At 34.7% G+C, this 72,089-nt stretch overlaps 1 long non-coding RNA gene across 1 annotated transcript; it reads left to right on the top strand.

Moving 5' to 3' along the window:
* The first annotated feature begins 22,827 nt into the window (after positions 1–22,827).
* On the top strand, positions 22,828–65,890 carry LOC126927407 (uncharacterized). Its single transcript, XR_007715448.1, has 3 exons — positions 22,828–22,934; positions 35,380–35,529; positions 65,678–65,890. It is a non-coding gene; the product is annotated as an uncharacterized LOC126927407 (long non-coding RNA).
* Positions 65,891–72,089: the final 6,199 nt, after the last annotated feature.

Here is a 72,089-nt window from a genome sequence, read left to right as displayed (position 1 = left end):
GAGGGCCATTCGCAAGGCCTTAGGCGACCTCGCTCATTCGTACGTTGTTATTTATTTGGATGACGTTCTAATTATTGCCGACTCGATAGATCAAGCTTTAGAAAGATTGAACACCGTATTAGATACCCCCGTAAATGCAGGATTCTCGGTTAACTTTGCAAAATGTTCTTTTCTAAAGACATCGGTGCTCTATTTGAGATATGTAATTCATAACGAAGAAGTTCGTTCCAACCCGGGTAAAATACACACCTTAAGTTCTTTACCTGTGCCAACGACCGTCACACAGTTCAGGCAGTTCATAGGGTTAGCTCCGTACTTCCGAAAGTTCATCCCTAAATTCTCACAGGTGATGAAACCCCTGTATGCGCTCATCTCAGATAACAGAAATATAACTTGGACAGATAGGCACGAGAAAATAAGACAACAGGAAGTTTCCGCCCTGACCGACGCGCCGGTGTTAATGATATTCGACCCCAATTACCCGATAGAACTACATACTGACGCTAGCTGGGAGAGTTACGGGGCGATTTTGACGCCTCAAGTCGAAGGTAAAAGCAAAGTAATAGAGTATTACAGTAAAAGAACTACCCTCGCAGAATCTAGGTATAATTCCTACGAACTAGAGACGTTAGCAGTCGTAAACGCAGTCCAGCATTTCCGTCACTATCTACATGGACGGGAATTTCTTGTCATCACGGATTGCAACTCATCGAAAGCATCGAGTAATAGAGTACATTTAAATGACAGAGACCATAGGTGATGGGCCTACTTGCAGACTTTTGTTTTTTGACATTATGTATCTGGAAAGTAAACGGACGGTCCACGTAGATTTCTTCTCGCGAAACCCCGTAGACTTAGACCACCGTAAAATTGATAAAATTGCGGTGAAGGAAATCAATCTGGCCGAAATATCGGAAGACTGGCTACTAGCCGAACAACGTCGCTACCCACAAATTATAGAAACCACCCGCAAACTACGAAACGACGAGCTCGCAGAAGATATCGCGAATACTTATGAGTCGCGTTCAGATACCCTTTACCGCAAAGTGCAGCGGAGGGGCAGAACACTCTGCTTGCCCATTGTCCCAAGAGGTTTTAGATGGTCTGTTATTAACCATGTGCACCAGTCAATTATGCACTTAGGTTGAGAGAAAACGCTCGAGAAACGGTACGAGTATTACTGGTTCGAAGGGATGGCGAAGTACGTTCGCCGATTCATTGAGAACTGTCATGCTTGTCAAGTTTCGAAAGTTAGTTCAGGTAAGATACAAGCCGAACTACATCCTATACCTAAGACCAGCATACCTTGGCATACGGTCTACATGAACATACCAGGCAAGTTTTTTTTTTTATTTATTAGAATATTTACAGTCAATTCTCGTTGAGAATTTTCAGTAACTTAATTTGGCGTGATACAATGACATGGATTATAATAGCTTTATATTGTTGGTTCTAGTAGAACTAAGGATTTAATCTAGTGGGTATTTTCTTTTTAGTCTGCGGATCTGGTCCGTCCTGTCCACTAGTTGGGTGACTAGTGGGTTGTGGTGGTTGTTGACTCTTGTGTTATATCTGCTTCTGGACTTGTGTATTTCATCTTTGACTGTAGGTATCTTGAGGTCACGGTGGATTGTTTCGTTGGTAACATACCAGGGTGCATTTAATAGGGATCTTAGCGTTTTCGATTGAAAGCGTTGGAATATTTCAATGTTGGAGTTATTTGCTGTTCCCCATAGTTGGATTCCGTAGGTCCAGACAGGTTTTATTACGGCCTTGTAGAGGGTTATTTTGTTATGTATGTTTAGTTTGGAGCGTCGGCCCGTGAGCCAATAGAATTTTCTTAGTGTTTCCTTTAGTTGCTTTGTTCTTTCTGAGATATGTTTTTTCCAAGTTAGCCTCCTGTCCAGGGTCATGCCCAGGTATCTTACGGAGTCCTTGCTAGGGATTATTGTGTTGTTAGTGCTGACCTGGGGGCAGATTTGTTTTCGGAGCGTGAAGGTTACATGGGAGGATTTTTTTTCGTTTATTTTAAAACCCCATTTTTGGAACCACTTTTCCATGGAGTCGAGACTTCGCTGGAGAGTGGATGAGGCAATTTCCGGGTCTGCGTGAGTAGCTAATAGTGCTGTGTCGTCGTCAAATGTTGCTATTGTTACCTCGTTTGATGTGGGTAAGTCGGTAATGTAGATGGAGAACAGTAGGGGTCCGAGGACACTACCTTGTGGTATGCCGGATACTATTGGGAATGTTGCGGAAGTGGCGTCTAGACATTTAACTATGAATTGTCTGTTGGTTAGGTAGGATTTTAAGATGGAGTAGTATGGGTGGGGTAGGATTTTTTTAAGCTTGCAGAGTAGCCCTTCATGCCATACTTTATCGAATGCCTGTTGGATGTCTAGGAATACGGCTGAGCAGTATTTTTTCTTTTCAAGGGTTTGGCTGATCATGTGGGTTATGCGGTGGATTTGCTCTACTGTTGAGTGTTGTTTTCGGAAGCCGAATTGGTGATCTGGGAGTGTTTTCAATTCTTCTAGGAGTGGAAGGAGACGATTCGTGAGCATCCTCTCGAATAGTTTAGACAGGGTAGGTAAAAGACTGATTGGGCGATAGGAGCTGGTATCATATATTGGTTTACCGGGTTTGGGGATGAGGGTGATTAGTGAGATTTTCCACGCCTTAGGAAAGTGTTCAAGGCGGAGGATGGCGTTAAAGATTGATGCGATGAGTGCAATCCCTTTTATGGGAAGTTCCTTGATTGCTTTATTTCCTATTTGGTCGTGACCTGCTGCTTTCTTGGGGTTTAGGCGACTGATTGCTTCTATGATCTCTGCAGAAGTGAAGGGTTGAATTGGAGGGGACATTTGGAAGGGAGTGTGCAGGTATTCGGTGACGTCCGCTGCAGCTATGGAGGAATGGGGTTGGAATACTTCAGTCAAGTGTTTGGCACATAGGTTGGCTTTTTCTATAGGGCTACGCGCCCATCCACCCTGCGGGCGGCGGATTGGAGGTATTATTTGTGAGGGGCGCGTGAGTTTCCTGGAGGCTTTCCATAGTGAGTAGTTAGAGTCGGCTGTGGGGGACAAGCTGGCGAGATATTTGTGAAAACGGTCATTAATGTAGTTTTTTTATGGTTTTGGATAGTTTTCTAGTTGCGTTGTTTAGTTTGCGTTTGTCCTCCGGTGTTCTATGGGTCTGCCATATCCTTCTTAGTCTACGTTTTTCTGCTATTTTTTTTAATATGTACTGGGGGTATTCGTGTTTGCTGATGGACGCTTTTGCCGGTGTGGAGACGCGGATAGCTTTTATTATGCTTGTGTTTAGGTATTCCGTGGCTACTTCGATTTCTTCATTGGTTTTTAGTGAAGTTGAGGCTGAAGTTGTGCGTGTAAAGACTTCTCTAAAGAGCTGCCAGTTGGTGTGTTCGTTATGAATGGAGCCATTAGGTGTTTTCTCGATGATAGTTCAACTGACTGTTACTATCACGGGGGAATGATCAGAGGAGAGATCGGCCGTGGAATTGATTTGGACGTGTCTTTTTTTTTTTTTTATTTATTTATTTATTGAAATTCACAATTTGTCCAATTTGGACATTTGGTGGAATTTTTTAACAGTTAAATTAGCATGTTGGTGGCTACCTCCAGCGGGGTACCATCCTCGTGTTTGCAAGGTTATGTCCTTTATAAGGTCTGCTGGGTGCTTCCTTTTTAGTCTTCTGTCCATGTTTATGGTTTTGTACGTTTCCGCAGCTAGCCGGTTTGGGTGTGTTGCTATTCTTGATTTGTATTTCTCGGAGTATCTGCTAATTTCTTCCTTGACCGTTGGCATTCCCAGGTCCCGTCGTATATCCTCGTTTCTGTCGTACCAAGGTCTGTTTACTATTGTTCTGAGGATTTTAGCCTGTATTACCTCTATTCTGTTTATATGGCTCATTGCTGCCGTCCCCCATAGTGGTATTCCGTACGTCGAGATTGGATTTATGATCGTTTTATATATTTTTACTTTATTTTCTGTGCTTAGTTTGGATTTTCGGCTTGTTAGCCAATGCATTTGTCTCCTTGTTTTCTGTATTTTTTCTACTATTGATTTGATGTGTAGTTTCCAGGTGAGTTTTTGATCTAAGTGGAGTCCTAGGTATTTGACATGCTTTGTTTGCGTTATATGCGTACCGTTCAATAGGATGTTTGGTGGTATCTTTTTCCGTAGCGTGAGTGTAATATGGTTGCATTTATTGGGGTTTGCTTTTATTTGTTTTTCTTGTAGCCAATTTTCTATTTTTATGATATGTTCTTGTAGTATTTTGACTGCCGTTTCTAGGTTAGTATGCCTGACTAGTATAGCTGTGTCGTCCGCGAATGTCAATACTGTGCTGTTGGTAGTTGTTGGTATGTTCGCTGTGTATAATGTGTATAGTATTGGGCCTAGGACGCTTCCTTGTGGTACCCCGGCCTTGATGTCTTTAACTTGAGAATATGTGTTCTTGATTTTTATTACGAAGGTTCTGCGGCTTAGGTAGGATTTTATTAAGTGGTGTATTTGCTCCGGCAATTGTTTCCTAATTGTTTGTAGAAAACTTTCATGGTTAATTTTATCGAATGCTTTCTCTATGTCTATAAAGAGGGCTATGCAGTATTCCTTGTTTTCTAGTGCTACTATTATTTCGTTTATAAGCCTGTGCATTTGCTCTATTGTTGAATGTTTGCTTCTGAATCCAAATTGATGATCCGGTATTAGTTTTTCTTTCTCTATTAATATTTTTATGCGGGCGTAGATTATTTATTCCAGTATTTTGGAAAATACGGGAAGCAGTGATATAGGTCGGTAGGATGCTGCTTGGTGCGGGTCTTTGCCTGGTTTATGTAACACTTTGATCTGTGCTAATTTCCATGGTTTGGGGAAGTATTGTATTCTGAGAATTGCATTGAATATTATTGTCATTAGTCTTATTGCTTTTGGCGGAAGGTTTTTCAAGATTTTACGACTGATTAGGTCGATTCCTGGCGCTTTGTTGTATTTTGTTTTATCAATTATGTTTCCAATTTCTTGTGCCGATGTTTTAGGTATGGTGTATTCCTTGTCGGCTGTGGTAGTAATGGTTTGTGGATCCTCCTCCGTATGACTTTTGAGGTTGCTGTTGTTGATAATGTGTGGTGTGAATGTGTTGCAGAGGTGGTTGGAGAATTCTTCAGCTTGTTCTTCGTTGCTTCTTGCCCATGTGTTATCTGCTTTTCTGATTGCCGGGACGGGTATTATTGGCTTCCTTATTTTTTTCGTGGCTTTCCATAGTGAATAGTTGGTGTTCTCGTGTGTGGAGAGTGTCCCTATGAACTTTGCGAATTCGTTATCGTTGTGCTCCTTTATTTTGTCTTTTATTTCCTTTGCAAGTTTGTTTAAGTGTTTTTTGTTTTCTCGAGTTCTGTATTTTTGCCATTTTGCTTTTGCTCTTCTTTTTTCTCTCATTTTGTCGAGTATTTCTTGCGGGATTGTTATTGTTTGTCTGCTGGTTGTTTCGGGTGTAGTTGTTGTCCTTGCTGCTTCTTGAATAGTTGCTGTCAATGTTGCTACTGCCTGTTCTATGTGTTCAGGAGTTTTCAACGGGATATTGCAGTTTATTTTGCTTTCTATTATTTCTTTGAAAGTTTGCCATTTGGTGGTTTTATTGCATACTGTTTCTGGTTTGCTATAGTGTATTGGTTTGTTTCTGTATTCAATTATTATGGGTGTATGATCGGAGCTGAGCTCGAGGTTGGGTGTTATTTTTAGTTTATTTGTGTTTAGTCCCCTTGTAACTGCAAAGTCCAGAAGATCTGGTTTTTTGTTCAGGTCAGTCGGCCAATGTGTCGGTGTTCCTGTGGATAATATATTGAGGTTATTATTTCTAATGCATTTTTACTAATGCCTATTTTATTTTTTCTAATGCCTCGAGGTGTAATGTTTCTTGACCCCCAAAGCGTGTGCTTTGAGGTGTAGTCTCCCGCTGCGATGTACTTGTCCTCTAGGAAGTATTATTCCTGGAAGTATTCTTCCCACATTTGTGTTGTTATTTTGTGTCGCGGAGGCACATATACTGCTGACAACTGGAAGTAGTTGCTGCTAGTTTGAACTGTAACAGTGGTTGCTTGTAAATATTCTTTGTTAACTTGGCTGTGTAGATAATGTTTGATATCGTTTCTGACTATCACTGCTGTCCCTCCGTGAGCTTTTCCTGAGGGGTGTTTGGTATCATATATGGTGTAGTATGGTATTTTCAAGTAGCTTTTTGTAGTGAAGTGTGTTTCTGAGACAAGTAGTATGTCTATATTATTATTGTATATGAATGTTTCAGTTTCGAGGGCCCGTTGTTGTAGGCCATTTGAGTTCCAGGCTGCTATTTTTAGAGTGTCCGTTTTTATTTTTTGCTTAGCACGTTTGTAATTAGTTGTAGCATGAATGTGATTTGTTGGGTTTGCTGTTTGAGTTTTGTTCGCTTATCATTCTGGTTAGCATTTCGGTGTTCTTTATGGATTGTTTGAGCAGTTCTTTGATTTCTGCAGTGTCATTGTTACTATTGCTGTGGTATTGGTTGTGTGTATGTGTTGGTTGGCTGGTTACTTGAGCATAGCTTAGACCACCAATGGTGTTGGTGCTGATAGGTTTGGTGTTTATTGCCTGCTCTGTATTTGGTATTATTTCAGGTTTTGTGCTGTCCTGATGGGCTTGTGTGTTAGTGCTTGTCCTGCTTCGTAGGGGCGGGAACAGTTTACGTTGTAATTGTTTTCTTACTTCACATCCTTTATAGCTGGCTGGGTGGTTTCCGTTACAGTTGTAGCATTTAACTTTTTCTATTTTTCCAGAATATGGGCAGTGTATAGTTAAGTGCAATAATAATTAATTTTTTGCGCACTTGACGCAAGCTGGGCTTCTGTTGCAATAATTTTTAGTGTGTCCGTATTGTTGACACCGCATGCATTGAGGTATATCTTTTTTGTGTCGTGGTAGTTCGACTGTTACTATTGTGTTTAGTATTTGTTTGATATCATATATTTCCTTGTTATTGTTTCTGGGTTCCAGTTCTATTAAGAATAGTGGTAATGGTTGCTTTGTGTCGAATCTTGTTATATTGTTTATTGTTCTTGTTTGATGACCAATTTTAGCTAGCTCATCGCTTAGTTTATGTATGTTCGTTTTAGGATGCAATCCTCTTATGATAATTTTATAGCTCCTTTCAGTTTTAAGCTGATACGTGTGGTAGATAGCATATTTTTCTTTTAATGCTTTTATAACTTTCCTAAATGTTTCTGGTGTGTTTGTTTGTATTTTTACTTGGTCCAATTTTGTTTGCTTTATTGTGTAGTTGTTTTTCTCATCTAGATTATTTAGTAGATCGATGAGCGGGTCTATTATTCGGGCATCAACAAAGATTGGTGGTGGTTTCGTAATATGATTTGTTTGGATAGTGGTTTTATTTACGGGGTCAGCGTCTATTTCTTCCGTTAGTGAGCTGAAGGAGTTACTTAATGGTAATTCTTGCAGCCATCGCTGCTTTTCTGTAACTGGGTTTCCTATGGGACTTATGTCTGTAGTTGTTTTGCGTTTTTTGCTAGCCTTCGCTAGCTTCCAGCTTTCGTCCTGGTAGTATCTTTCATGTTCTGAATTGCTATCTTCCTGTCCCCGATGCTCTTTTGTTTCTTCTGTCTCAATGTTAATTTGTTTGGTTTTTATATAATATGTGTCTCCTTTTGTTGCTATGTTTATAGTTGGTATCTGCAGTGCTATTTTATTTCCTCCTCACTATCACTTTGCAGCACTATTACTTTGAAGCACTTTTTCACTATTCACTTATACCTGGAGAGCACGACCGTCTAAACACGTACATCCTCCTCGGCTGCCCGAGCAGGAGTGCGTTGGACGTGTCTTGACGAGATATTTTTAGTTATGAGGAAATCAAGAAGATCGGGTATTTTGTTTGTGTCGGTGGGCCAGTGTGTGGGTTCGTATGTGGTAAGGTAGTTGAGGTTGTTGGTTATTATGCTGTTGAGGAGGTTTTTGCCTCTTACTGTAACCAGTCTGCTACCCCATTGGGTGTGTTTAGCGTTGTAGTCTCCTCCGGCTATGAATCTGTTGCCCAGGGTGTCCAGGAAGTGGTCAAAGTCTTCTTTGGCGATGGAGTGTCTGGGAGGGCAGTATACAGCTGAGGTGGTGATTGTACCATGACAGTCTTCTATTGCTACGTTTGTTGCTTGGAGGTAGTCTTTCTGGAATGGTTGAAGTTCGTAGTGCTTGATGTTTGACTTGATTATGATTCCGGTGCCGCCGTGAGCCTTTCCGCTGGGGTGTTGGGTGTGGTAGAAGTTGTAGCCGTGTATTTTGAGGTAGTTTTTGTCGGTGAAGTGGGTTTCGGATATGAGCATCACATCGATTTGCTGTTGTTTTAAGAATAGTTCTAGTTCGGATTTGTGCTGAGCTAGACCGTTGGCGTTCCACAGAGCTATTCGCATTGGTTTTATTTTGCTTCTGTGCTTATGAATTTGTCCATGAAGCGTGTGAGTAGTGACAGCAAGTTGTTAATTTGCTCAGTTTGCTTCTCGATAAGTTTTTCGAGTCTGGTAAAGTTGTCTGTGCTTTGTGGGGTGGGAATTCTATCTTCTGTGTGTACACTGTGTGTTTTCGAGTTGTATACGTTTCCTTGCGTTGCCTGCGCATAGGATACTGTTGGTGTGGTGAGTTTTTGTTTAGGTTCTTGTATGTTTATGTCCTTGGGTCTCAGTTTTGGATACTTTATATTATGTAGCGATTTGCAGGCTGAGCATCCTTTGTAGTTCGCAGGATGCTCTCCTTGACAGTGGATACACTTGGCGGGGGTTTCCGGGGATTTAGTGCATTGGTCAGTGGGGTGATTACCTGCACATTTTACGCACCGGAAGTTGTGATTGAAGTATTTCTGCGTGTGGCCGTACCTTTGGCACCTCTTGCATTGTATTATTTCTTTCTTTACAAAAGGTGGCTCGAACTTAACTATGGAGTTCATCAGCCGATTGATATTGTAGATTTATTTGTTGTTTGTTTTTTGTTTTAGGTCTATAAAAAATAAGGATAGTGGGTTTTTTGTGATTCTATGCCTAATGTTACTGATGTTAGTTACTTCGTGGCCGTGATTTGACAGTTCGCATTTTAGTTCGTCTAGATCGACTGAGTGATGGATGTTGCGTAGCACCACTCGAAATGGTCTTTCTTGTTTGAGCTGGTATGTGTGGAATTTGGCGTTTAACGTTTTTAATAGCTTGGTTAACTTTCTATAGGCGTCTGGGTGGGACGGCAGTATTTTCACGTGGTTGTTGTTAATCTTTAACTTGTAGTCTTCTTTGCTGATGTCTTTTTCGATAGTTTTAATCATTGACTGTATGTCGATTACGTCGTTAATGAATATCGGTGGGGGAGGGGGAATTCTTTCAGTATGGAGATTATTTACCTTTTCGGTTGTAATCATGGAGTCTTCCGTGGACTCCAGTATTGAGAATCTATTGTAGGTGGTCACCTGGCTGGCTGGTGGTTTAGTTTGGCTCTTGTTTACATTTGTCTTGGTTGGTTCGAGCTTTCGTTTTTTCGTGTGATGGTCGTTTACCAGGATAGATGTGTTGCCCTCTTGCCACGGGGGAGGGAAAACGGCGGTGTTATAATTTAGCTCCGGGGAGCCTGTTGGGAATGATAGAGCCATCATCGAGCTAGTTAATTCAGTGTGAAAGAACTAGTCGAGAGGCTGTTAATCCTTAGCTAGGTTAGTTGGATTCGCTTTCGACAGATGGGCGTCACGTGCTGTTTTGTGGACTTCGCAGGGCACTGGACACACGTCTGCACGACAACGACAAAGAATAAGGAAACCAATTTATCCTATCAATTCACGACGAACTGACGAAATACTTGATGCTAGTTCCACTGAAGACACAACAAAGCGAATCCATTATTAACGCAATTAAATCATTATATTTATATAAACTCCCTAGAGTTCAAGTGTGATAGGAACTCTCTCGATTTACGGACAGCACGACTTCTTTTCTTTCACGGACAGAGCGACTTTCTTTGTTTTACATTCATTTCCCAAACGGACGGACAGAGAGCAACATCAGAGATAATCAAGATTACAGAAGAAAGAGTAATTATTTAAAACATTGAAGATTGACGGAGAAAGATCGGCAGCTCAGGAAGTTGAAAATCGATTCTCGATTTTCAGCTAGACATTGCACAGAACTTGTTATTTATTGTTTAATGTTATTAATTGGTTCCTGTTTAATTATTACTGTTATTAATTGTTAATTATTAATTATTGTTTACTCCTGTATTTTATTTAAGTATTTTCACAATAAACTCGATTTTCAGATTTCAGAATCGGTCACCTGAATTACCCCGAGATAAACAATCTTACATTTATATATTCTCTGCTCCCAAGACAATCCTTACTGACCAAGGACAGAATTTTATTAGCGAGCTCATAACGAAATTTGACGAAGCTTTTAAGATTAAACATATCAAGACGACTAACTTTCACCCTCGATCCAACGGATCATTAGAACGTACTCACACAGTAGTTAAAGATCTAATTTATACTAGCCTACGGGATAACGATGATAAAGAATGGGATGAGATACTCAATGTTATATGTTTAGGGTATAATACAGCACTTCACGTAGGAACAGAATTTACCCTTTTTGAATTAACGTTCGGAAGAAAAGCTAATTTACCTTCCGCGATTGCAAAAACCACTACCCTAACGTGTAATGATATGTCTTTTCCATGACAAAAACCGTTGAACAAAAATTTGAAGTTAACGAGACAAACACTAATAAGTAGCGAGAAACGATACGCTCGAGATCAAAAAAGAAAGGTCGTGCGAACTCAAACAATTTTCAAAGAAGGAGACTTTGTACTAATTCACAACGATCATAAGAAAGACAAAAGGGATACCGAATGGTTAGAACCATATCGAATCCATCCAGTCAAAACATCTTATTATGAGATAATAATTGACAAGGTCGTTAAGAAAATTCACGGTAATAGGTTAGACATATTTTTCAGGACGTTCATCGTAACTACAACACTAATTTACGCTAAGCTTGGTGAAGGAATTAATTTTTTACCATTAGAATTATAGGTAGAAATTTATTGCGACATATCAGGCGACATTGTACGATGGTACGTACCGAAATCCTTGCGGCGCGACGTGTTTAATTCGCTCCACGGACTTTCCCATCCATAGATACGTGCCACGCAAAAATTGGTGACGTCGCGTTTCATTTGACCGTCCGTAAGTAAAGATTGCCGGACTTGGGCACGACAATGTATCCCGTGTCAACGATGCAATGTCACCAGGCACGTATTCTCACCTGTCGGAACGTTCGAAACTTCAGCAGGCCGGTTCGAGCACATACACATAGACATTATCGCGATGCAATATTCACAAGGATACCGATATTGTCTAACGTGTATCGACCGTTTTTCGCGTTGGCCCGAAACCATTCCCATCGTTGATATGGAAGCGAAAACCGTTGCCTCGGTTCTCCTCTCTACACGAATAGCTCGTTTCGGCGTACCTTCGAAAATAACTACCGATCAAAGACGCCGGTTCAAACTGGTAAACTGCAACCGGTACAAACTGTAATTCCGACACAAAACATTGTATGGCTATGTCGTATCGTCACGTATCGGTACTTTTGCCTAAGCCACCCCGCACTCGAAGTCCATTGTTTATTGTGAACAACATACAAATGTAATTCTCATCTACTGGTCAATAAATGTTATATAGAAAAAAAGCACTCGTTCTCATCCGATCACGAAAGTTAAGCAGCGCCAGGCACGGATAGTACTTAAATAGGTGACCGCTTGGTAACTCCGCGTGGTGAAAAACAAAACACCTTTTTGTTTTTCCAATCCTTTTTACTTCTCTTAATAATCTATTTTCAATAATCCATAATCTAAACATGAGGAAATAGAAATGCTATAGTATTACATGACTAATACCATATATAACACTCATTCTTGCATACATTTTTTCAAATATTCTTTTTTTGTACATTAAAAGCAAATAAATCACTTATTTCAGCTAACGTTCATACCGCGCATAATGGAATCATTCTCGTCTGAAGGCAATTTGAGAGATGAAGTAGAGTTTGATTCTTTTGATGTAAAAATTTGATTCCTCTGTGGGACATGCTAGCAGAGTCCTTTTTAGAGATATTTTTTATTTTCTTTGCCCACTGTTGATTTATAAAGTTTGCGAATTCTTGTTTTGACACAACTTTATTTTGTGCAAAAGGTACTTTAATTATTCTAAATCTTCTTTTCAATCGTAGGAATAGTTTTATTTTAGATTGTTAATTTTGGATGGCATCATGCTTTTGTCTCGTAATTTTTTTTTTTTTTTTGTTATAGATATAGGGCTCGAAAGCCGACTTTCTTGCTTTATTTTTAGTACGGATTCTTGAAGAGCGGTTTGTATAAGTTTTTCTATTTTGTCTATAAATGAGACGATTTGCCTCTTGGTTAGGTTGACATTGTTGTGGATACTTTGGTCGCAGTAATTTTCGAGCTGATTTTGTAATTTTTTCTAGTTTATTTTTTGTACTTGCACCTTGGTCCGTCACTCTGTGTTTCTAGGGTTAGGAAGCCAGATGTATTTTTGTTTATCTAAAATACGAGAGCGTTATGGTCGCATTCGTAGTCTATAGTTTTGAGCCTGTTATTTGCCCGTAAATTAGGGAATTGTAATTGTGTGTCTCCAAGGCATATGTTTAGGTATGAGCTTTCTTTTGGGCAACAGTCAATCCATTCTTCGTGCGTTTTTAATGATTGTTTTAGTTCAATTGTGTTTGTTGTTCATTTAGGGCTTTGAATATGCTTTTTTTAAAGTCTTCGATAAGTTTATTACGGTATGGTTTGTTACGGATATGGTTTTAATTGGATTTGGATTTTGCATTACGCGTGGTAATAAATTTGTTCGATGTGATTGGTTTTCAGACACTTTGGTTCGGCTTATTCCTTGTCTTAGGATGGCTAAGAACTTTGACTACGGGATGAATGTTCGCATTTGAAAGACCCGCACGAGACGGTTTACTAATCGTTCGCTCGCTAAAACGATACTTACCTTCACCGATGCTTTGAGATACTGTTCACAGCTGAAGATTTCGCACAGGACTGTCCACTGATCGTTACGCCTGATGGAACGACTCTGTCCTCTCCACTAACGCTTGCAGCCATGTCCACGAATGCTTGAAGATATTGACGCACCGAGGAAACCTGTTCAGAAAAGTATCAACTGATCGTTACGACTGACGAAGCGATTTCACCTGCACGAGCGCTTGAAGAGCACTGAGAAATTGAAACGGTTGTTTAGTCCACGTTTAGCGATACGAAGGCACGGAAACTGACTCGCTGCTACATGTTCGCGATTGAACTACTCGAACGAGACTACCAATACCGTTGTTAGACTCGAGCGAGCCCAAGTGCGAGCGTCGAGTGAGACTCCAACAAGGCTCAAAACGAAGGACCCCAAATACGCACGCTGATTGGTTTTCAAGAAAATCGTCAAACGGCATATTCGCCCGCAGGATGGCGTTTACTGCGCGAATACGCCCCAAGTGGGGGGATCCTTCGCTGGAAGAGCGTGAACGATACCTGGATGAATGCCATGCTTAGATATTATTGGGCGAGGGGTAAGGTGCGCTCGACCGTTCGGACCGTTAAAATCCGTCAATTATCCTTACAAAAAACTCATAGCATAGGAAATTAGAAATACTGCTACGAATGTTGAAGGGAATCGTTTTAGCTGTTGGAGTACCCTTCTAAAATAGCGCCTTGACTGTGAAAGCGAGCTACAACGAGCTACAACGAGCTACAACGAGACAAAAGCTACGTACTATCCAAAATAAACAATCTAAAATACAACTATTCTTACGACAAAAAGAGAAGATTGGCAAATAAAATAAAAAAAAAAAATGTCTAAAATGTTCCTACAGACAAATCAAATTTTTAGGTAAAAAGAACCTAACTCTATCCCTTCTTTCAAACTATCTCCAGAGAAAGCTCCCCTCCTCCAAGATGCTGGTATAGCGATAGAGAACATCAATAAAAGCATGGAGTCTAGTTATTTCATAATATGTAAAACGACGGAAAAACTATACGATATCGGCACTCACTTTTCCAAAACACACACACACACACACACACACACACACACACACACACACACACACACACACACACACACACACAACGAACACATTGGTCGAGGATAATTAAACAGAATTATTATCTCCGAAACGAATAAACTGAAAAATAAAATAGAGCCAGACATATCGCTAAATAAGACAGTTTTCATATTCTCTAACGAAAACCTGCCTCGGACAACCCCAAACAACCAGACACAGAAATAAAATACTTTATAAATTATAACCAACTAAAAATCATTTTCTCTAAATTAAACGATAAAAAGATCATCCAATTTCGACGACATCCCGAACATTTTGCTCAAACGCTTACCCAACAAAATAAAATGATATTACACAGTGCTCTTTAATAATACTAACAGCCATCACAAAAGGAAAAAAAAATAATAAAGACCGCTTCTCACCCTCAAACCTACGATATATAAGTCTGCTACCCAACATAACCATAATATTCGAAATAGCCATAAATAAACCCCTAATCTCTTTTTGCACAAAAAATAACGTAATTCAATCCCGGTAAACTCCAGTCAATTTAACCATATTACACTTACAATACGAAAACGAAAAGCACCTAATAAACAATTGAATTTGGACGTACGGATGACCACCACTATAGGAGACAGCTGCAATGAATCAGGTAAATAAACCAGAGTTGCTACTAGAAAATACTCAGAATAGTAGTCAGTATCAGAAACGAGGTTATATATGCAAGACCTAAAGATACCAATGGTCAAAGAAGAAATCGGCAAGTACTTAAAAAGAAAAACACAAGGAAAGAACGGCAATACATCCAAACCAGCTAGCTGCTGAAGCGAGCAAAACTCTTATAAAAAGAAGAATAAAAAGAAAACACCCCACTGACCTCGCTACAGAAATAAAATAGTCAAACTCGATGATGGTATTCCGCGGGGGGTAGCCTTCCACGTGTTATTTAGCAATAAAGCATCACCCTGTATATGATATAGTATAAGTATATAGGATTTCTGGAAATATAACATATATGTAAGTTATTATTACAAAAATCTTTTTCTATCGACTGAAAATTTCTTTTTATTGCAGTTTGTTTATTGCAATTTTCCAACCGATGACAATTTAGTATTGATCTACAGCCAAATGCTAGAACAACACCTGATGAATCCTATCAACAAATTTAACTTATCGCTGACAAAAATTGCAAAATCATTATTAAATGCACCATGTAAATGTCACCATAAAAATTTCAACAACATCCCTACCAACAGCAGTCAAATTTCATTACGTATTTAATCCACGTGATCTCTCAAACATCTTTCAAGTAAGATTTATTTCAACAAAACAAGTAATATTAAAATGAGAACAGCTTAATTAAAACCATAGAAATTTATCGGCGTTTGTTGCAGTTTACCTTTTAAAATTAATATTCTTTTTTGTGTGAAGTATTTCCAAATTGGTGACGTTTGTACAGTAATATTTTTCCATAGGAAGCTTTATCTCCGAGTAAATCAAAATTAAAGTGCTGCGAGTTTTGCGATATCAAAAAACGCAACATCTTACAACAGATGTTCGATGCGTCCTCCGTTTTCTTGTAAACAGAGCCTGACTGTTCTCTTAAAATTTTACTGTATTGTGTCTTCGTGTATCCCCAGTACTAAAAGTACAGAGGATTTAAATCTTAGGACTGACCAGGTCAAAGCACAGACCCTCCTCGACCGACTACCTGTTTTCAAAACAGCTGGTCAAATGCTCTTGTACGGCGTTTGTAGAATGTGCTGGTGCACCAACCTGCACCAACTATCTCTTAATGCGTGTGGATTTTCGTCTGCCCGGAAATATTCGTTACGTATATTCGTTATTCTACATTTGCGAAATATTGTTTCATCAGTAAATGTTATCGTTATTAAAAACTGAAAAATTGCCAAAAGACAATAGAATAAAATACACGAAAGAAATCGGGGAATAACCGATATACACAGTAAAGTATTACATAAATTTTGAGTTTTTATAGCAAATGGTAATTTTCTCATTTTACACGACGAGTATTATATACGTTAACCGCACTGAAATAAAGTTTTGAGTTGACCTGTATACATATGGAACGCAGTTGGTAACTAAAGTACTTATCATGAAATTCAACTCTATTGAGATAAAAATCACGTGACGTTATCATTAAATCTCTTAAAAAAATATTTAATATTCTATTTAATAATAAATATTTGATATAGAAAAGGTTTACTCTTTAACGGCATACTGTTAGCAAACGGTGAGACTGTTCCGACTGGAAAACATTTGATCAGATTATACGTTCACGAAGCAACAAGAGTGTATTCGGATAAATTAATCAGTGCTGAAGATGAAAAAGCCTTTCAGCAATTGCTGAAGGAGTCGCTTCGCAGAAATATTTCTCTAAGTTTAAAAAAGTCAGTAGTATTAATTAATAAATTAGTAAATAAAAGAGAAGTAAATAGGTCTTTGTTACGTATATTCTTAATTTAATTTTTGATAATGATAAATTTAATAATGTGACATTTATTGTCACAGGAAACGGACGAAAATATTGTATTTGCTGGACCAATAATATATTGTCATTTTGCGGAAGGAATCGGTGAACCAAAATATATGCCAATCTTTTATTCACAACAATTGACGAAGTTACTGGATCAAGCTCTGGTTAATTATAACGATTATATGGTAATAACAATTTATATTTAAAATATAAATGATATAATATATTATATAAAAAAATATAAATAATATTCAAGTTAATAGTTTTGTCAAATGTTACAATAAAACAAATCATAGTCATTGTAAAAATAAACACTCGTAGTTATTATAACAATCTATAAATCTTTTGACTATACATACGTATGGATCAAAATCAACGTTCCTTCGGTATAGAGTGTGACAAACAAAATAATGTCACATTCAGATGTGAAAAACAGTTTTTCTTATCCTGTGTGCTACAAGATAGGTTAAATTTAGATCTTCTCTTATCGATAATATAAAATTTCATCTATTCTTACTAATAAATACTTGCTAATTTTGAGATATACATTACACGCTATACATAAACAATATTTTGGTACATGAAACATTGTCATTTCCACACAACTTTTTTTTTGCTTGCACTCTTCGATTGTAAAAATAGATAACATAAGAACTTATTTTATATTGTATACAGCAGTGCTATTAAAATTTAATGTCAATTAATTTCTAATTCGTGAGTAAGAATCTTTGTAAATAAAACACATTTTTATCTCCAGCAGCTCAAATATATGTTTTTTCAACTAAAATTTATTGATAAAACAAGTAAAAGCAATATTTATTCTAATTAGAATATTCGAATTTTTTATATATGTTACTATTTCTTGTTTCTAATCGAATATATATTTTTTTACCTTCGAGTAGGTAGCGGCAATGAATCTGGTTTTATTCGAAGATGCTATGTACCAGGTTTGTCAAATAAGTCGCATTCTGCAGTCAACAAGAGGAAACGCATTGCTTGTTAGTGTTGAAGGAAGCGGAAAGCAATCTCTTTCTAGCCTTTGCGTCTTTCATCGCTTTCAGGCTTAGAGGTACTTCTGCAATAATTATTTGTAAAATACCCAACACCATGCGATTCTAACTAATCCTTATCTTTAAGAAGAGTTGAATACCCGTGCGCGAATTTTCCATAAAAATCACCACCTTTTCAGCACACGAAAAATCCAACACTTGCTTATTATGAAAGAAATGTAAAAAGTGAACAATTAACAAAGTAATAGAACAATAAAGGTGATTATACGTCTAGAAAATTTCAACGAGCTAAAAATATATTATATCAAGATCAAAATTCTAAACAACGTTTTTCTATACAAATAATCGCCGCTCAGTCTTCCTTTCCGAGATATTTTCAAAACATTTCAATTAAATCTAGTTTTCGTAAAATTTCATTCTGGCACATGGATGGTCATAGTTTTACATATCCCGACCTAAACTTGACTTATTGATGCTAATTATCTTCGATATAAGTAGAAAAAGATAAATCAATGAGTTATAAGTTAGATTAGATTAATATTCGGCTGTCGTGAGGCTGCTGGTAACGCTAGTATGACATAATTCTTATTTCATGCGATTTTGTAAGTGTATTTGCGGCGAATTCCTGCTATTTGAAGAACGTGAGATAGATGGAGAATAAAAATTAACTGTGAACTTTCATAGATCAAATTTTTTTCAATTTCAATTTCAAATTAATATCAACACGTATACATAACGTGTAAGCAATCTCTTTACATAAAAATTAATCAAAGTCCTTTGCATTACTCCTTAGCTTTTTCAGATACAATTAACAACAGGTTAATGTATATATATATATATAATATATTATACTATTATATATATATATATCGGAGATGAAAGGACATCGGGGTCTTTTCTTTGGAATTCTTGGGAAAATCCCCAATACTTTAGTCTAGACTTTTTATCATATTTGTACTTGAGTAATTATTTATGATTTAATCCGATTATATTTGCCCGAGATTTGTGACAATGAGCTTGGACTCGAAGTGACACAACTAGCCGCTAAACGTAGCCGCGGCCATGGTATGAACGTTTTTACCTAACAGAAGTATGGAGTAATTGTACAGCTCTCCTTGAAAACAAATAGTTGTAGCTCGCCACACACAGACCCTATTCTTCGGGCAAGATGATTACCAGATGTCGATGCATCTTCACAGTACATGTTCAGCTAGTCTGAGGACCCGCCATAAATCTTAGGGTTTAGTTAACTAAGGTCCTTCAAACGGACAAACAGTCTTTATCCTAACAGTTCCTAAATCTATCACCTACTACGGTAAGATACGGGAAATCTGCTTTTCTCACGGACGACGCTTCGCGCTAGCAACTTTCTCTCAATGCCGGCTAGCATCCTTCTCTAATCAACAACGTAAAAATTAACCAATTAACAGCAACGCCCATTTCCCTCACTGCCCGAACGAAGATTTTCCTCAACGACGCCTTGAGACACACCCCATCGTAGTTTTCCTCCGTACCGTGTCATTGTGACAAAAAAGTCGCTCTCTCTCTCGTGCGATCTCATCCGCGAGTTACACAGCGTCTTTACGATCAGTGAATACTCTACGTTCTAACAAAGAGTTAGTTTAGTAATACTTGTACCGTAGACAAGCAAGTTGAGTACAACTTAGACTTTGTAAGAAAGCACATTTTGTTATCCCGTTGATCGCGGATTCGTTATCGAACATAAGACCATTGTCATTAGTGTCTAATCAGCACGGTTACTTGTCAATTCTGTAATATCCACACTTGTGCTAATAAACATTACCTCGATCGTATAATAACGATGGTTAATTCCAGTGAAGATTCATTACACGCCCCTAACCCTAATCATAATGAGAACCCAACATATATCTGTATATTGATTTATTATATGTAATGAATAAAACTTGAGCATTTTTCTCCAAGAGAATGATTGAATGCGACCCATGCTTCCCTATTATATATTATATTACAATATATTATAGTTCCTATTATATATATATATATATATATATATATATATATATATATATATATACACACACATATATATATACACATATATATATATACACATATATATATATGTCGGATTAGAGTCAGGATTAAGGAGATGGGCGTTTGATGGATTTTCATTAGAATTAGCCATTGTTGCGATACAACGGAGAGTTTATTAGCACAAGCTTATTAACAAGATTACGCACTCGTAGCACTAGTGATAATGACCTTAGGTTCGAACGAATCCGCGGTCACGGGATGATAAACGTATGTTATCGCACAGTTCAAGTCTAACTCTTTGTTAACTAGACGTGAGGTATTCACTGGTCGTAAGATAGTACTGTCGCTCGTCAACGAGTCCACACGAAGGAATGACTCTCCGTCTCGACGATGTCGTCGAGGAAAACTATATGGGGTGGGTCTAAGGATATGAGATCCTCGGATTCGTCAAAGAAGGCTTTCGTTCCAAAAGTGAGGGAAATTAGCGCTGTTGCTAATTGGTCGATCTCCATATCGGCGTTTTGAAAGAGATGCTGGCCGCCCTTAAGGGGGGGGGGGGGTTGTTGACGGGGCATCGTTCGTGGAAGATAGGCTTCTCCTATCTTCCCGTAGTTGCGACAAAGTCTATTTGACGGACTTCGCTTGACTAAATCTTAAGATCTATAGCGGGTCCTTACGTTAGCTAAACATACGCCACAAAGGCATGCCGACACCCGGCGATCATCTTACCCGGAGGACAAAATCTGCGTGTGGCGGGCCGCGGGATAGAAACTATTGAAGTATTTACTGCCACGTATCGCTACGACTATTTCTTTTAAGGAGAGGTATAGAGTTACTCTGTGCCTTTGTTAGATAAAACGTTCATCCCTTTGACCGCGGCTACGTTCGGCGACTGATTGTCGCCTCGAGCCCAAGCTCATGATCATAAATCTCGAACAATCGGAGCGGCATTCGTTTAATCCAAGTTACAGAGTTGCGGTATTCCCGCGAATCCAAGGAGGAGCTCCGGCGTTCTTTCATCTCCGACATATATATTTATAAATATGTGAAATAGCGTTGTATATAACCAGAAACAATACAAATGTCACACTACTCCTTCAACAACTTCGACTCTTCGTTCCTGCCGACAACACCTCACACGATGACTGCGTCTTCTGGGGCCACTTACGGATTCTTTACAATCCCTCTTCTTCTTGCACTGAAATACCATATGCAGTGAATAAAACACGAAAGAAGCAGGATAAACTAAATAAAAGAAATTATAACAAGTTACACACCGAGACAGTCCGCATGGGAACTTCTGACAAAGATACCTCCGTATCTATCATTAAACGCATAATAATCAAGATGCACAAACCTCATTTGGAAGTCGACACCACTCACAGCGTGCCAAAGCAAGGGAGGAAAACGAATGAAATTGTATTTCGTGAAGACGTTTCACCACTTTCCATAGATCAGTAACTGGAGTTACACAACTAATAACCTAATAACAAGAAAGTAATATAAAATATACACGATTTAATATATAGCAAATATGGACATATAAATCCACAAGGAGCAAAATATATCTCATGTTGTCAAATAAAACCAAATTGTCAAAAGATCATCAGGACACGACGCCAACGAAGGTGCCACTGTGCCTACTTGGGTGGAAAACCGCCCCTTCAGCATCTTCCTTCGCACATGTTCACACACGCACGTCGATCACGTCATCTCGAACCATTCACATATCTTCCTCCTCTTGCGCTAAAACAAATTCACAAGTTTAAGGAAACAAACAACATGCGAAACGAGATAGAATACTAAAAACACATACTCACACAGTTCACACAGGCGCGGACGCTTTTGTATCCATGACTCAACATAACCTGTAATCACCAAAAGAAAATATAAAAAACCCCAATAAACTAAAATACCGAAATAGCGATCGCATACTAAAAATCACTGATCGAGATTCATATAACCAAAATTCATAGCACGCCATTATGAATACAAGATAACCTCAAAATATAAAACTATATACCTTTATAATTAAATCAAACCCTCACGATCACACTACAACGATTTCAAGTTCATTTCCCACGAAATGATATATTAAAACTTACTATTATGTAAAAATACTTTATTGAAAGAAACAAGAAATAACGCGTGCTACACATACAAAAGCCACGGCGGAACGACGAGATGTCCACCGCTATGGAGGGTTACAGGAGCATCGCAGATGCAACTTCGGCAAAGACACGTTGCTACACGCGTATGGAAAGTCCTTGCAGTTTTGGCAAAACGGATTGCACGTGCCTTGATCGTTCCCATTGGCATCAGCAGAAAAGGATTCGGAAGGATTGCAGACGCAACCTCGGTGAAAGACAAACCATTGCAATATCCACATTTTATCACGTATTTTGAATGTTTCCATCAGCATCGAAAAGGTATACGAGAAATCAAGACACGGCGTGGGATGAAGCAAACAAGACATCAGCAATCATCAAAATCCACGTTCTCTCATGGAAACTCTAAAAACCTGCAGCATTGCGATTCCCACAGGAACGAACTGTCACGTGACTGTCATCCCATTGGGGATGTCATTATAAAAAGCGTAGTGACACAATTCAAATCAGAGTAATTGTTAGCGGTTCAGAAGAATTTAGCGAAAATAAAGAAGAGTAATCGTTATCAGTTAGAATAAAGAAATAAAGAAGAGTAATTGTTAGCGGTTCAGTTGAATAAGAGAATAATCAGAGTGAGAGTAATTGTTAGCGGTTCAGTTGAATAAGCGAATAAAGAGAATAATCAAAAGAGAGTAATTTTTAGTGGTTCAGAGAATAATCAAAAGAGAGTAATTGTTAGCGGTTCAGTTGAATAAAGGAATAAAGAGTAATTGCCATTAGTTGGTTCAGTTAGAATAATCAAAAGAAAGTAATTGCCATTAGTTGGTACAGTTAGAATAATCAAAAGAGAGTAATTGCCATTAGTTGGTTCAGTTAGAATAGAAGAATAATCAAAAGAGAGTAATTGTGATCAGTTGATTCAGTTAGAATAAGAGAATAATCGGAATATTTGATATTAGTTGGATCGGTTCGTTCCTGTGGAATAAAGAGAGTAATTGTTAGTGGTTTAGTTAGAATAATCGGAATAATTGATATTAGTTGGATCGGTTCGTTTCGGTAGAATAAGCAGATAATTGTTATTAGTCGTTCAATTGAATTTGAGTGAGTCTGATATCAGTTCGTTTCAGTCGATTCAGTTCGAATTTAAATTAAAATTAGAGAATAATTGTTCGTTCCAGTTCGAATTTAAGAGTTACGAGATATAATTGTTATTAGTCAGTTCGAATTTGAGAATAATTGTTATTAATCAGTTCGAATTTAACAGAAACAGAGAATAATTGATATCAGTACGTTTCAGTTAGAATTAGGAGATAATTGTTATAAAATAATTGTTATTAGTCAGTTCGAATTCATGTGAATTATTGAATAATTATTATTAGTTGGCACCGTTTGTCAGTTAGAATTAAAACAATAGCTGGCTCAAGTTTTTTTTGTTAGAATTTCGAATTGTTAAACACGTCCGGACACACTGTTGTTTACGCTGCTCAAGTTAAATAAAGATTTAAGTTAAATAAAGTTAAATAAAATTATAGAAGTGTCAATCTTAGTAAAACCGGAATCACCCCAGCGGCCTGCCCGTTCATCAGCAGAGGCCAACATCAGGAGAGTCAACTTTTGATCATTATTAATAATTAATAATTAAATAATAAATAATATTAATAATTAATATAATTCGTTATTAATTCTGCCAATAATAGTTTTTTATAATATAATTGTTTATTCCAAACAATCCTCTCCCGTGCTCGTATTCCTGCACATAGAAAGATAGCCGAAACGTGGAGATAGTTGACCAGTGGCCCAACCTCTAATTACCGCTACTTAATTTAACGACAAATATCTAATTGAAACAGTCCATAGACTGTATCTGGTGGCAGCGACTACTATATTGTTTGAAATTTCTCGTTCAAGTAAAACAATTTCAAAATTTAAATAGCGAAACGTAACAATATACCATTACGTAATAACGTATAACGTTGAATATTGATACGTTATAACGTATAACGTTATATATTATTACCATATTACGTATACCGTTATATAGTATCAGCATATGACGTATAACGTTATATATTATAGTGTAATATCGTATAACGTTGTATATTGTTACAGTATAACGTATAACGATATATAGTATTACCATATAACGAATAATGATATATCCCATTGCGTAATAACGTATAACGTTGTGAATTATTACGCTTAACGTCTAACGTTGTTTATTATTACGTAATAGCGTATAACGTTGTATATTGTCACGTTATAACGTATAACGCTATATACTGTTACGCAATAACGAATGACGTTATATAGTATTACCGTGTAATGTATTACGTTATATACTATTACGTAATAACGAATGACGTTATATAGTATTACCGTGTAATGTATTACGTTATACACTATTACGTAATAACGTATATCGTTGTATATTGTTACGTAATAACGTATAACGATATATAGTAATACCGTATAATGTACAGCGATATATACCATTACGTAATAACGTATAACGTTGTACATTGTTACGTTATAACGTATAACGTTATATAGTATTTCCATATAACGTATAACGTTATATACTATTACGTAATAACGTATAACGTTATATAGTATAACGGTAGTATTACCATATAACGTATAACTTTGCATATTATTACGTAATAACGTATAACGTTGTATATTTTTACATAATAGCGTATAACTTTGTATATTGGTACGTTATAACGTATAACGTTGTATATTGTTACGTTATAACGTATAACGTTATATAGTATTACCATGTAACGTATAACGTTATATACCATTACGTAATAACGTATAACGTTGTATATTATTACGTAAAAACTTATAACGTTGAATATTGTTACGTAAGAACGTATAACGATATATGGTATTACCAACGAATGTATAGCGATATATACCATTACTTAATAACGTATAACGTTGTATATTATTACGTAATAGCGTATAACGTTGAATATTGTTACGTAATAAAGTATAACGATATATAGTATTACCATATAACGAATAATGATATATCCCATTGCGTAATAACGTATAACGTTGTGTATTATTACGCTTAACGTCTAACGTTGTTTATTATTACGTAATAGCGTATAACGTTGGATATTATTACGTAATATCGTATACCGGTATATACTATTACGTAATAACGTATAGCGTTAAATAGTATTACCATATAACGTATAACGATATATACTATTACGTAATAACGTATAACGTTGTATATTGTGACGTTATAACGTATATCGTTATAAAGTGTTACCATACAACGAATATGTTTATATACTATTACGTAATATCGTATAGCGTTATATAGCATTACCATATAACGTATAACGATATATACCATTACGTAATGAGGTATAACGTTGTGTATTATTACGTTATAACGTATATCGTTATATAGTGTTACCATACAACGAATATGTATATATACTATTACGTCATAACGTATGACGCTAAATAATATTACGTAATAACGAATAACGTTGTATATTATTACGTAATGACGTATACCGTTATATACTATTACCATATAACGTATAACGATATATACTATTACGTAATAACGTATAACGTTGAATATTGTTACGTAATAAAGTATAACGATATATAGTACTACCATATAATGTACAGCGATATATACCATTACGTAATAACGTATAACGTTGTACATTGTTACGTTATAACGTATAACGTTATATAGTATTTCCATATAACGTATAACGTTATATACTATTACGTAATAACGCATAACGTTATATAGCACTACCATAGTATTACCATATAACGTATAACGTTGCATTTTATTACGTAATAACGTATAACGATGTGTACTATTACGTAATAGCGTATAACGTTGTATATTATTACGTAATAACGTATAACGTTGTATATTGTTACGTTATAACGTATACCGGCATATAGTATTACGTAATAACGTATAGCGTTATATAGTATTTCCATATAACGTATGACAATATATACCATTACGTAATAAGGTATAACGTTGTGTATTATTACGTAATAACGTATGACGCTCAATAATGTTACGTAATAACGTATAACGTTGTACATTATTACGTAATAACGTATACCGTTATATACTATTACCATATAACGTATAACGATATATACTATTACATAATAACGTATAACGTTGAATATTGTTACGTAATAAAGTATAACGATATATAGTATTACCATATAATGTATTACGTTACATACTATTACGTTATAACGTATAACGTTGCATATTATTACGTAATAACTTATAACGTTGTATATTATTACGTAATAACGTATAACGTTGTATATTGTTACGTAATAACGTATAACGATATATAGTATTACCATATAATGTATAGCGATATATACCACTGCGTAATAACGTATAACGTTGTATATTACTACGTAATAGCGTATAACGATATATACTACTACCAGATAATGTATAACGATATATACCATTACGTAAAAACGTATAACGTTGTATATTATTACGTAATAACGTATAACGTTGAATATTGTTACGTAATAACGTATAACGATATATGGTATTACCATATAATGTATAGCGACATATTCCATTACGTAACAACGTATAACGTTGTATATTATTACGTAATAGAGTACAACGTTGTATATTGGTACGTTATAACGTATAACGTTGTATATTGTTACGTTGTAACGTAAAACGTTATATACTATTACGTAATAACGTGTAACGTTGTATATTATTACGTAATAACGTATACCGTTATATACTATTACTATATAACGTATAACGATATATACTATTACGTAATAACGTATAACGTTGAATATTGTTACGTAATAAAGTATAACGATATATAGTATTACCATATAACGAATAATGATATATCCCATTGCGTAATAACGTATAACGTTGTGTATTATTACGTTATAACGTATATCGTTATATAGTGTTACCATACAACGAATATGTATATATACTATTACGTCATAACGTATGACGCTAAATAATATTACGTAATAACGAATAACGTTGTATATTATTACGTAATGACGTATACCGTTATATACTATTACCATATAACGTATAACGATATATACTATTACGTAATAACGTATAACGTTGAATACTGTTACGTAATAAAGTATAACGATATATAGTACTACCATATAATGTACAGCGATATATACCATTACGTAATAACGTATAACGTTGTACATTGTTACGTTATAACGTATAACGTTATATAGTATTTCCATATAACTTATAACGTTATATACTATTACGTAATAACGCATAACGTTATATAGCACTACCATAGTATTACCATATAACGTATAACGTTGCATTTTATTACGTAATAACGTATAACGATGTGTACTATTACGTAATAGCGTATAACGTTGTATATTATTACGGAATAACGTATAACGTTGTATATTGTTACGTTATAACGTATACCGGCATATAGTATTACGTAATAACGTATAGCGTTATATAGTATTTCCATATAACGTATGACAATATATACCATTACGTAATAAGGTATAACGTTGTGTATTATTACGTAATAACGTATAACGTTGTATATAGTGACGTTATAACGTATATCGTTATATAGTGTTACCATTCAACGAATATCGTTATATACTATTACATAATAACGTATGAAGCTAAATAATATTACGTAATAACGAATAACGTTGTATATTATTACGTAATAACGTATACCGTTATATACTATTACCATATAACGTATAACGATATATACTATTACGCAATAACGTATAACGTTGAATATTGTTACGTAATAACGTATAACGTTGTATATTATTACGTAATAGAGTACAACGTTGTATATTGGTACGTTATAACGTATAACGTTGTATATTATTAAGTAATAACGTATACCGTTATATAGTATTTCCATATAACGTATAACGTTATATACTATTACGTAATAACGGATAACGTTATATACTGTTACGTAGTAACTTATAACGTTATATACTATTACGTAATAACGTATAACGTTATATAGTATAACGATAGTATTACCATACAACGTATAACGTTGCATATTATTACGTAATAACGTATAACGTTGTATATTTTTACGTAATAGCGTATAACTTTGTATATTGGTACGTTATAACGTATAACGTTGTATATTGTTACGTTATAACGTATAACGTTATATAGTATTACCATGTAACGTATAACGTTATATACCATTACGTAATATCGTATAACGTTGTATATTATTACGTAATAACGTATAACGTTGTATATAGTGACGTTATAACGTATATCGTTATATAGTGTTACCATTCAACGAATATCGTTATATACTATTACATAATAACGTATGAAGCTAAATAATATTACGTAATAACGAATAACGTTGTATATTATTACGTAATAACGTATACCGTTATATACTATTACCATATAACGTATAACGATATATACTATTACGCAATAACGTATAACGTTGAATATTGTTACGTAATAACGTATAACGTTGTATATTATTACGTAATAGAGTACAACGTTGTATATTGGTACGTTATAACGTATAACGTTGTATATTATTAAGTAATAACGTATACCGTTATATACTATTACTATATAACGTATAACGATATATACTATTACGTAATAACGTATAACGTTGAATATTGTTACGTAATAATGTATAACGATATATAGTATTACCATATAACGAATAATGATATATCCCATTGCGTAATAACGTATAACGTTGTGTGTTATTACGCTTAACGTCTAACGTTGTTTATTATTACGTAATAGCGTATAACGTTGTATATTGTTACGTTATAACGTATAACGCTATATACTGTTACGCAATAACGAATGACGTGATATAGTATTATCGTGTAATGTATTACGTTATATACTATTACGTAATAACGAATGACGTTATATAGTATTACCGAGTAATGTATTACGTTATACACTATTACGTAATAACGTATATCGTTGTATATTGTTGCGTAATAACGTATAACGATATATAGTACTACCATATAATGTACAGCGATATATACCATTACGTAATAACGTATAACGTTGTACATTGTTACGATATAACGTATAACGTTGTATATTGTTACGTAATAACGTATAACGATATATAGTATTACCATATAATGTATAGTGATATATACCATTGCGTAATAACGTATAACGTTGTATATTACTACGTAATAAAGTATAACGTTATATACTACTACCAGATAATGTATAACGATATATACCATTACTTAAAAACGTATAACGTTGTATATTATTACGTAATAATGTATAACGTACTATATTGTTACGTAATAGCGTATAACGATATGCAGTAATACCATATAACGTATAATGATATATACCATTGCGTAATAAGGTATAACGTTGTGTATTATTACGTAATATCGTATAACGTTGTATATTATTACGTAATAGCGTATAATGTTGTATATTCTTACGTTTTAACGCATAACGCTATGTACTATTACGTAATAACGAATGACGTTATATAGTACTACCGTGTAATGTATTACGTTATATAATATTACGTAATAACGTATATCGTTGTATATTGCTACGCTATTACGTATAACGTTATATATTATTTCGTAATAACGTATACTGTTATATATTATTACAATATACGATATAATTATCATACAATAAAAGTTTATTTTATATACAGAAATTCCGGTTTCATATTTACATACCTTTTACAATTACGTAATAACGTACATCGTTGTATATTATTACGTAAAAACGTATAACGTTGAATATTGTTACGTAATAACGTATAACGATATATAGTATTACCATATAATGTATAGCGATATATACCATTACGTAAAAACGTATAACGTTGAATACTGTTACGTAATAACGTATAACGATATATAGTATTACCATATAATGTATAGCGATATATACTATTACGTAATAACGTATAACATTGTATATTGTTACGTAATAGCCTATAATGTTGAATATTGGTACGTTATAACGTATAACGTTGTTTATTGGTACGTTATAACGTATAAGGTTATATACTATTACGTAATAACGTATAGCGTTATATAGTATTACCATATAATGTATAACGATATATACCATTACGTAATAAGGTATAACGTTGTGTATTATTACGTAATAACGTATAAAGTTGTAAATTATTACGAAATAGCGTGAAACGTTGTATATTGTTACGTTATAACGTATAACGTTGTATATTGTTACGTAATAACGTATAACGTTGTACATTGTTACGTTATAACGTATAACGTTATATAGTATTTCCATATAACGTATAACGTTATATACTATTACGTAATAACGTATAACTTTATGTAGTATTACCATATAATGTATAGCGATATATACCATTACGTAATAACGTATAACGTTGTACATTGTTACGTTATAACGTATAACGTTATATACTATTACGTAATAACGTATACCGTTATATACTATTACCATATAACGTATAACGATATATACTATTACGTAATAACGTATAACGTTGAATATTGTTACGTAATAAAGTATAACGTTGTATATTATTACGAAGTAACGTATAACGTTGTATGTTGTTACGTTATAACGTATAGTGGTATATACTATTACGTAATAACGTATAGCGTTATATAGCATTACCATATAACGTATAACGATATATACCATTACGTAATGAGGTATAACGTTGTGTATTATTACGTAATAACGTATAACGTTGTATATTATTACGTAATAACGTATAACGTTGTATATTGTTACGTTATAACGTATACCGGTATATACTATTACCATATAACGTATAACGATATATACTATTACGTAATAACGTATAACGTTGAATATTGTTACGTAATAAAGTATAACGTTGTATATTATTACGAAGTAACGTATAACGTTGAATATTGTTACGTAATAACGTATAACGATATATAGTATTACCATATAATGTATAGCGATATATACCATTACGTAATAACGTATAACGTTGTATATTATTACGTAATAGCGTACATCGTTGTATATTGTGACGTTATAACGTATATCGTTATATAGTGTTACCATACAACGAATATGTTTATATACTATTACGTAATAACGTATGACGCTAAATAATATTACGTAATAACGAATAACGTTGTATATTATTACGTAATAACGTATACCGTTATATACTATTACCATATAACGTATAACGATATATGCTATTACGTAATAACTTATAACGTTGAATATTGTTACGTAATAAAGTATAACGTTGTATGTTATTACGATGTAACGTAAAACGTTGTATATTGTTACGTTATAACGTATAACGTTATATTGTCACGTCCCGCGTTCCGCACGTGACGCCACGAACCAATAACTTATGAATAATTAAACACGACCAATAATAATAAATTAACTAATAAACAACCAATCAAAATAAAAAGGATTATACGACAGACAATCAAAATGAAATAAATGAATCAATAAGAAGAAACACTACAACCAATCAGCAATGACATATAAAATACAAATAAAGTGAAATAATTAAATGAACCAATAAATAAAACAGGCCGCGATTCAAATGTATGAGATTTCTCTGCGAAAACACATGTATATACACACACGTGTATGCATATCTGTGTGTGTGACCTACTTCGTGAATCTGAATAATTGGTAATCTAATAAAATATAAAAGAAATAAAATATACTACACTACATCAGCATTCTAATGAAAGTGAAAATTGTATACAAGATTACTCTGCGACACACACATATATAGATATACACATGCGTACGCGTATCTTTGGGAAAAATTCATAATATATATATATATGTATATATGTCGGAGATGAAAGAATACTGGAACCTTCCCTTCGGAACTTTGGGAAGACCCCTAGTATTGTAATTTAGATTTCACCATAGCCGAATTAAGAAACTGTTGTCATTCGATTCGACTGTACTTATTTGAGATTTATGATAGTGAGCTCGGGTTCGAGGCGACAACCAGTCGCCGAACGTAGTCGCGGTCAAGGGATGAACGTTTTGTCTAACAAAGGCATGAAGTAACCCTATAGCTCTCCTTAAAAGAAATACTTAGGACGGGGCACGACGGTAAGCATTTCAACGATTTCTGTCCCGTGGCTCGCCACACGCAGACTCTATTCTTTGAGTAAGATGATTACCAGATGTCGACGCGTCTCCACAGTACATGTTCAGCTAGCCCGAGGACCTGCTATAAATCTTAAGGTCTGTTTAACTAAAGTCCTTCAAACCGACAAACAGTCCTCGTCCCAGCTACGAGAAAATAGGAGAAATCTATTTTTCTCACCAACGACGCTTCCTCTTCTCGAACTTTCTCTTAAGGGCGGCTAGCACCCTTCCCTAACCACCAACATGGAAATTGACCAATTAACAGTAACGCCAATTTCCCTCACTTTCCGAATGAAGGCTTTTCTCCACGAATCCGATGATTTCGTGCCCTTGGGCACACCCATCATAGTTTTCCTCGACAGCGTTACCGTGATGGAGAACCACTCTCCGGTACGATCTAAAAGACGATTCAAGTAACTCTCGGATACGTAGTGATTGCCTCGTGCATTAACATGGAGTACAACTTAGACGCTGAGGAAAAGTAGAGTCCGTCATCCCCTTGACCGCGGATTCGTTAGTGAGCCTAGGATCATTGTCATTAGCTTCTCGAGTACCTAATTATCCGATTACTTGTCCAATTCCATCATAGTCATATTTGCACTAGTAAATATCTCCTCTATTGCATAATGATCACGTCTAGCGCCAATAGGGATTCGTTTCACGCCCTCAACCCTAACTCAAATCTTAACGCCGCCCCGACATATATATATGTCGGATTAAAGTCAGGATTATGGGGATGGGCGTTTAATGAATTTTCGTTGGAATTAGCCATTGCCGTGATACAATGGAGAGTTTATTAGCACGGGCTTATTAACAAGATTACGCACTAGTGATGATGACCTTAGGTTCGAAACGAATCCGCGATCACGGGATGGTAAGCGTATGTTCTCGCACAGTTCAAGTCTAACTCTTTATTAACTAGATGTGATGTATTCGCTGGTTGTAAGGTGGCACTGTCATTCGTCGATGAGATCGTACGAAAGAATGAATCTCCGTCTCGACGATGTCGTCGAGGAAAACTATATTGGGTGGGTCTAAGGATATGAGATCCTCGGATTCGTCAAAGAAAGCTTTCTTTCCAAAGGAGAGGGAAATTAGCACTGTTGCTAATTGGTCGATCTCCATATCAGCGTTTTGAAAGAGATGCTGGCCGCCCTTGAGGGGAGGTTGTTGACGGGGGGCAACGCTCGTGGAGGATAGGTTTCTCCTATCTTCCCGTAGTTGCAACAAAGTCTATTTGACGGACTTCGCTTGACTAAATCTTAAGATCTATAGCGGGTCCTTACGTTAGCTAAACATACGCCACAAAGGCATGCCGACACCCGGCGATCATCTTACCCGAAGGACGAAATCTGCGTGTGGCGGGCCGCGGGATAGAAACTATTGAAGTATTTACTGCCACGTGTCGCTACGACTATTTCTTTTAAGGAGAGGTATAGAGTTACTCTGTGCCTTTGTTAGATAAAACGTTCATCCCTTTGACCGCGGCTACGTTCGGCGACTGATTGTCGCCTCGAGCCCAAGCTCATGATCATAAATCTCGAACAATCGGAGCGGCATTCGTTTAATCCAAGTTACAGAGTTGCGGTATTCCCGCGAATCCAAGGAGGAGCTCCGGCGTTCTTTCATCTCCGACATATATATATATATGTATGTATACGTTATTAAACCATTAAAACGCAAAGAAATAAATATATAGATTTACATTTCTATGAACCTAGAGAATTATATACGAAATCCACATTATGGAATATTCAACCAATTAACGATCCGAGAAACAATGAGAATAACAATACGCGCACATATACATATGCATATATATATTTTACATAATGGAAAATTACATTGTGATATGTATATATATATATATATACACATATTATTATATCGAACAACTACTCATCTAATATACAAAACCACCTTGTAAAAATTACATTACTGAACATTCAACTAAACCAACTGGAGATTTAGTATAATAATATATAATAATATAATAATATATATATATATACATAGATATGTGAAATAGCGTTGTATATAACCGGAAACAAAACAAATATCACACGACTTCTTCAACAACTTCGACTCTTCGTTCCTGCCGACAACACCTCACACGATGACTGCCTCTTCTAGGGCCACTTACGGATTCTTTACAATTCTTCTTCTTCTTGCACTGAAATATCATATGCAGTGAATAAAACACGAAGGAAGCAGGATGAACGAAATAAAAGAAATCATAACAAGATACACACCGAAACAATCCGCATGGGAACCTCTGACAAAGTATCTATCATTAAATGCATAATAATCAAGATGCACAAACCTCATCTGGAAGTCGACACCACTCACAGCGTGCCAATGCAAGGGAGGAAAACGAATGAAATTGTATTTCGTGAAGACGTTTCACCACTTTCCATAGATCAGAAACTGGAGTTACACAACTAATAACCTAATAACAAGGAAGTAATATAAAATATACACGATTTAATATATAGCAAATATGGACATATAAATCTACAAGGAGCAAAATATATCCCATATTGTCAAATAAAACCAAATTGTCAAAAGATCATCAGGACACGACGCCAACGAAGGTGCCACTGTGCCTATTTGGATGGAAAACCGCCACTTCAGCATCATCCTTCGCACATATTCACACACGCACGTCGATCACGTCATCTCGTACCATTCACATATCTTCTTCCTCTTGCGCTAAAGCAAATTCACAAGTTTAAGGAAACAAACAACATGCGAAACGAGATAGAATACTAAAAACACATACTCACACAGTTCGCACAGGCGCGGACGCTTTTGTGTCCATCACTCAACATAACCTGTAATCATCAAAATCCACGTTCTCTCATGGAAACTCTAAAAACCTGCAGCATTGCGATTCCCACCGGAACGAACTGTCACGTGACTGTCATCCCATTGGGGATGTCATTATTAAAAGCGTAGCGACACAATTCAAATCAGAGAGTAATTGTTAGCGGGTCAGTTGAATAAAGGAATAGAAGAGAGTAATTGTTAGCGTTCGGGAGAATTTAGCGAAAAATAAAGAAGAGTCAGATTAATTGTTAGCGTTAGCGTTAGCGATTAATTGTTAGTGGTTCAGTTAGAACAATCAGAGTAATTGTGAAAAGAGAGTAACTGCCATTAGTTGGTTCAGTTAGAATATAGTCAGAGAAATTGTTAGCGTTCGGGAGAATTTAACGAAATTAAAGAAGAGTAATTCAGTTAGAATAAAGAAATAGGATAGAGCAATTGTGATTAGTTGGTTCAGGAGAATTTAGCGAAAATAAGGAGAGTAATTGTTAGTCGTTCAATTGAAATTGAGTGAGTCTGATATCAGTTCGTTCAGTTGATTTAATTAGAATTTAAGTTAGGATTAGAGAATAATTGTTCGTTCCAGTTCGAGTTTAAGAATTACGAGATATAAATGTTATTAGTCAGTTCGAATTATAAAATAATTGTTATTAGTCAGTTAGAATTAAAACAATAGTTGGCTCAAGTTTTCGTGTTAGAATTTCGAATTGTTAAACACGTCCGGACACACTGTTGTTTACACTGTTCAAATTAAATAAAGATTAAAACGAAAAATTATAGAAGTGTCGATCTTTGTAAAACCGGAATCACCCCAGCGGCCTGCCCGTTCATCAGCGGAGGCCAACGTCAGGTGAGTCAACTTTAATTATTATTAATAATTAATAATTAAAATAATAAATAATATCAATGATTAGTATAATTCGTCATTAATTCCGCCAGTAATAATTATTTATAATATAATTGTTTATTCCAAACAATCCTCTCCCGTGCTAGTATTCCTGCGCATAGCAGGTTAGCCGAAACGTGGAGATTGTTGACCACTGGCCTAAACTCCGGTCAACGCTACATAATCTAACAAGAAATATCTAATTGAAACAGTCCTTAGACTGTTTCTGGTGGCAGCGACTACTACATTGTTTAAAATTTCAAAATTTGGATAGCGAAACGTAACAATATACTATTACGTAATAACGTATAGCGTTATATAGTATTACCATATAACGTATAACGATATACACTATTACGTAATAAAGTATAACGTTGTATATTGTGACGTTATAACGTATATCGTTATATAGTGTTACCATACAACGAATATGTTTATATACTATTACGTAATAACGTATGACGCTAAATAATATTACGTAATAACGAATAACGTTGTATATTATTACGTAATAACGTATACCGTTATATACTATTACCCTATAACGTATAACGATATATACCATTACGTAATAAGGTATAACGTTGTGTATTATTACATAATAACGTATAACGTTGTATATTATTACGTAATAGCGTACAAGGTTGTATATTATTACGTAATAACGTATAACGTTGTATATTATTACATAATAGCGTGCAACGATGTATATTGGTACGTTATAACGTATAACGTTACATATTGTTACGTTATAACGTATAACGTTATATACTATTACGTAATAACGTATAACGTTGTATATTGTTACGTAATAACGTATAACGATATATAGTATTACCATATAATGTATAGCGATATATACCATTGCTTAATAACGTATAACGTTGTACATTGTTACGTTATAACGTATAACGTTATATAGTATTACGTAATAACGTATAGCGTTATATAGCGTTACCATATAACGTATAACGATATATACCATTACGTAATGAGGTATAACGTTGTGTATTATTACGTAATAACGTATAACGTTGTATATTATTACGTAATAGCGTACAACGTTGTATATTGGTACGTTATAACGTATAACGTTGTACAGTATTACCATAGTATTACCATATAACGTATAACGATATATACCATTACGTAATAACGTATAACGTTGTGTATTGTTACGTAATAACGTATAACGTTGTATATTATTACGTAATAGCGTACAACGTTGTATATTGGTACGTTATAACGTATAACGTTGTATAGTATTACCATAGTATTACCATATAACGTATAACGTTGCATATTATTACGTAATAACGTATAACGCTGTATAATATTACGAGATAACGTATAACGTTGAATATTGTTACGTAATAACGTATAACGATATATACCATTACGTAATAAGGTATAACGTTGTGTATTATTACGTAATAACGTATAACGTTGTATATTATTACGTAATAGCGTGCAACGATGTATATTGGTACGTTATAACGTATAACGTTGTATATTGTTACGTTATAACCTATAACGTTATGTACTATTACGTAATAACGTATAGCGCTATATAGCATTACCATATAACGTATAACGATATATACCATTACGTACTGAGGTATAACGTTGTGTATTGTTACGTAATAACGTATAACGTTGTCTATTATTACGTAATTACGTATAACGTTGTATATTGTTTCGTTATAACGTATAAGGTTTCATACTATTACGTCATAACGTATAGCGTTATATAGTATTACCTTATAACGTATAATGATATATACCATTGCGCAATAACGTATAACGTTGTGTATTATTACGTAATATCGTATAACGTTATATACTATTACGTAATAACGTATAGCGTTATATAGCATTATCATATAACGTATAACGTATAATAACGTATAACGTTGTATATTATTACGTAATAGCGTGCAACGATGTATATTGGTACGTTATAACGTATAACGTTGTATATTGTTAAGTTATAACCTATAACGTTATATACTATTACGTAATAACGTATAGCGCTATGTAGCATTACCATATAACGTATAACGATATATACCATTACGTACTGAGGTATAACGTTGTGTATTGTTACGTAATAACGTATAGCGTTGTATGTTGTTACGCTATTACCTATATCGTTATATAGTAATTCCATATAACGTATAACGCTATATACTATTACCTAACATCTTATAACGTTGTATGTTATTACGTAATACGGTATATCGTTGTATATTGGTACGTTATAACGTATAACGTTGTATATTGTTACGTTATAACGTATAACGTTATATACTATTACGAAATAACGTATAGCGTTATATAGCATTACCATATAACGTATAACGATATATACCATTACGTAATGAGGTATAACGTTGTGTATTATTACGTAATAACGTATAACGTTGTATATTATTACGTAATAACGTATAACGTTGTATATTGTTACGTTATAACGTTTACCGGTATATACTATTACGTAATAACGTATAGCGTTATATAGTATTACCATATAACGTATAACGATATATACCATTACGAAATAACGTATAACGTTGTGTATTATTACGTAATAACGTATAACGTTGTATATTATTACGTAATAACGTATAACGTTGTATATTATTACGTAATAACGTATAACGTTGTATATTGTTACGTTATAACGTATACCGGTATATACTATTACGTAATAACGTATAGCGTTATATAGTATTACCATACAACGTATAACGATATATAGCATTACGTAATAAGGTATAACGTTGTGTATTATTACTTAATAACGTATAACGTTGTATATTATTACATAATAGCGTGCAACGATGTATATTGGTACGTTATAACGTATAACGTTATATATTGTTACGTTATAACGTATAACGTTGTATATTGTTACGTTATAACGTATACCGGTATATACTATTACGTAATAACGTATAGCGTTATATAGCGTTACCATATAACGTATAACGATATATACCATTACGTAATGAGGTATAACGTTGTGTATTATTACGTAATAACGTAGAACGTTGTATATTGTTACGTTATAACGTATACCGGTATATACTATTACGTAATAACGTATAGCGTTATATAGTATTACCATATAACGTACAGCGATATATACCATTACGTAATGAGGTATAACGTTATATACTATTACGTTATAACGTATAACGTTGCATATTATTACGTAATAGCGTATAGCGTTATATAGCATTACCAGATAACGTATAACGATATATACCATTACGTAATGAGGTATAATGTTGTGTAATATTACTTAATAACGTATAACGTTGCATATTATTCCGTAATAACGTATAACGTTGTATATTGTTACGTTATAACGTATACCGGTATATACTATTACGTAATAACGTATAGCGTTATATAGTATTACCATATAACGTACAGCGATATATACCATTACGTAATGAGGTATAACGTTATATACTATTACGTTATAACGTATAACGTTGCATATTATTACGTAATAGCGTATAGCGTTATATAGCATTACCAGATAACGTATAACGATATATACCATTACGTAATGAGGTATAATGTTGTGTAATATTACTTAATAACGTATAACGATGAATATTGTTACGTAATAACGTATAACGATATATAGTATTACCATATAATGTATGGCGATATGTACCATAGCGTAATAGCGTATAACGTTGCATATTACTACGTAATAGCGTATTACGTTATATACTACTACCAGATAATGTATAACGATATATACCATTACGTAAAAACGTATAACGTTGTACATTGATACGTTATAACGTATAACGTTATATATTATTACGTAATAACGTATAGCGTTATATAGCATTACCAGATAACGTATAACGATATATACCATTACGTAATGAGGTATAATGTTGTGTAATATTACTTAATAACGTATAACGTTGCATATTATTCCGTAATAACGTATAACGTTGTATATTGTTACGTTATAACGTATACCGGTATATACTATTACGTAATAACGTATAGCGTTATATAGTATTACCATATAACGTACAACGATATATACCATTACGTAATGAGGTATAACGTTATATACTATTACGTTATAACGTATAACGTTGCATATTATTACGTAATAACTTATAATGTTGTATATTATTACTTAATAACGTATAACGATGAATATTGTTACGTAATAACGTATAACGATATATAGTATTACCATATAATGTATGGCGATATGTACCATAGCGTAATAGCGTATAACGTTGCATATTACTACGTAATAGCGTATTACGTTATATACTACTACCAGATAATGTATAACGATATATACCATTACGTAAAAACGTATAACGTTGTACATTGATACGTTATAACGTATAACGTTATATATTATTACGTAATAACGTATAGCGTTATATAGCATTACCAGATAACGTATAACGATATATACCATTACGTAATGAGGTATAATGTTGTGTAATATTACTTAATAACGTATAACGTTGTATATTATTCCGTAATAACGTATAACGTTGTATATTGTTACGTTATAACGTATACCGGTATATACTATTACGTAATAACGTATAGCGTTATATAGCATTACTATATAACGTATAACGATATATACCATTACGTAATGAGGCATAACGTTATATAATATTACGTTATAACGTATAACGTTGCATATTATTACGTAATAACTTATAACGTTGTATACTATTACGTAATAACGTATAACGTTGAATATTGTTACGTAATAACGTATAACGATATATAGTATTACCATATTATGTATAGCGATATATACCATTACGTAATAACGTATAACGTTGTATATTATTACGTAATAGCGTAAAACGTTGTATATTGGAACGATATAACGTAGAACGTTGTATATTATTACGTAAAAACGTATAACGTTGTATATTGTTACGTAATAACGTATAACGATATATAGTATTACCATACAATGTATAGCGATATATACCATTGCTTAATAACGTATAACGTTGTACATTGTTACGTTATAACGTATAACGTTATATAGTATTACGTAATAACGTATAGCGTTATATAGCGTTACCATATAACGTATAACGATATATACCATTACGTAACGAGGTATAACGTTGTTTATTATTACGTAATAACGTAGAACGTTGTATATTATTACGTAATAACGTATAACGATATATAGTATTACCATACAATGTATAGCGATATATACCATTGCTTGATTACGTATAACGTTGTATATTGTTACATAATAACGTATAACGATATATAGTATTACCATGTAATGTATAGCGATACATACCATTGCTTAATAACGTATAACGTTGTACATTGTTACGTTATAACGTATAACGTTATATAGTATTACGTAATAACGTATAGCGTTATATAGCGTTACCATATAACGTATAACGATATATACCATTACATAATGAGGTATAACGTTGTGTATTATTACGTAATAACGAATAACGTTGTATATTATAACGTAATAGCGTACAACGTTGTATATTGGTACGTTATAACGTATAACGCTGTATAGTATTACCATAGTATTACCATATAACGTATAACGTAGCATATTATTACGTAATAACGTATAACGTTGTATATTATTACGTAATAACGTATAACGTTGAATACTGTTACTTAATAAAGTATAACGATATATAGTATTACCATATAATGTATTACGTTATATACTATTACATTATAACCTATAACGTTGCATATTATTACGTAATATCTTATAACGTTGTATATTATTACGAGATAACGTATAACGTTGAATATTGTTACGTAATAACGTATAACGATATATACCATTACGTAATAAGGTATAACGTTGTGTATTATTACGTAATAACGTATAACGTTGTATATTATTAGGTAATAGCGTGCAACGATGTATATTGGTACGTTATAACGTATAACGTTGTATATTGGTACGTAATAACGTATAACGTTGTATATTGTTACGTTATAACGTATACCGGTATATACTATTACGTAATAACGTATAGCGCAATATAGTATTACCATATAACGTATAACGATATAGACCATTAAGTAATAACGTATAACGTTGTGTATTATTGCGTAATAACGTATAACGTTGTATATTATTACGTAATAGCGTACAACGTTGTAGATTGGTACGTTATAACGTATAACGTTGTATATTGTTACGTTATAACGTATAAGGTTATATACTATTACGTTATAACGTACAGCGTTATATAGTATTACCTTATAACGTATAATGATATATACCATTGCGTAATAACGTATAATGTTGTGTATTATTACGTAATATCGTATAACGTTATACACTATTACGTAATAACGTATAGCGTTATATAGCATTACCATATAACGTATAACGATATATACCATTACGTAATGAGGTATAACGTTGTGTATTATTACGTAATAACGTATAACGTTGTATATTGTTACGTTATAACGTATACCGGTATATACTATTACGTAATGACGTAAAGCGTTATATAGTATTACCATATAACGTATAACGATATATACCATTACGTAATAAGGTATAACGTTGTGTATTATTACGTAATAACATATAACGTTGTATATTATTACGTAATAGCGTACAACGCTGTATATTGGTACGTTATAACGGATAACGTTGTATATTGTTACGTTATAACGTATAACGCTATATACTATTACGTAATAACGTATAACGGTATATAGTATTACCATATAATGTACAGCGATATATACCATTACGTAATAACGTATAACGTTGTACATTGTTACGTTATAACGTATAACGTTATATACTATTTCCATATAACGTATAACGTTATATACTATTTCCATATAACGTATAACGTTATATACTATTACGTAATAACGTATAACGTTATATAGTATTACCATAGTATTACCATATAACGTATAACGTTGCATATTAATACGTAATAACGCATAACGTTGTATACTGCAACGTAATAACGTATAACGATATATAGTATTACCATATAATCTATAGCGATATATACCATTGCGTAATAACGTATAACGTTGTATATTACTACGTAATAGCATATAACGTTATATACTACTACCACATAATGTATAACGATATATACCATTACGTAAAAACGTATAACATTGTATATTATTACGTAATAATGTATAACGTAGTATATTGTTACGTAATAACGTATAACGATATGCAGTAATACCATATAAAGTATAATGATATATACCATTGCGTAATAAGGTATAACGTTGTGTATACTTACGTAATATCGTCTAACGTTGTATATTATTACGTAATAGCGTATAACATTGTATATTGTTACGTAATAACGTATAACGATATGCAGTAATACCATATAACGTATAATGATATATACCATTGCGTAATAAGGTATAACGTCGTGTATTATTACGTAATAACGTATAACGTTGTATATTATTACGTAATAGCGTATAACGTTGTATATTGTTACGTTTTAACGTATAACGTTGTATATTGTTACGTTATAACTTATAACGTTATATACTATTACCATGTAACGTATAACGTTATATACTATTAAGTAATAACGTATAACGTTATATACTACTACCAGATAATGTATAACGATATATACCATTACGTAATAACGTATAACGTTGTATATTATTACGTAATAACGTATAAAGTTGTTTATTATTACCTAATATCGTATAACGTTGTATATTATTACGTAATAGCGTATATCGTTGTATATTGGTACGTTATAACGTATAACGTTGTATATTGTTACATTATAACGTATAAGGTTATATACTATTACGTTATAACTTATGGCGATATATAGTATTACCATATAACGTATAACGATATATACTATTATGTAATAACGTATAACGTTGTATATTGTGACGTTATAACGTATATCGTTATATAGTGTTACCATACAACGAATATCGTTATATACTATTACGTAATAACGTATGAAGCTAAATAATATTACGTAATAACGAATAACGTTGTATATTATTACGTAATAACGTATGATGTTGTATGTTATTACGTAATAACGTATAACGTTGAATATTGTTACGTAATATCGTATAGCGGTATATACTATTACGTAATAACGTATAGCGTTAAATAGTATTACCATATAACGTATAGCGATATATACTATTACGTAATAACGTATAAGGTTGTATATTGTGACGTTATAACGTATATCCTTATATAGTGTTACCATACAACGAATCTGTTCATATACTATTACGTAATAACGTATGACGTTGAATGTTATTACGTAATACGGTATGACGTTGTATATTGGTACGTTATAACGTATAACGCTGTATATTGTTACGTTATAACTTATAACGTTATATACTATTACGTAATAACGTATAGCGTTATATAGCATTATCGTATAACGTATAACGATATATACCATTACGTAATGAGGTATAACGTTGTGTATTATTACGTAATAACGTATAACGTTGTATATTGTTACGTTATAACGTATACCGGTATATACTATTACGTAATAACGTATAGCGTTATATAGTATTAGCATATAACGTATAACGATATATACTATTACGTAATAACGTATAACGTTGTATATTGTGACGTTATAACGTATATCGTTATATAGTGTTACCATACAACGAATATGTTTATATACTATTACGTAATAACGTATGACGCTAAATAATATTACGTAATAACGAGTAACGTTGTATATTATTACGTAATGACGTATACCGTTATATACTATTACCATATAACGTATAACGATATATACTATTACGTAATAACGTATAACGTTGAATATTGTTACGTAACAAAGTATAACGATATATAGTACTACCATATAATGTACAGCGATATTTACCATTACGTAAAAACTTATAACGTTGTACATTGTTACGTTATAACGTATAACGTTATATACTATTACTTAATAACGTATAACGTTATATACTATTACGTAATAACGTTTAACGTTATAAACTATTACGTAATAACGTATAACGTTATATACTATTACGTAATAACGTATAACGTTATATAGTATAACCATAGTATTACCATATAACGTATAACGTTGCATATTATTATGTAATAACGTATAACGTTGTATATTATTACGTAATAGCGTATAACGTTGTATATTGGTACGTTATAACGTATAACGTTGTATATTGTTACGTTATAACGTATAACGTTATAAACTATTACGTAATAACGTATAACGTTATATACTATTACGTAATAACGTATAACGTTATATAGTATAACCATAGTATTACCATATAACGTATAACGTTGCATATTATTACGTAATAACGTATAACGTTGTATATTATTACGTAATAGCGTATAACGTTGTATATTATTACGTAATAACGTATAACGTTGTATATTGTTACGTAATAACGTATAACGATATATAGTATTACCATATAATGTATAGCGATATATACCATTACGTAATAACGTATAACGTTGTACATTGTAACGTTATAACGTATAACGTTATATAGTATTTCCATATAACGTATAACGTTATATAGTATTTCCATATAACGTATAACGTTATATACTATTACGTAATAACGTATAACGTTATATAGTATTACCATAGTATTACCATATAACGTATAACGTTGCATATTATTACGTAATAACGTATAACGTTGTATATTATTACGTAATAGCGTATAACGTTGTATATTGGTACGTTATAACGTATACCGGTATATACTATTACGTAATAACGTATAGCGTTAAATAGTATTACCATATAACGTATAACGATATACGCCAGTACGTAATAAGGTATAACGTTGTGTATTCTTACGTAATAACGTATAACGTTGTATATTATTACGTAATAGCGTTCAACGTTGTATATTGGTACCTTATAACGTATAACGTTGTATATTGTTACGTTATAACGTATAACGTTATATACTATTACGTAATAACGTGCAGCGTTGCATATTGTTACGTAATAACGTATAACGATTTATAGTGTTACCATAAAATGTATAGCGATATATACCATAACTTAATAACGTATAACGTTGTACATTGTTACGTTATAACGTATAACGTTATATAGTATTTCCATATAACGTATAACGTTATATACTATTACGTAATAACGTATAACGTTGAATATTGTTACGTAATACAGTATAACGATATATTGTACTACCATATAATGTACAGCGATATATACCATTACGTAATAACGCATAACGTTGTACATTGTTACGTTATAACGTATAACGTTATATAGTATTTTCATATAACGTATAACGTTATATACTATTACGTAATAACGTATAACGTTATATACTATTACTTAATAACGTATAACGTTATATACTATTACGTAATAACGTATAGCGTTATATAGTATTGCCATATAATGTATTACGTTATATACTATTACGTAATAACGTATATCGTTGTATGTTGTTACGCTATTACCTATAACGTTATATAGTATTTCCATATAACGTATAATGTTTTATACTATTACGTAACAGCTTATTACGTTGTACATTATTACGTAATAACGTATAACGTTGAATATTGTTACGTAATAAAGTATAACGATATATAGTATTACCATATAATGTATTACGTTATATACTATTACGTAATAACGTATAACGTTGTACATTGTAACGTTATAACGTATAACGTTATATAGTATTTCCATATAACGTATAACGTTATATAGTATTTCCATATAACGTATAACGTTATATAGTATTTCCATATAACGTATAACGTTATATACTATTACGTAATAACGTATAACGTTATATAGTATTACCATTTTATTACCATATAACGTATAACGTTGCATACTATTACGTAATAACGTATAACGTTGTATATTATTACGTAATAGCGTATAACGATATATAGTATTACCATATAACGTATAATGATATATACCATTGCGTAATAACGCATAACGTTGTATATTATTACGTAATAGCGTATAACGTTGTATATTGGTACGTTGTAACGTATAACGTTGTAAATTCTTACGTTATAACGTTTAACGTTATATAGTATTAGCATATAACGTATAATGATATATACCATTGCGTAATAACGTATAACGTTCTGTAGTATTACGCTTAACGTATAACGTTGTATATTATTACGTAATAGCCTATAAGGTTGTATATTGTTACGTTATAACGTATAACGGTATATACTGTTACGCAATAACGAATGACGTTATATAGTATTACCGTGTAATGTATTACGTTATATACTATCACGTAATAACGAATGACGTTATATAGTATTACCGTGTAATGTATTACGTTATATAATATTACGTCATAACGTATATCGTTGTATATTGCTACGCTATTACGTATAACGTTATATAGTATTACGTAATAACGTATAATGTTATATATTATTACATTATACGATATAATTATCATACAATAAAGGTTTATTTTCTATACAGAAATTCCGGTTTCATATTTACATACCATTTACAATTACGTAATAACGTACATCGTTGTATATTATTATGTAAAAGCGTATAACGTTGAATATTGTTACGTAATAACGTATAGCGATATATAGTTTTTTTTTTTTTTTTTTTTTTTTTTTTTATTTTTTTTTTGCGTGGGGAGGGGAAAATGCTATTACGCATACCCAGTGATCCGCATCACTGGGTTATGTGGGAGTCGGTCGGATGTCGTTGCCATACCCACTAAAAACCCCTCCTCCTTCTTCCTCCGCTTGAGGGGCAGACAACCCCGGTAAAACCTGTCGGCAGTCATCAGGGTTGTCCTTTCGTGCCCCGTAGTATCTACTTCTTCGGGCCGTTACTCCTCATGTCGTCCTCTCAGCCAGTTCAGAATACTGGGCTGGTCTCCTTCTGCGGTTTTTCGTTGTTTCGTGTTCTTGCCCTCATTGCTCCGCGTAGTTGTTGTTTCGCTCGTTCTCCTCCTTGCTTCTTCCCAGGCCCTCGCTGTCACCCTCCTGTGACACATGACGGTCTTGCAGAATTGCCTAAATTTATTCCAGCTCTCGTCCTTGGCGGTCACCGTGGCGATCAGATTGCCCACGTCTATCTTCCCGCCCAGAGCGTTCTCCAGCTCGATCCTTCTGTCCGCCCACTTCGGGCACGCGAAGAGGGCGTGCTCTGCATCGTCGTTCGGGTCTCCACAGTCGAGACAGTTGCTGTCGCTGTCCCTGCCAATCCTTTTCCTATAGACACCGAAGCTCCCATGCCCGGTTAGCAGCTGCATGGTGTGGTGATCGATGTCCATCTTCTTTTTGGTAAATAACAGCGCACTCGGTATTAGCTTCTTTGTGATATTTTCTTTTTTGTAGTTGTTCCACTCCTTCTGCCAGTCCTCTTGGGCCTTCTTGCGAATCGCCTCCAGTTCCTCCTTCAGCTTGCAGTCGTCATCCGTGCCACTCCTGGGCCCGTGGATCTTGTTCCTCTCGTAGGTCTCTCCGAGCATCTTTATCTTTATGTAAATCGGGAGATTCCCGGTCAACACGCAAAGTGCCGCGTGGGAGACGGTACGATATGCCGTCGTTGTTATGCACAGGGCCGTTCGTTGTGCACGTTTCAGCTTTTTCCTGTTCTTATCGGTATTCGCTGCTCTAGCCCACACCGGTGCTCCGTAAGTTACGATGGACTCCCACACATTGTAGTAGAGCCTCCGAGCCAAGCTGAGCGGCCCGTTGATGTTGGGTAGAATTCCCCTAAGTGCTCCTATTAACTTGTCGGCTCTGTTACACGCCATCTCGATATGCGCACCGAACCTCCGACTGGAGTCAATGACGACTCCGAGATACCTGATGCGATCGACCGTTTCGATGTCCGAGGAGCCCAACCTGAGTTTCACCACTCTCGGCACTCGCAAGCTTGTGATGAACATGACCTCCGTCTTTTCTCTCGCCAGGGTGAGCCCGACACTCGTGCACCAGTCGTTGGCGATCCTTAGCATCGTGTTGACCTTGGCGGAGGCCTCTTCGTTCCTCCCGACGGAGCATGTGATGGCCAGATCATCCGCGAAGGCGGTTGCTCTGACCATTGGCATGTTGTCGAGTCTCTCGAGCAACCGGTCGTATACCAAGTTCCACAGGAATGGTCCGAGGATGGATCCCTGCGGGACTCCCGCCGCCACCTCGTGCTCCACCGTGCCGTGCTGGTTGCTCACGATGATCCTCCTTCCGGATAGGTAACTGCCGATTAGCCTTTTGACCTTCCATGGCAGCTTCCTCTTGTCAAATTCCTCGTATATGCTCTTCCAGCTGAGCGAATTGAAGGCATTGCTAATATCTAGGGTGATCATCACGCATACTACCTTCTTCTGTCTGCAGATGTTGGCGAACTTCATCACCTGCGTGATGGCGTCTACCGTACTCCTCTTCTTTCTGAAGCCATATTGCCTCCGATGGAACGGGTCCATTCCGATGCATCTCTCGATGATCTTCTTAAAGCATTTTTCCCAGATCTTGCTCATGGTTGGGAGTATGCTTATCGGCCGGTACGCGTTAGGGAGACTGGGATCCTTACCCGGTTTCCTTAGCAGTATTACTCTGGCCGTCTTCCAGCAGACTGGGATCCTTCCTGTTTCAGTGATGCCGTTGAACGCCCTTGTCACGAGTTCGCTCCTGCGACTCGCTACCGGCTTCGCGATCTCGCCCGGCACGCCATCGACTCCTGCAGCCTTCTTGGTGTTCATTCTTCCGGCGGCATCGACGACATCGCCTTCGCCGATGGCGACGCTGAGGCTAATATCTCCTTCTTCTTCGGTCTCTGCCTTTTCGCGGCCCTCATAATGGGGGGGTCCGTGTCCCAAGGTGAATAGCCTCTGTAAGACTGCCTTCACCATGTCGATCGGCATGTCGTTGGTTGGTCCCTTGCTTTTACATATCTTCATGACCGTGCGATAGGGTTTGCCCCAAGGGTCGCTCTCCAGTATCTTGCAGTATTCTGCCCAGGCTGTTTTTTTGCTGCGGGCGATCTCCTTTTTTAATTGCCTTCGGATCTCCTTGTAGGCGTTGACGAGGGGCTCGGTGTTGCCGGCGTTCTTCTTCCTTTCTCTCGTCACCCTCCTGAGCGCTTTGTGCGCCTGCGCTCTCAGTTCCGCGATCATCGGGTTCCACCAGTAGTTCGCGTACTTGCGGGTCGCCGCACTGTTCGACTTCCTTAGCATCCCTTCGCACGTACCTTCTTTTGCAGGGGCTCGGCCCCATCCTCTCCGATAGCCGCGTTGAGGTCTTCCTTCTTCAGAGTGTCGTCGAATCTGCTCAGGAACTCCTCCGGCGATATGTCCTTGGTCACGTACCTGTAGAACTTCGATACGGTTCGGGTCTTCCTCGCCCTGAACCTGTGGAGCACGTACAGATGGTCCGAGGCCGAGTATTTGTCCAAGACCGCGCTTCCGGCGTGTATCTCGCTGACCTTATTGGATACGCTTATTATGTCAGGGAAGCTCGTCTTCCCGTTCATGAAGAAGGTATACTTTTCCTTGAGCCTCAGTGGAAACACCCTGTGGCTGCTTAGTGCCTCCATTAAGACTCTCCCTCTCTTGTCTGTGGTCGATCCTCCCCAACAGGTTGACTTTGCGTTGAAGTCTCCGGCCACGACGACCTTGTCGTGTCTTCTAGCAGCGCTCTTCGTCATAGTCGACAGCGTGTCTATGTACTCGGAGTATGCTAGCCTATTTATGTTGGGCGAACAGTATCCGCTGAAGCAGAAGACGTCGCCGACGCGGACGCCCACTATCCCGTCGCTCTTGACCTCTGTTGTTTCATCGGGCAGTTTGCCGTTGAGGAGTGTGACCCATATCGAGGCGTCTCCTTTGGTGTCATTAAACCAGTGCGGTAGCTGCCTGTTCGGCTCGGAAATTATTATTATATCCGGCCTAAGTTCGATCGCGCATTGGTGCATCATGTCCTGCGCCAGCTTGCATCTGTTGAGGTTTATCTGCAGTATCCTCATTTATTCGCTTTCAATCGCCTTCTATACTCTGGACAAGCCAGGGATCCGGTTACGTGGTCAAATTTCACACCTTTCTCCTTGCTGCAGATGGAGCAGCAGGGTGCGTTGGCGCAGGCAGCTATCGTGTGGTCTTTGGCTCCGCACTTCCTGCAAATCTCCTTTCCAGGGCTTATCGCCGTGCATTTGTTCGCGATATGACCGAACATGTGACATCTGTAGCACTTTACTACATTGGGTAGTGCCTTTATCGAGGCTATCGTCAAGCCGGTTCTGATCTTCCGGCTCGCCCCCTCTTTGGCCAGGTAGGCTTTCGGCATCGTCACTATTGCCGATTGGGTGCCCCACGGCGCCATTTTTAGGGTCTTTACTTCGACCTCAGTGATGTCGCTTATGCCCAGATGCATTCCTATCACCCTGGCTAGTTCTTCCTTGCCTACGAGCGGGTCTATATCCCTGATCTCTACGGAGGTCTTGTCGCGCATTGGTAGCGCTCTCACCCTGCCTCTTAGTGCCGTGTTCATATACGCCGCGGTCTTTTTGGCGTTGCTACCTGCTTTCAGCTCGATTAGAATGTCACCTGTTCTGGTCCTCCTAATTCCACAGCTCTCCTTTAGGGTCTCCTTTGCCCCCATCAGGTCTTTGTAGGCCTGGATCCACTCCTTGTCTTGCCCTACTCTGACGAGGATGGCTTCGGGTCTGTTACGAATCCTCTTCGGTCCCTCCGGCCTCCTTGGCTTGTCCAATGCCGCCCTTCCTGCGTTCGCCTTACTGACCACCGTCGGGGTGTCCGTTCTTTTTCCTCTCCTTCCGCGGACAGGGATCCAGTCATCCTTTACATCGCTGTCCGTGTAGTCAGTAGTCGCTTTTGCCGAGCTGTTTCCGGCACAGGCTCCTGCGTAGGAGGCCTCCATGGTCGTTGGTCTCTTTCTCTTGGTGTCGCCCTTCCCCTCGACGGGCGATCTCTCCTTCCTTTTTCCTTCCTTCTCCTCACTCCTCCCCGGAGGGGTGGTCATCCAGGTGGCCGTGACTGTCCTAGCGTTCCTCTTGAGCCTCATCTCGTCCAACATCGAGTGGAGCTTGGACGATTTTTTACTGATAGCGTCCCTCCTTTCCTTGATGTCGGTATCCTTTTTGCTCATGAGGTAGAGTCTGCTACCTATGTATTGGATTTCGCGGAAGACTTCTGTGATGATTTCCGTCATCGTCTTCCATTCGCTCATTTTGATGACGATACTGTCCTCGTCATTGCTTTCGGTCTCGGCCGTTGCTCTGTTCGCCATGGCCTTCCTCCTGAGACTTTCCCTTGGCGCCGCCGCTGCGCTGCCGCTGTCCGACATTTCCGCCGGTGTGTCCAGCTCCGAGGTGCTGGCCGCTTCGTCCTTCCTTGCCATCGGCTGGCTTCTGGCCAGGCTTCTCGTTGTCTTGCCCGCCCTCCCCTCCACTGGGGACTTTCTCAAATATCTGGTGATCTTGTCACCTTTCGGGATTTTTTCCTTTGCGAATCGGGTCGCCTTTACGGTGGGTGGTGTCTTATCCTTGAGTGCCTGCATTGGCATCTCGACCTCCTCGATGAATCCCGCGATGTCTTCATCAAATTCGAGGTATCTTCTTGTGCTTTTTTTGCACATCTTTCCCTCTGTGACATCTGCGGGTGTTTCTTGGTCCCCGGTCGTGTTTACCGAACGAGGGGAGGCCCTGGGATCGACCTTCCCCTCGCCGTTCGTCCAGTCGTTGGGTGACCGTCGGGTCGAGCCTGGGACGCTACTCGAATCCCCGACGGGGCCTGGAAGCTCCGAAACCCCCTGAGCCGTAAGTTTACTTACCTTGTAGTACTTGTCCATATTGTGTTTATGATTTTAATATACATATATATATATGTATTTTTGAGGTGTATCCTTCCGCGTGTATGCGATTCGTGTCCTAAATACTTGCCGATGTCGTCGTAAGGTCGCCAGTCGTCTGTCTGATGACCGGATACTTAAACTCGCAGTGTCCCTATCACTGTTCGACGCGGGGAGTTTTGACTGGCCCTCCACGGGGGCGCTCTCCCGCTCCTTGGTTACCCAGGTAGCCCGCCCGGTGGCGCTTCGGTCTCGCGACCCAAGATGGCCTTCCCTCTGCCCCTAACCTCACTTTCCACACACAGCACTTTCAATCGTTTCTCTCGCTTTTATACCAGCGAGCTCCCTTATTTCTTGTATTCCCCCTCATTCCGGAGCGCTAGAAACTTCACTTTCGTGCACTTTCTGCCCGAGTTCTTTAATTTACCCAGATATTTCGGTTATGCCTACGGAGCGACGTACACGTGTCCGTTCTGCTTGCCGCCGCCAGTCATTTCGATATAGTATTACCATATAATGTATAGCGATATATACCATTACGTAATAACGTATAACGTTGTATATTATTACGTAATAGCGTACATCGTTGTATATTGGTACGTTATAACGTATAACGTTGTATATTGTTACGTTATAACGTATAACGTATAACGTTGTATATTGTTACGTAATAACGTATAACTATATATAGTATTACCATATAATGTACAGCGATATATACCATTACGTAATAACGTATAACGCTGTACATGGTTACGTAATAAAGTATAACGTTATATAGTATTTCCATATAACGTATAACGTTATATACTATTACGTAATAACGTATAACGTTATATACTATTACTTAATAACGTATGACGTTATATACTATTACGTAATAACGTATAACGTTATATACTATTAAGTAATAACGTATAACGTTATATACTACTACCAGATAATGTATAACGATATATATAATTACGTAATAACGCAAAACATTGTATATTATAACGTAGTAACGTATAACGATATATAGTATTACCATATAATGTACAGCGATATATACCATTACGTAAAAACGTATAACGTTGTATATTGTTACGTTATAACGTATACCGGTATATACTATTACGTAATAACGTATAGCGTTATATAGTATTACCTTATAACGTATAACGTTATATACTATTACGTAATGACGTATAACGTTATATAGCATTACCATAGTATTACCATATAACGTATAACGTTGCATTTTATTACGTAATAACGTATAACGTTGTATATTATTACGTAATAGCGTATAACGTTATATGCTATTACGTAATAACGTATAACGGTATATAGTATAACCATAGTATTACCATATAACGTATAACGTTACATATTATTACGTAATAACGTATAACGTATTATATTATTACGTAATAGCGTATAACTTTGTATATTGGTACGTTATAACGTATAACGTTGTACATTGTTACGTTATAACGTATAACGTTATATACTATTACGTAACAGCTTATAACGTTGTATATTATTACGTAATAACGTATGACGATGTATGTTATTACGTAATACGGTATGACGTTGTATATTGGTACGTTATAACGTATAACGATATATAGTATTACCATATAATGTATAGCGATATATACCATTACGTAATAACGTATAACGTTGTATATTATTACGTAATAGCGTACATCGTTGTATATTGGTACGTTATAACGTATAACGTTGTATATTGATACGTTATAACGTATAACGTTATATACTATTACGTAATAACGTATAACGTTGTATATTGTTACGTAATAACGTATAACTATATATAGTATTACCATATAATGTACAGCGATATATACCATTACGTAATAACGTATAACGTTGTACATTGTTACGTTATAACGTATAACGTTATATCGTATATCCATATAACGTATAACGTTATATACTATTACGTAATAACGTATAACGTTATATACTATTACGTAATAACGTATAACGTTATATAGTATTACCATAGTATTACCATATAGCGTATAACGTTGCATTTTATTACGTAATAACGTATAACGTTGTATATTATTACGTAATAGCGTATAACTTTGTATATTGGTACGTTATAACGTATAACGTTGTATATTGTTACGTTATAACGTATAACGTTATATAGTATAACCATAGTATTACCATATAACGTATAACGTTGCATATTATTACGTAATAACGTATAACGTTGTATATTATTACGTAATAGCGTATAACTTTGTATATTGGTACGTTATAACGTATAACGTTGTATATTGTTACGTTATAACGTATAACGTTATATAGTATTGCCATGTAAGGTATAACGTTATATACCATTACGTAATGAGGTATAACGTTGTGTACAATTACGTAGTAACGTATAACGTTGTATATTGCTACGCTATTACGTATAACGTTATATAGTATTACGTAATAACGTATAATGTTATATATTATTACAATATACGATATAATTATCATAGAATAAAAGTTTATTTTCTATACAGAAATTCCGGTTTCATATTTACATACCTTTTACAATTTCGTAATAACGTTCATCGTTGTATATTATTACGTAGAAACGTATAACGTTGAATATTGTTACGTAATGACGTATAACGATATATAGTATTACCATATAATGTACAGCGATATATACCATTACGTAATAACGTATAACGTTGTATATTGTTACGTTATAGCGTATAAGGTTATATACTATTACGTAATAACGAATGACGTTACATAGTATTACCGTGTAATGTATTACGTTATATAATATTACGTAATAACGTATATCGTTGTATATTGCTACGCTATTACGTATAACGTTATATAGTAATACGTAATAACGTATAATGTTATATATTATTACAATATACGATATAATTATCATAGAATAAAAGTTTATTTTCTATACAGAAATTCCGGTTTCATATTTACATACCTTTTACAATTTCGTTATAACGTACATCGTTGTATATTATTACGTAGAAACGTATAACGTTGAATATTGTTACGTAATGACGTATAACGATATATAGTATTACCATATAATGTACAGCGATATATACCATTACGTAATAACGTATAACGTTGTACATTGTTACGTTATAACGTATAACGTTATATGCTATTACGTAATAACGTATAGCGTTATATAGCATTACCACATAACGTATAACGATATACACCATTACGTAATGAGGTATAACGTTGTGTATTATTACGTAATAACGTATAACGTTGTATATTGTTACGTTATAACGTATACCGGTATATACTATTACGTAATAACGTATAGCGTTATATAGTATTAGCATATAACGTATAACGATATATACTATTACGTAATAACGAATGACGTTATATAGTATTACCGTGTAATGTATTACGTTATATAATATTACGTAATAACGTATATCGTTGTATATTGCTACGCTATTACGTATAACGTTATATAGTATTACGTAATAAAGTATAATGTTATATATTATTACAATATACGATAATATTATCATACAATAAAAGTTTATTTTCTATACAGAAATTCCGGTTTCATATATACATACCTTTTACAATTACGTAATAACGTACAACGTTGTATATTATTACGTAAAAACGTATAACGTTGAATATTGTTATGTAATAACGTATAACGATATATAGTATTACCATATAATGTATAGCGATATATACCATTACGTAATAACCTATAACGTTGTACATTGTTACGTTATAACGTATAACGTTATATAGTATTTCCATATAACGTATAACGTTATATACTATTACGTAATAATGTATAACGTTATATAGCATTACCATACTATTACCATATAACGTATAACGTTGCATTTTATTACGTAATAACGTATAACGTTGTATATTATTACATAATAGCGTATAACGTTGTATATTGGTACGTTATAACGTATAACGTTGTTTATTGGTACGTTATAACGTATAACGTTGTATTTTGTTACGTTATAACGTATAAGGTTATAATATTACGTAATAACGTATAGCGTTATATAGTATTACCATATAACGTATAACGGTATATACTATTACGTAATAACGTATAACGTTGTATATTATTACGTAATAACGTATGACGTTGTATGTTATTACGTAATAACGTATAAAGTTGTATATTATTACGTAATAACGAATAACGATGTATATTATTACGTAATAACGTATACCGTTATATACCATTACCATATAACGTATAACGTATAACGTTGTATATTGTTACGTAATAACGTGTAACAATATATAGTATTACCATGTAATGTATAGCGATATATACCATTACGTAATAACGTATAACGTTGTACATTGTTACGTTATATCGTATAACGTTATATAGTATTTCCATATAACGTATAACGTTATATACTATTACGTAATAACGTATAACGTTATATAGTATTACCATAGTATTACCATATATCGTATAACGTTGCATATTATTACGTAACAACGTATAACGTGGTATATTATTACGCAATAACGTATAACGTTGAATATTGTTACGAAATAAAGTATTACGATATATAGTATTACCATATAATGTATTACGTTATATACTATTACTTTATAACGTATAACGTTGCATACTATTACGTAATAACTTATAACGTTGTATATTATTACTTAATAACGTATAACGATATATAGTATTACCATATAATGTATAGCGATATATACCATTACGTAATAACGTATAACGTTATATAGTATAACCATAGTATTACCATATAACGTATAACGTTGCATATTATTACGTAATAACGTATAACGTTGTATATTATTACGTTATAACGTATAACGTTATATACTATTACGTAATAACGTATAACGTTATATAGTATAACCATAGTATTACCATATAGCGTATAACGTTGCATTTTATTACGTAATAACGTATAACGTTGTATATTATTACGTAATTACGTATAACGTTGTATATTGGTACGTTATAACGTATAACGTTGTATATTGTTACGTTATAACGTATAAGGTTATATACTATTACGTAATGACGTATAGCGTTATATAGTATTACCATATAACGTATAACGATATATACTATTAAGTAATAACGTATAACGTTGTATATTGTGACGTTATAACGTATATAGTTATATAGTGTTACCATACAACGAATATCGTTATATACTATTACGTAATAACGTATGAGGCTAAATAATATTACGTAATAACGAATAACGTTGTATATTATTACGTAATAACGTATACCGTTATATACTATTACCATATAACGTTTAACGAGATATACTATTACGTAATAACGTATAACGTTGAATATTGTTACGTAATAAAGTATAACGATATATAGTATTACCATATAATGTATTACGTTATATACTATTACGTAATAACTTATAACGTTGTACATTGTAACGTTATAACGTATAACGTTATATAGTATTTCCATATAACGTATAACGTTATATACTATTACGTAATAACGTATAACGTTATATACTATTACGTAATAACGTATAACGTTCTATAGTATTACCATTTTATTACCATATAACGTATAACGTTGCATACTATTACGTAATAACGTATAACGTTGTATATTATTACGTAATAGCGTATAACGTTGTATATTGGTACGTTATAACGTATAACGTTGTATATTGTTACGTTATAACGTATAACGTTATATAGTATTACCATATAACGTATAACCATATATACCATTACGTAATAAGGTATAACGTTGTGTATTATTACGTAATAACGTATAACGTTGTATATTATTTCCATATAACGTATAACGTTATATACTATTACGTAATAACGTATAACGTTATATAGTATTACCATAGTATTACCATATAACGTTATATAGTATTACCATAGTATTACCGCATAACGTATAACGTTGCATATTATTACGTAACAACGTATAACGTGGTATATTATTACGCAATAACGTATAACGTTGAATATTGTTACGTAATAAAGTATAACGATATATAGTATTACCATATAATGTATTACGTTATATACTATTAAGTAATAACGTATAACGTTGTATATCGTTACGTAATAACGTGTAACAATATATAGTATTACCATATAATGTATAGCGATATATACCATTACGTAATAACGTATAACGTTGTACATTGTTACGTTATATCGTATAACGTTATATAGTATTTCCATATAACGTATAACGTTATATACTATTACGTAATAACGTATAACGTTATATAGTATTACCATTTTATTACCATATAACGTATAACGTTGCATACTATTACGTAATAACGTATAACGTTATGTAGTATTACCATAGTATTACCATATAACGTTATATAGTATTACCATAGTATTACCGTATAACGTATAACGTTGCATATTATTACGTAACAACGTATAACGTGGTATATTATTACGCAATAACGTATAACGTTGAATATTGTTACGTAATAAAGTATAACGATATATAGTATTACCATATAATGTATTACGTTATATACTGTTAAGTAATAACGTATAACGTTGTATATCGTTACGTAATAACGTGTAACAATATATAGTATTACCATATAATGTATAGCGATATATACCATTACGTAATAACGTATAACGTTGTACATTATTACGTTATAACGTATAACATTATATAGTATTTCCATATAACGTATAACGTTATATACTATTACGTAATAACGTATAACGTTATATAGTATAATCATAGTATTACCATATAGCGTATAACGTTGCATTTTATTACGTAATGACGCATAAGGTTGTATATTATTACGTAATTGCGTATAACGTTGTATATTGGTACGTTATAACGTATAACGTTGTATATTGTTACGTTATAACGTATAATGTTATATACTATTACGTAATAACGTATAGCGTTATATAGTATTACCATATAACGTATAACGGTATATACTATTAAGTAATAACGTATAACGTTGTATATTGTGACGTTATAACGTTTATCGTTATATAGTGTTACCACACAACGAATATCGTTATATGCTATTACGTAATAACGTATGAAGCTAAATAATATTACGTAATAACGAATAGCGTTGTATATTATTACGTAATAACGTATACCGTTATATACTATTACCAAATAACGTATAACGATATATACTATTACGTAATAACGTATAACGTTGAATATTATTACGTAATAAAGTATAACGATATATAGTATTACCATATAATGTATTACGTTATATACTATTACGTAATAACGTATATCGTTGTATGTTGTTACGCTATTACCTATAACGTTATATAGTATTACGTAATAACGTATAATGATATATATTATTACAATATACGATATAATTATCATACAATAAAAGTTTATTTTCTATACAGAAATTCCGGTTTCATATTTACATACCTTTTACAATTTCGTAATAACGTACAACGTTGTATATTATTACGTAAAAACGTATAACGTTGAATATTGTTACGTAATAACGTATAACGATATACAGTATTACCATATAATGCATAGAGATATATACCATTACGTAAAAACGTATAACGTTGAATATTGTTACGTAATAACGTATAACGATATATAGTATTACCATATAATGTATAGCGATATATACCATTACGTAATAACGTATAACGTTGTATATTGTTACGTTATAACGTACAACGTTATATACTATTACGTAATAACGTATAACGTTGTATATTGTTACGTAATAACGTATAACTATATATAGTATTACCATATAATGTACAGCGATATATACCATTACGTAATAACGTAAGACGTTGTACATTGTTACGTTATAACGTATAACGTTATATAGTATTTCCATATAACGTATAACGTTATATACTATTACGTAATAACGTATAACGTTATATAGCATTACCATTATATTACCATATAACGTATAACGTTGCATACTATTACGTAATAACGTATAACGATATATACTATTACGTAATAACGTATAACGTTGAATATTATTACGTAATAAAGTATAACGATATATAGTATTACCATATAATGTATTACGTTATATACTATTACGTAATAACGTATATCGTTGTATGTTGTTACGCTATTACCTATAACGTTATGTAGTATTTCCATATAACGTATAATGTTATATACTATTACGTAACAACTTATAACGTTGTACATTATTACGTAATAACGTATGACGTTGTATGTTATTACGTAATAACGTATAACGTTGAATATTGTTACGTAATAAAGTATAACGATATATAGTATTACCATATAATGTAATACGTTATATACTATTACGTAATAACGTATAACGTTGTACATTGTAACGTTATAACGTATAACGTTATATAGTATTTCCATATAACGTATAACGTCATATACTATTACGTAATAACGTATAACGTTATATAGCATTACCATTATATTACCATATAACGTATAACGTTGCATACTATTACGTAATAACGTATAACGTTGTATATTATTACGTAATAGCGTATAACGTTGTATATTGGTACGTTATAACGTATAACGTTGTAAATTCTTACGTTATAACGTATAGCGGTATATACTATTACGTAATAACGTATAGCGTTATATAGCATTACCATATAACGTATAACGATATATACCATTACGTAATGAGGTATAACGTTGTGTATTATTACGTAATAACGTATAACGTTGTATATTATTACGTAATAACGTATAACGTTGTATATTGTTACGTTATAACGTATACCGGTATATACTATTACCATATAACGTATAACGATATATACTATTACGTAATAACGTATAACGTTGAATATGGTTACGTAATAAAGTATAACGTTGTATATTATTACGAAGTAACGTATAACGTTGTATATTGTTACGTAATAATGTATAACAATATATAGTATTACCATATAATGTATAGCGACATATATCATTACGTAATAACGTATAACGTTGTATATTATTACGTAATAGCGTATAACGTTGTATATTTGTACGTTATAACGTATAACGTTGTATATCGTTACGTTATAACGTATAACGTTATATAGTATTACCATATAACGCATAACGTTATATACTATTAAGTAAAAACGTATAACGTTATATACTACTACCATATAATGTATAACGATATATACCATTACGTAATAACGTATAACGTTGTATATTATTACGTAATAATGTATAACGTAGTATACTGTTACGTAATAACGTATAACGATATACAGTATTACCATATAACGTATAATGATATATACCACTGCGTAATAACGTATAACGTTGTGTATCATTACGCTTAACGTATAACGTTGCATATTGGTACGTTACAACGTATAACGTTGTATATTGTTACGTTAGAACGTATGACGTTATGTACTATTACGTAATAACGTATAACGTTGTATATTGTTACGTGATAATGTATAACAATATATAGTATTATCATATAATGTATAGCGATATATACCATTACTTAATAACGTATAACGTTGTATATTGTTACGTTATAACGTATGACGTTATATAGTATTACCATGTAACTTATAACGTTATATACTATTAAGTAAAAACGTATAACGTTTTAAGGTTTTACTACTACCACATAATGTATAACGATATATACCATTACGTAATAACGTATAACGTTGTATTGTCACGTCCCGCGTTCCGCACGTGACGCCACGAACCAATAACTTATGAATAATTAAACACGACCAATAATAATAAATTAACTAATAAACAACCAATCAAAATAAAAAGAATTATACGACAGACAATCAAAATGAAATAAATGAATCAATAAGAAGAAACACTACAACCAATCAGCAATGACATATAAAATACAAATAAAATGAAATAATTAAATGAACCAATAAATAAAACAAGCCGCGATTCAAATGTATGAGATTTCTCTGCGAAAACACATGTATATACACACACGTGTGTGCATATCTGTGTGTGTGACCTACTTCGTGAATCTGAATAATTGGTAATCTAATAAAATATAAAAGAAATAAAATATACTACACTACATCAGCATTCTAATGAAAGTGAAAATTGTATACAAGATTACTCTGCGACACACACATATATAGATATACACATGCGTACGCGTATCTTTGGGAAAAATTCATAATATATATATATATATATATATATATATGTATGTATACGTTATTAAACCATTAAAACGCAAAGAAATAAATATATAGAATTATATTTCTACGAACCTAGAGAATTATATACGAAATCCACATTATGGAATATTCAACCAATTAACGATCCGAGAAACAATGAGAATAACAATACGCGCACATATACATATGCATATATATATTTTACATAATGGAAAATTACATTGTGAAATGTATATATATATGTCGGGTTGGCGTTACGATTAGAGTTAGGGTTAAGGGCGTAAACGAATCCCTCTTGACACTAGACGTGATCACTATGCAATAGAGGAGATATTTACTAGTGCAAACATGACCATGTTGGAATTGGACAAGTAATCGCGATAATTTGATACTCGAGAAGCTAATGACAATGATCTTAGGCTCAATAACGAATCCACGGTCAACGGGATGACGAACTCTACTCTTCTTTAGCGTCTAAGTTGTACTCAATGTTAATGCATGGGGCCATCACTACGTATCCGAGAGTTACTTGAATCGTCGTCGAGATCGTACCGGATAGTAACTCTCCGTCTCGACGATGCCGTCGAGGAAAACTATAATGGGTGGGTCTAAGGACATGAGATCCTCGGATTCGTCAAAGAAAGCTTTCGTTCCAAAGGTGACGGAAATTAGCGCTGTTGCTAATTGGTCGATCTCCATATCGGCGTTTTGAAAGAGATGCTGGCCGCCCTTGAGGGGCGGTTGTTGACGGGGGCATCGTTCGTGGAAGATAGGCTTCTCCTATCGTCCCGTAGTTGCAACAAGGACTGTTTGTCTAAATGAAGAACTTTGCTTGACTAAATCTTAAGGTTTATTGCGGGTCCTCAAGTTAGCTAAACATACTGCGGAGGTATATTGACATCTGGAGATCATCTTACCCGAAGGATAGGATCTGCGTGTGGCGAGCCACGGAACAGAAACCTTTGAAATATTTACTGCCACGTGTCGCTACGGCTATTTCTTTAAAGGAGAGGTATAGAGTTACTCTGTGCCTTTGTTAGATAAAACGTTCATCCCTTGACCGCGGTTACGTTCGGCGACTGGTTGTCGCCTCGAGCCCAAGCTCACTATCATAAACCTCGAACAATCGGAGCGACATTTGTTTAATCTAAATTACGACATTACGGTATTCCCGAGAATCCAAGGAGAGGTTCCGGTGTTTTTCCATCTCCGACATATATATATACACATATTATTATATCGAACAACTACTCATCTAATATACAAAACCACCTTGTAAAAATTACATTACTGAACATTCAACTAAACCAACTGAAGATTTAGTATAATAATATATAATAATATAATAATATATATATATACATAGATATGTGAAATAGCGTTGTATATAACCGGAAACAATACAAATGTCACACGACTTCTTCAACAACTTCGACTCTTCGTTCCTGCCGACAACACCTCACACGATGACTGCCTCTTCTAGGGCCACTTACGGATTCTTTACAATTCTTCTTCTTCTTGCACTGAAATATCATATGCAGTGAATAAAACACGACAGAAGCAGGATGAACTAAATAAAAGAAATCATAACAAGATACACACCGCGACAATCCGCATGGGAACCTCTGACAAAGTATCTATCATTAAATGCATAATAATCAAGATGCACAAACCTCATCTGGAAGTCGACACCACTCACAGCGTGCCAATGCAAGGGAGGAAAACGAATGAAATTGTATTTCGTGAAGACGTTTCACCACTTTCCATAGATCAGAAACTGGAGTTACACAACTAATAACCTAATAACAAGGAAGTAATATAAAATATACACGATTTAATATATAGCAAATATGGACATATAAATCTACAAGGAGCAAAATATATCCCATATTGTCAAATAAAACCAAATTGTCAAAAGATCATCAGGACACGACGCCAACGAAGGTGCCACTGTGCCTATTTGGATGGAAAACCGCCACTTCAGCATCATCCTTCGCACATATTCACACACGCACGTCGATCACGTCATCTCGTACCATTCACATATCTTCTTCCTCTTGCGCTAAAGCAAATTCACAAGTTTAAGGAAACAAACAACATGCGAAACGAGATAGAATACTAAAAACACATACTCACACAGTTCGCACAGGCGCGGACGCTTTTGTGTCCATCACTCAACATAACCTGTAATCATCAAAATCCACGTTCTCTCATGGAAACTCTAAAAACCTGCAGCATTGCGATTCCCACCGGAACGAACTGTCACGTGACTGTCATCCCATTGGGGATGTCATTATTAAAAGCGTAGCGACACAATTCAAATCAGAGAGTAATTGTTAGCGGGTCAGTTGAATAAAGGAATAGAAGAGAGTAATTGTTAGCGTTCGGGAGAATTTAGCGAAAAATAAAGAAGAGTCAGATTAATTGTTAGCGTTAGCGTTAGCGATTAATTGTTAGTGGTTCAGTTAGAACAATCAGAGTAATTGTGAAAAGAGAGTAACTGCCATTAGTTGGTTCAGTTAGAATAAAGTCAGAGAAATTGTTAGCGTTCGGGAGAATTTAACGAAATTAAAGAAGAGTAATTCAGTTAGAATAAAGAAATAGGATAGAGCAATTGTGATTAGTTGGTTCAGGAGAATTTAGCGAAAATAAGGAGAGTAATTGTTAATCGTTCAATTGAATTTGAGTGAGTCTGATATCAGTTCGTTCAGTTGATTTAATTAGAATTTAAGTTAGGATTAGAGAATAATTGTTCGTTCCAGTTCGAGTTTAAGAATTACGAGATATAAATGTTATTAGTCAGTTCGAATTATAAAATAATTGTTATTAGTCAGTTAGAATTAAAACAATAGTTGGCTCAAGTTTTTGTGTTAGAATTTCGAATTGTTAAACACGTCCGGACACACTGTTGTTTACACTGTTCAAATTAAATAAAGATTAAAACGAAAAATTATAGAAGTGTCGATCTTTGTAAAACCGGAATCACCCCAGCGGCCTGCCCGTTCATCAGCGGAGGCCAACGTCAGGTGAGTCAACTTTAATTATTATTAATAATTAATAATTAAAATAATAAATAATATCAATGATTAGTATAATTCGCCATTAATTCCGCCTGTAATAATTATTTATAATATAATTGTTTATTCCAAACAATCCTCTCCCGTGCTAGTATTCCTGCGCATAGCAGGTTAGCCGAAACGTGGAGATTGTTGACCAGTGACCTAAACTCCGGTCAACGCTACATAATCTAACAAGAAATATCTAATTGAAACAGTCCTTAGACTGTTTCTGGTGGCAGCGAATACTACATTGTTTAAAATTTCAAAATTTGGATAGCGAAACGTAACAATATATATATATATATAGATAAAAATTTTGGTGGCAGCGGTGGGATACGCTCCACGGAGGATTACAGTTGGTATAAACAATAACATACGCTCATAGGTTTAAAGTTTTTTCAATTTATTAACTGAAACATACACATAAACATATACAAAAAGAAAGGAAAAAAAAAACATGGCGGTCGCACGAGACTCACTAAACGAGGACACGATTACGTTGTTGTCGGAAAAATTGAAAGCGTGTGACGAGAATTTTCGCGTACTAACCGACATTAATGCAAGTCTAAGCAGAGTGGAAGAAGACCTGCGTGCAAGTAGGGAATCGAGAGATACCGAAATTCCCACATCGACGCCGTTAATTCCGCGAGGAATAAGACCCATTAATGATAATTTTCAACCAATTAAACTAAAAGACACGATCAAGTCAGTGCCAGTGTTCGACGGCCATCGACCACCGGTATTTCAATTTTTAAGGGCATGCGAACGAGCTCGAAGATTCGTGCCGCCGACGCAGAATCGTCCGACACCTCCGAATAATTATAATGGAAACAACACTCGTCCCCTATACGATAGTAACAACATCAGAAACAACCGCCAGGATCGAAGATTCGTGCCGCCGACGCAGAATCGTCCGACACCTCCGAATAATTATAATGGAAACAACACTCGTCCCCTATACGATAGTAACAACATCAGAAACAACCGCCAGGATCGAAGATTCGTGCCGCCGACGCAGAATCGTCCGACACCTCCGAATAATTATAATGGAAACAACACTCGTCCCCTATACGATAGTAACAACATCAGAAACCACCACCAGGATTGGAGATTTGTATCGCCGTCGCGGAATCGTCTAAGCGACCCGGGAATAGAGAAAGATATTAGGAAAAGAGCAAGAGCAATAACCTGGAAAGAAAAATGCGTAGGTAAACATCTCAAAAGAGATCCAAGTCAAAGGAGGGGTGCTGATTATTTGAAACAAGCAACCTTCCAATACAAACACTGTTCCGTTGCTGCGATAAAAGACGATGTTACTTTAAGTAGCAAGAGGACGCACGGCACCACAGACGAAATCATGAGTGAAAAATCTCCCGAATCCCCAGCCAAAATAAACAACACTAATATCAAAGAACTTTCAGAAGAGGCAGAAACTAGGAAATTGAACGACGAAACGAAAGGCGACGTTTATCCCCTGCCTAATATCACGGTTGACTCGGCAAGAATACAAAAGCAAAGTTCCACGAATTTTGTGAACGTTTCAAATATAATACGAAAAGAGATAGCGAGCGTATCACCCTCAAAAACTTCTATAAAACCATCAGAAAGTAACTTTATCGAACTCAAAGTCAAGCCATTAAATTCTAAGAAAACTCAGACTATAGAGAATAAAAGTATAGCCATCCCTAAACCCAAAACAGAATCTATAAGCAAAAAGGTTTGTAATAAAAATTCAAAGAATAATTCTAAATCTACTGAAAATATTCCTAAACGTCCCATACAAGTATCACCGGGTGTTGGATTCAGATTCGGACGTCGACCTTTCCGGATGGTTTCAATAGAAATAAAAGAAACCTCAAATACTCCTACCGCGAGAATAGTCTCCCCAGATTTGAAAACGAAGGCGAACGTACTGCTAGACTCCGGATCAGAAATTAACATTATCAAGAAACCTGCCTTACCCGAGTCAGCGATCATCAACGAGCAAGAGATAATTGAAGTTCGAGGAATTGCGGCAACGAGCCTGGTCACCCTAGGGCAGACAATAATACAGGTTGCGGGCCACCCCGTTACTTTCCATGTAGTTGATGATTCCCTGCTGATCAATCAAGACGGAATCTTAGGTTCCGAATTTTTTGCAAAATACAGAGCCCGTTTGGATTACGGGCAAAAACATATCAAATGGTGGGATATCTACATCCCGTTTGATACAAAAGAAAAGATAATTGTGCCGAAACGAAGTTCGGTACCCTGTACCATAAATATCGCAAATCCGGAGGAAATTGAGTGATTCATCCCCAAAATCGAACCGATTAAGGGAGTCTATTTCGGAAATGCGGTCGTGAAAAACCATAAGGGACGTGGTTATTTAAGAATAATTAATACCACCTCGAGGGATTACGAATTTACCGTACCCACAATAGTAATAAAAAAATTTGCAACTCCTACTCCGCCCTCTCATACTACGTGCAACGCCGTTTCAGCATCTGAGGGAAATAGGTTCGACAAAATAATGGAATTATTGCGACTAGAGCATTTAAATGAAGAAGAAAAGAGGAACGTCGAAGCGCTAATACGGAAGAATCAAGATAGATTTCATCTCCCAGGGGAGACACTAGAAGGAACAGACGTTTTACAACACGAAATTGCTACCACAGATGAGATACCGATCAATGTTAAACAATACCGGTATCCTCCCGTACATCGGGAAGAAATAAACCGCCAGATTCAAGAACTACTAGAAACGGACGTTGTGGAATCATCGACATCTCCGTATAACTCCCCATTATGGATCGTGCCGAAGAAACCGGACTCTCAAGGTAATAAACGATGGAGAATGGTTATTGATTACAGGAAATTAAATGACAAAACAATAGGCGATGCCTATCCACTACCCAATATCACTGAAATATTGGACCAATTGGGAAGTGCGAAATACTTTTCCACGTTCGATCTAGCATCTGAGTTCCACCAAGTCCGTATGTCATCGAAAGATGCCCACAAAACTGCATTCTCGACGCCATATGGTCATTTTCAGTTCAAACGAATGCCTTTCGGACTGAAAAATGCACCAGCAACGTTCCAGCGGTTGATGAATTCGATACTGTCAGGGTTGCAAGGAATAGAGCTGTTCGTTTATCCGGATGATATAGTAATTTATTCCACATCCATTCACGAACATGAGATTAAATTTAATCGACTTATGGACAGATTACGGAGAGCTAAATTGCAACTGCAACCGGACAAGTGCGAATTCTTACGGCACGAAGTAAAATATTTGGGACATGTAATCAGTGAGAATGGAGTTAAACCTGACCCAAAGAAAATCGAGGCAGTTTCAAACTTTCCACGGCCAAGGAAATCAAAAAATGTTAAACAATTTTTGGGATTAGCTGGATATTACCGAAGGTTCATACCCAATTTCTCCAAGGTTGCGAAACCATTGACGCAATTACTAAAAAAGGACGTTGCGTTCAAGTGGACGGAAAACCAAGAAGATGCATTCAACACCTTGAAAACAGCCCTTATAACAGAACCCATTTTGCAGTACCCGGACTTCTCTCAACCATTCAATCTCACGACAGACGCATCTGGATATGCCGGGGGCGGCGTACTAAGCCAAGGACCTATCGGAAAAGACCTACCGATCGCATACGCCTCAAGATTATTGAACCCCGCCGAACAAAATTATTCCACGATAGAAAAGGAATGCCTAGCGATCGTTTACAGCGCAATGCACTTCCGACCGTATTTGTACGGGAGAAAATTCACCATTATAACCGATCATAAACCTCTGGTGTGGATGCATTCTATCAAAGATCCTACTTCAAGAACTTGGAAGTGGAAACTAAAATTGGCGGATTTCGAATTCGACATTATACACAAAGAAGGTAAGGCAAACGCGAATGCAGACGCCTTATCTAGAAACCCCCCTGAGGTTTGTTTGCCAATCAGGAAAAGAGAGGAAGATTCACCGAGTTGATATCCCGCACCCAAGAGATTTGAACTAGACACACTAACCGAAGACTCTCCCACATTTGAAGTTAAACCACGCGAACTATCGCAACACAATAGACCAGGAAAACAAGAAAGAATTGTTAAACACGTCCGGACACACTGTTGTTTACACTGTTCAAATTAAATAAAGATTAAAACGAAAAATTATAGAAGTGTCGATCTTTGTAAAACCGGAATCACCCCAGCGGCCTGCCCGTTCATCAGCGGAGGCCAACGTCAGGTGAGTCAACATTAATTATTATTAATAATTAATAATTAAAATAATAAATAATATCAATGATTAGTATAATTCGTCATTAATTCCGCCTGTAATAATTATTTATAATATAACTGTTTATTCCAAACAATCCTCACCCGTGCTAGTATTCCTGCGCATAGCAGGTTAGCCGAAACGTGGAGATTGTTGACCAGTGGCCTAAACTCCGGTCAACGCTACATAATCTAACAAGAAATATCTAATTGAAACAGTCCTTAGACTGTTTCTGGTGGCAGCGACTACTACATTGTTTAAAATTTCAAAATTTGGATAGCGAAACGTAACAATATACTATTACGTAATAACGTATAGCGTTATATAGTATTACCATATAACGTATAACGTTATATACTATTACCTAACATCTTATAACGTTGTATGTTATTACGTAATACGGTATAACGTTGTATATTGGTACGTTATAACGTATAACGTTGTATATTGTTACGTTATAACGTATAACGTTATATACTATTACGAAATAACCTATAGCGTTATATAGCATTACCATATAAAGTATAACGATATATACCATTACGTAATGAGGTATAACGTTGTGTATTATTACGTAATAACGTATAACGTTGAATATTGGTACGTAATAACGTATAACGTTGTATATTGTTACGTTATAACGTATACCGGTATATACTATTACGTAATAACGTATAGCGTTATATAGTATTACCATATAACGTATAACGATATATACCATTACGTAATAACGTATAACGTTGTGTATTATTACGTAATAACGTATAACGTTGTATACTATTACGTAATAGCGTACAACGTTGTATATTGGTACGTTATAACGTATAACGTTGTATAGTATTACCATAGGATTACCATATAACGTATAACGTTGCATATTATTACGTAATAACGTATAACGTTGTATATTATTACGTAATAACGTATAACGTTGAATATTGTTACGTAATAAAGTATAACGATATATAGTATTACCATATAATGTATTACGTTATATACTATTACGTTATAACCTATAACGTTGCATATTATTACGTAATAACTTATAACGTTGTATATTATTACGAGATAACGTATAACGTTGAATATCGTTACGTAATAACGTATAATGATATGTACCATTGCGTAATAACGTATAACGTTGTGTATTATTACGTAATATCGTATAACGTTATATACTATTACGTAATAACGTATAGCGTTATATAGCATTACCATACAACGTATAACGATATATACCATTACGTAATGAGGTATAACGTTGTGTATTATTACGTAATAACGTATAACGTTGTATATTGTTACGTTATAACGTATACCGGTATATACTATTACATAATAACGTATAGCGTTATATAGTATTACCATATAACGTATAACGATATATAGCATTACGTAATAAGGTATAACGTTGTGTATTATTACGTAATAAGGTATAACGTTGTATATTATTACGTAATAGCGTGCAACGATGTATATTGATATGTTATAACGTATAACGTTATATATTGTTACGTTATAACGTATAACGTTATGTACTATTACGTAATAACGTATAACGTTGTATATTGTTACATAATAACGTATAACGATATATAGTATTACCATGTAATGTATAGCGATACATACCATTGCTTAATAACGTATAACGTTGTACATTGTTACGTTATAACGTATAACGTTATATAGTATTACGTAATAACGTATAGCGTTATATAGCGTTACCATATAACGTATAACGATATATACCATTACGTAATGAGGTATAACGTTGTGTATTATTACGTAATAACGTAGAACGTTGTATGTTATTACGTAATAACGTATAACGTTGTATATTGTTACGTTATAACGTATAACGATATATACCATTACGTAATAAGGTATAACGTTGTGTATTATTACGTAATAACGTATAACGTTGTATATTATTACGTAATAGCGTGCA

The sequence above is a fragment of the Bombus affinis genome, unplaced genomic scaffold, assembly GCF_024516045.1.
Source record: "Bombus affinis isolate iyBomAffi1 unplaced genomic scaffold, iyBomAffi1.2 ctg00000099.1, whole genome shotgun sequence".
NCBI classification, from domain to species: domain Eukaryota; kingdom Metazoa; phylum Arthropoda; class Insecta; order Hymenoptera; family Apidae; genus Bombus; species Bombus affinis.
Note: the sequence above shows the minus strand (reverse complement) of the source record. Positions and strands in the feature narration are given on the sequence as shown.